This window comes from Arachis stenosperma, chromosome 4, assembly GCF_014773155.1.
Source record: "Arachis stenosperma cultivar V10309 chromosome 4, arast.V10309.gnm1.PFL2, whole genome shotgun sequence".
In the NCBI taxonomy this organism is placed as follows: domain Eukaryota; kingdom Viridiplantae; phylum Streptophyta; class Magnoliopsida; order Fabales; family Fabaceae; genus Arachis; species Arachis stenosperma.
The window spans coordinates 31756682-31828770 of NC_080380.1; the positions used below are offsets into that span (position 1 = coordinate 31756682).

Genomic DNA, 72089 nt, shown 5'->3' on the forward strand with positions numbered 1-72089 from the left:
AAGAAGCATTCGAAAAAAAAAAATGGCTAAAAAGAGTATATAGAAAAAGAAGGAGCAGTAGAAAAGCCAATAGCCCTTAAAACCAAAAGGCAAGGGTAAAAAGGATCCAAGGCTTTGAGCATCAAAGGATAGGAGGGCCCAAGGAAATTAAATCCAGGCCTAAGCGGCTAAATCAAGCTGTCCCTAACCATGTGCTTGTGTCATGAAGGTCCAAGTGAAAAGCTTGAGACTGAGTGGTTAAAGTCGTGATCCAAAGCAAAAGAGTGTGCTTAAGAGCTCTGGACACCACTAACTGGGGACTCTAGCAAAGCTGAGTCACAATCTGAAAAGGTTCACCCAGTTATGTGTCTGTGGCATTTATGTATCCGGTGGTAATACTGGAAAACAAAGTGCTTAGGGCCACGGCCAAGACTCATAAGTAGCTGTGTTCAAGAATCAACATGCTTAACTAGGAAAGTCAATAACACTATCCAAAATTCTAAAGTTCCTAGAGAAGCCAATCATTCAAAACTTCAAAGGAAAAAGTGAGATGCCAAAACTGTTCAGAAGCAAAAAGCTACAAGTCCCGCTCATTTAATTATAATTAATATTCATTGATATTTCTGAATTTATAGTATATTCTCTTCTTTTTATCCTAATTGATTTTCAGTTGCTTGGGGACAAGCAACAATTTAAGTTTGGTGTTGTGATGAGCGGATAATTTATACGCTTTTTGGCATTGTTTTTAGGTAGTTTTTAGTAAGTTTAAGCTACTTTTAGGGATGTTTTCATTAGTTTTTATGTTAAATTCACATTTCTGGACTTTACTATGAGTTTGTGTGTTTTTCTGTGATTTCAGGTAAATTCTGACTGAAATTGAGGGATTTGAGCAAAACTCTGAAAAAGGCTGACAAAAGGACTGCTGATGCTGTTGGAATCTGACCTCCCTGCACTCGAAATGGATTTTCTGGAGCTACAGAACTCCAATTGGCGCGCTCTCAACGGCGTTGGAAAGTAGACATCCAGGGCTTTCCAGCAATAGATAATAGTCCATACTTTATTCGGAAATTGACGACGTAACTTGGCGTTGAACGCCAAGTACATGCTGCTGTCTGGAGTTAAACGCCAGAAAAACGTCATGATCCAGAGTTGAACGCCCAAAACACGTCATAACTCGGAGTTCAACTCCAAGAGAAGCCTCAGCTCGTGGATTGATCAAGCTCAGCCCAAACATACACCAAGTGGGCCCCGGAAGTGGATTTATGCATCAATTACTTACTCATGTAAACCCTAGGAGCTAGTTTATTATAAATAGGATGATTTACTAATGTATTAGATATCTTTGGTCTCAGTTTTATTTTCTTCTTCATCCTAAGAGGCTATTGATCACGTTTTAGGGGGCTGGCCATTCGGCCATGCCTGAACCTTTTACTTATGTATTTTCAACGGTGGAGTTTCTGCACACCATAGATTAAGGGTGTGGAGCTCTGCTGTACCTCAAGTATTAATTCAATTCTATTTTCTTTTATTCAAATCTCTCTTATTCTTATTCCAAGATATTCATTCGCACCCAAGAACATGATGAATGTGATGATTAGATAACCCTCATTATCATTCTCACTTATGAACGCGCGTGATTGACAACCACTTCCGTTCTACATGCAACAGAGCTTGAATGTGTATCTCTTAGATTCCCCAACAGAATCTTCGTGGTATAAGCTAGATAGATGGCGGCATTTATGAGGATCCAGAAGGTCTCACCTTGTCTGTGGTATTCCGAGTAGGATCCTGGGAATCCGGAAAGTCTAACCTTGTCTGTGGTATTCCGAGTAGGATTCCGGTAATGAATGACTGTGACGTGCTTCAGACTTGCAAGTGCTGGGCGTGATGACAAACGCAAAAGAATCAAGGGATTCTATTCCAGTAGGCGCAGGAACCAACCAGTGATTAGCCGTGCTGTGACAGAGTGCGTGAGCATAGTTTTCACTGCGAGGATGGGATGTAGCCATCAACCATGGGTGATGCCTCCAGACGATTAGCCATGCGAGTGACAGCCGCAGAGGACCATTTTCCCGAGAGGATTGAAAGTAGCCACCGCTGATGGTGAACCCCTATACACAGCTTGCCATGGAAAGGAGTAAGAAAGATTGAGTTGAAGCAGTAGGAGAGCAGGCGTCCTTGGGCCATACAGCATCTTCATATACTTAACTGAAATTCCTACCAATGAATCTACATAAGTATTCTATCCCTTTTTATTATATCATCTATTTTCTTATTTTATTATTTATTTTAGAAAATCCATAATCAATTGGTTTAATCTGCCTAACTGAGATTTACAAGGTGACCATAGCTTGCTTCATACCAACAATCTCTGTGGGATCGACCCTTACTCACGTAAGGTTTATTACTTGGACGACCCAGTACACTTGCTGGTTAGTTGAACGGAGTTGTGAATTCAACCAGTGCCATAATAATGATTCCTCTCAAAATAGTTAGAACATTGATCACAAATGATACATTGTTCCCTCGTGCCAATTTCAAATTCCATAATTTTACAAGGAATGCAACTCAAAGAATAAGGATCACAATTTCGTCCACCATAGTGGCGGCGGCGTAAGGACGGTGGTTAATCCCGCTTACGTTGAGATGTGAGGTCTGAGGCAAGAATATCCCGCTCACATCCCTTCGGATCTATAGGGCGAGCAGGCGCCGGTACCTGGACAGTGATCCGGGCACTATATCTCGGGGGTTCCCATATGAGAAATCCGAAGGGCGACGTCTCCATGGAGATGTGTCGGGTTGGCAGTTGAACCGACAATGTGATATCATAGCCAGTAGGGCAGGCATTCATCATATGCATTTCCTATCTGCTTGTATGCTTTGTCTACTTGTAATGGTTTGCCTAATTGAATAACATGCTTACTTGCTATCTGAATTATTTGCCATATATGTTACTACTTGTGCTTTACTTGCTTTGAACATTATCTGTGTTTTCTGCTGGGATTGAGGAGGTTCGGAAGGCGGTGGCGATGGGATCGCATGGAGGATCGGTTGGTGAAGGCTGTGGGACAGTGGTGTTTGGTTAGAATAGAAATCCCTTAAGATAGATAACCTGGTTTATTTAAGTCGAGTTGGTATATTATGCTTAAATGTTTTAGAATGCTTTAAGTTGAATCTTGTGATGGATATGAAGCTTAGGATTGCCTTTGGCGTCCCGGGGTCTTATATCCTATATCACTGGGAACTGTTACCATACTGAGAACCTCCGGTTCTCATACCATATTGTTGTTGTATTTTTCAGATACAGGTCGCAACCCACCTCGGTGAGTTGTTTTGGTTGGTGACAGGAGCGGAGAATCTTGGATCATTTTGGAGTTCTTTTTGGTTTATTTTGTTTATACATCTCTCCTTTTGTATTTTGTTTTGCCTAGAGGCATGTATTTGAGAGAACAAAACTTGTATAAGCTATTTTCACTGTATGGTTGTGTATATCAGTATATGGCTAGCCGGCTTAAACTCCGCGAGTCGTGACTAGTTCCCTATGATATTATATACTTATCTTTTGTTATATCTTGTCTGTTTCTTATGCCTTAATCTAGTAGCTCCGTTAGTACGTTTAAGCTTCGAAATTCTGTTTTTGAGCTATATCTTTCATCGGGCTTCTAGATTATGCTATTCTTTCCATATATATATATATATATATATATATATATATATATATATATATATATATATATATATATATATATTATGTATGAGTTTAGAATTGTCGTAATCTCTGATTAACCTTGGCTTTACGACGCGAGGTAAGGCTTAGGCTAATTAGGGTGTTACAATTCACATCCTCCTCTTCCTCTCTAGGTTTGGCCATACCAAGTAAGGTTATGGCCTTGCACTCTCTTTTTGGATTCTCTTCTGTATTGCTTGGGAGAGTACTAGGAGGAGTTTCAGTGACTTTTTTACTCAGCTGGCCCACTTGTGCCTCCAAATTTCTAATGGAGGACCTTGTTTCATTCATGAAACTTAGAGTGGCCTTAGATAGATCAGAGACTATGTTTGCTAAGCTAGAGGGGCTATGCTCAGAATTCTCTGTCTATTGCTGAAAGGATAATGAAAAAGGCTTGCTATTGCTAAACCTGTTTCTTCCACTATTATTAAAGCCTTGTTGAGGCTTTTATTGATCCTTCCATGAGAAATTTGGATGATTTCTCCATGAGGAATTATAGGTGTTTCCATAGGTTTCACCCATGTAATTCACCTCTGCCATTGCAGGGTTCTCAGGATCATAAGCTTCTTCTTCAGAAGATGCTTCTTTAGTACTGTTGGATGCATTTTGCAAACCATTCAGACTTTGAGAAATCATATTGACTTGCTGAGTCAACATTTTGTTCTAAGCTAATATGACATTCAGATTATCAATTTCAAGAACTCCCTTCCTTTGAGGCGTCCTATTACTCACAGGATTCCTTTCAGAAGTGTACATAAACTGGTTATTTGCAACCATGTCAATGAGTTCTGAGCTTCTGCAGGCATTTTCTTCAGGTGAATAGATCCACCTGCAGAATGGTCCAATGACATCTTAGACAATTCAGACAGACCATCATAGAATATATCCAGGATGGTCCATTCTGAAAGCATGTCAGAAGGGCACTTTTTGGTCAGTTGCTTGTATCTTTTCCAAGCTTCATAGAGGGATTCACCTTCTTTCTGCCTGAAGGTTTGAACCTCCACTCTAAGCTTGCTCAACTTTTGAGGAGGAAATAACTTAGCTAAGAAAGTCGTGACCAGCTTATCCCAAGAGTTCAGGCTATCTCTAGGCTGAGAGTTCAACCATGTTCTAGCTCTGTCTCTTACAGCAAAAGGGAAAAGCATAAGCTTATAGACCTCGAAATAAACTCTATTGGTCTTAACAGTATCACAGATCTGCAAGAATTCAATTAAGAACTGAAAAGGATCTTCTGATAGAAGTCCATAAAACTTGCAATTCTGTTGCATCAGAGAAACTAATTGAGGCTTAAGCTCAAAATTGTTTGCTCCAATGGCAGGGATTGAGATGCTTCTTCCATGGAAATTGGAGTTTGGTGCAGCAAAGTCACCAAGCATCTTCCTTCCATTGTTGTTGGGTTCGGCCATGTTTCCTTCTTTTTTGAGATTCTCTGTAAGGTTTTCTCTGGATTGTTGTGCATTAGCTTCTCTTAGCTTCTTCTTCAGAGTCCTTTCAGGTTCAGGATCTGCTTCAACAAGAATGTCATTGTCCTTGCTCCTGCTCATATGAAAAAGAAGAGAACAGAAAAGAAGAGAAATCCTCAATGTCACAGTATAGAGATTCCTTTATGTGAGTAGAAGAAGAAAAGAATAGAAGAAGGAGAAGAGAAAAATTCGAACATAGAGAGGAAGAGAGGGTTCGAATTTTAAGATGAAGATAAGTGTTAGTAAATGAATAAAATAAATAGAAAGAGATGAGAGAGAGAAGAAAATTCAAATTTTGATTAAGAGGAAAGAAAAATATTTTTGTTTTTATTTTAATTATTAATTAAAATCGAAAATTAAGAGTAGAGGTAAAATAAAATTAAAATTTGAAACAATTAGTTAATTAAAAGAATTTTGAAAAAAGGGTGAGGAGTTTTTGAAAATTAGAGAGAGAAAATTAGTTAGGTAGTTTTGAAAAAGATAAGAATTTTAAAATCAAACAAGAAGTTAAGTCGTTAATTGAAAAAGAATTGAAAATCAATTTTGAAAAGATAAGAAGTTAGAAAAGATTTTGAAATTGATTTTGAAAAAGATATGATTTGGAAAAGATATGTTTGAAAAGATATGATTGAAAAGATATGATTGAAATTTATTTTGAAAAAGATTTAATTTTTAAAATCAAAATTAATGACTTGACTCACAAGAAATCAAAAGATATGATTTTAAAATTTAAAGTTTGAATCTTTCTTAACAAGAAAGTAACAAACTTGAAAATTTTGAATCAAAACATTAATTGTTAGTATTAATTTCAAAAATAAAAGATAAAATTAAGAAAAAGATTTTTGAAAATTAATTTAAAAAAATTTTCAAAAATAATAAAAAGAAAAAAGAAAAAATTTGATTTTGAAAAGATAAATTTTTGAAATTGAAATCTTGACTTGACTAACAAGAAACAACTTATTTTAAAAAAATTTTACTAAGTCAACCCAAAATTTCGAAATTTATGAGGAAAATAAGGGAAAGATATTTTTTTTATTTTTGAATTTTTAATGATGAGAGAGAAAAACACCAATTTGAAGCAAAACATAAAAATTATGAATCAAGACAACTAATGCATGCAAGAACACTTTGAATGTCAAGATGAACACCAAGAACACTTTGAAGATCATGATGAACATCAAGAACTTATTTTTGAAAAATTTTCACGAAAGGAAAAACATGCAAGACACCAAACTTAGAAATTTTCAATGTTTAGACTCTAATAATTCTAAAATGCATATGAAAAACAAGAAAAGGCACAAAACAATAAAATGTAAAGATCAAACAAGAAGACTTACCAAGAACAACTTGAAGATCATGAAGAACACCATGCATGAGTTTTCGAAATTTTTTTTTTAGAAAAATTAAAAATGCTATTGACACCAAACTCAAAACTTGACTTTAGACTCAAACAAGAAACATAAAATATTTTTTTGGTTTTTATGATTTTATTAATTTTTTTTGGATTTTTCGAAAATATCTTTTTGGAAAAACGAAAACAAAGAAAAAATTTTGAAAAATTTTTGAAAACTTTTTGAAAAGGAAATAAAGGTTGAAACAAAAAGAAAATTACCTAATCTGAGCAACAAAATGAACCGTCAGTTATCCAAACTCAAACAATCCCCAGCAACGGTGCCAAAAACTTGGTGCACAAAATTGTGATCTCAATGGCGTCAACAACTTGGTACGCACAATTGTAATCTCAACTCTTTTTCACAACTTCGCACAACTAACCAGCAAGTGCACTGGGTCGTCCAAGTAATAAACCTTATGTGAGTAAGGGTCGATGCCACGGAGATTGTCGGCTTGAAGCAAGCTATGGTCATCTTGTAAATCTCAGTCAAGCGGATTTAAATGGTTATGGAGTTTTGATAATTTAAAAGATAAAGAAACATAAAATAAAGATAGAGATACTTATGTAATTCATTGGTGAGAATTTCAGATAAGCGTATGGAGATGCGTTGTTCCTTCTGAATCTTTGCTTTCCTATTTCCTTCATCCAATCCTTTATACTCCTTTCTATGGCAAGTTGTATGTTGGGTGTCACCGTTGTCAATGGCTACTTCCCGTCCTCTCAGTGAAAATGGTCATCTACGGTTTCTGTACGGCTAGTCAACTGTCAGATTTCTCGTCTCGGATGAAAAATACCATGCACAGATATCGTATGGCTAATCAGCTGTTGGTTCTCGATCGTGTAGGAATAGTATTTACTATCCTTTTGTGTCTGTCACTACACCCTACAGTCGCGAGTTTGAAGCTCGTCACAGTCATCCCATCCCAAATCCTACTCGGAATACTACAGACAAGGTTTAGACTTTCCGGATCTCAAGAATGCTGCCAATGGATTCTAGCTTATACCATGAAGATTCTAATCTCGGATTCAGATGCCCCATTGTCAGAGGGGAGTCGATGTGAATCGTTGATTAGAAATCCAAGAGATATACATTCAAGCTTGTTTTCATGTAAAACGGAAGTGGTTGTCAATCACGCGTTCATAAGTGAGAATGGTGATGAGTGTCACATAATCATCACATTCATCATGTTCTTGTGTGCAAATGAATATCTTAGAATAAGAATAATCATGAATTGAATAGAAGAACAATAGTACTTTGCATTAATACTCGAGGAATAGTAGAGCTCCACACCTTAATTTATGGTGTGTAGAAACTCCACCGTTGAAAATACATAAGAACAAGGTCTAGGCATAGCCGAATTGCCAGCCTCCCCAAGTACAATAGTAAAAAGTTCTATTTATACTAAACTAGTTACTAGGGTTACAGAAATAAGTAAATGATGCAGAAATTCACTTCCGGGCCCACTTGGTGTGTGCTTGAGCTAAGCATTGAAGCTTTCACATGTAGAGGCCTTCTTTGGACCTAAACGCCAGATTTTAACTTGTTTCTGGCCTTTGACTCTAACTTGCAACTTGTTTTTGGCGTTTCACACCATAATAGGGCAGAAAGCTGCCGTTGAATGCCAGTTTGCATCATCTAAACTTGGACAAAGTATAGACTATTATATATTTCTGAAAAGCCCTGGATGTCGACTTTCTAATGCAATTGAGAGCGCGCCATTTGGGTTTCTGTAGCTCCAAATATTCATTTTCGAGTGCAGGGAGGTCTGAATCCAACAGCATCAGTAGTCCTTTTTCAGCCTCTGAATTGGATTTTTGCTCAGGTCCCTCAATTTCAGCCAGAAAATACCTGAAATCATAGAAAAACACACAAACTCATAGTAAAGTCCAGAAATGTGAATTTTGCTTAAAAACTAATAAAAATGTACTAAAAACTAACTAAATCATACTAAAAACTATGTAAAAACAATGCCAAAAAGCGTATAAATTATCCACTCATCAATGTTCATCTTGACATTCAAAGTGTTCTTTCCTGCATTGTTTATTTGATCTTAGTTTTTCATGATTAGTTTCATTTTGTTGTTTTTCTCTTTCATCATTATAAATTCAAAAAAAATTCAAAATTACGTCCTTTAAAGTCAATAATACAAAGAATTGAAGATTCAGAACATACAGCAGAGGAATCACAGAGAAAAAGCTGGGCGTTCAAAACACCTAGTAAAGAAGGATTTCTGGCGTTTAATACCTGGTTGGCGTTTAATGCCCAAGGAGGTAGCCAAGTGGGCGTTAAACGCCAGAATGGATACCATTCTGGGCATTTAACGCCAGGATAGCACCAAGGAGGTAGTTTTGTTTTCAATTCAATTTTTTTCAATTTTTCAAGTTTTAAAACTAATTTTTCAAAATGTTATCTTTTTCATATCCTCTCTTATCAATCATATCTTTTTCAAAATCAAATCTTTTTCCTTTTTCTTTTAATATTTTTCAAAAATCCTTCCTAACAATTAATGTTGTGATTCAAAAATTTCAAGTTTGTTACTTTCTTGTTAAGAAAGGTTCAATATTTGAATTTTAGAATCATATCTTTTAATTTCTTGTTAGTGAAGTCATCAATTTTAAAAATCAAATCTTTTTCAACCATATCTTTTCAATCATATCTTTTTAATAATCAAATTTGTTTTTCAATCATATATTTTCAAACATCCCTTTTTCAATCAAATCTTTTTCAAATCATATTTTTTTCAAATTTTGATTTCAAAAATCTTTTCTAACTTCTTAACTTTTGAAAAATTGATTTTCAAATCTTTTTCAACTAATCACTATTTCTTATCTTTTTCGAAAATCACTAACCACTTTTTCAAAAATCCTTTTTAATTTTTGAAAACTCTCTCTCTCATCTCTTTCTATTTAATCACTAACACTCCTCCTCTCTTAATAATTTGGATCCCCTCTCTCTCTCTCTCTATAAGTTCAAATTCCTCTCTCTAACCTCATCCTTCTATTCTTCTTTTCCTCTGACACATCAAGGAATCTCTATACTGTGACATAGAGGATTCCATACTTTTTTGTTCTCTTCTCTTTCATATGAGTAGGAACAAAGATAAAGGCATTCTTGTTGAAGCTGATCTTGAACCTGAAAGGACTCTGAAGAGGAAGCTAAGAGAAGCTAAAGCACAACTCTCTGGAGATGACCTAACAGAAATCTTCGAAAAAGAAGAAGACATGGCAGCCAAAAATAACAACAGTGCCAACAATGCAAGGAAGGTGCTTGGTGACTTTACTGCACCTACTTCCGACTTCTATGGGAGAAGCATCTCTATTCCTGCCATTGGAGTAAACAACTTTGAGTTTAAGCCTCAATTAGTTTCTCTGATGCAACAGAATTGCAAGTTTCATGGACTTCCATTGGAAGATCCTCATCAGTTCTTGGCTAAATTTTTATAAATCTGTGACACTGTTAAGACCAATGGAGTTGATTCCGAGGTCTACAGACTTATGATTTTCCCTTTTGCTGTAAGAGACAGAGCTAGTATATGGTTGAACTCTCAACCTAGAGACAGCCTGAACTCTTGGGAAAAGCTTGTCAATGCCTTCTTAGCTAAATTCTTTCCTCCTCAAAAGATGAGTAAGCTTAGAGTAAAAGTTCAAACCTTCAAACAGAAGGAAGGTGAATCCCTCTATGAAGCTTGGGAAAGATACAAGCAATTGATCAGAAGGTGTCCTTCTGACATGCTTTCAGAATGGAGCATCATAGGTATCTTCTATGATGGTCTGTCTGAGTTATCCAAGATGTCATTGGACCTTTCTGCAGGTGGATCTATTCATCTGAAGAAAATGCCTGCAGAAGCTCAGGAACTCATTAAAATGGTTGCAAATAACCAGTTCATGTACACTTCTGAAAGAAATCCTGTGAACAATGGGATAACACAAAAAGAAAAGAGTTCTTGAGATTGATACTCTGAATGCCATATTGGCTCATAACAAAATATTGACTTAGCAAGTCAATATGATTTCTCAGAATCTGACTGGATTGCAAGCTGCATCTGGCAGTGCTAAAGAAGCCTCCTCTGAAGGAGAAGCTTATGACCCTGAGAATCCTGCAATGGAAGAGGTGAATTACATGGAAGAACCCTATGGAAACAACTACAATTCTTAATGGAGAAATCACCCAAATTTATCATGAAAGGATCAACAGAAGCCTCAACAAAGCTTCAACAACAATAATGGTGGAAGAAATAGGGTTAGCAATAGCAAGCCTTTTCCATCATCTTCTCAGTAACAGACAAAGAACTCACTGGAGATGGTAGACAATTCAAGGAAACAGGCTTATGGACTTGTAGAGGATGTCTTAGTGAAGGTTGAAGGCCTTTACATCCCTGCTGACTTCATAATCCTGGACACTGGGAAGAATAAGGATGAATCCATCATCCTTGGTAGACCCTTTCTAGCCACAGAAAAAGCTGTGATCGATGTTGACAGAGGAGAATTGGTCTTTCAAGTGAATGAGGACTACCTTGTGTTTAAGGCTCAAGGATCTCCTTCTGTACACATGGAGAAGAAAAATGAAAAGCTTATCTCAATACAAAGGCAACCAAAGCCCCCACATTCAAACTCTAAGTTTGGTGTTAGGAGGCTCTAACCATTCTCAGATATCTGTGAGACTCCATGAGAGCTCACTATCAAGCTATTGACATTAAAGAAGCGCTTATTGGGAAGCAACCCAATTTTTATTTATTTATCTATGTTAAATTTCCATTGTTATTCTATGTTTTCTTTAGGTTGATGATCATGTAGAGTCACAAAAACAACTACAAAAATTAAAGCAAATTCAAAAATAGCATTAAATACAGCACACCCTGGAGGAGGAGCTAGCCGGCATTTAAACGCCAGTAAGGGTAGCAGAATGCGCTTTAAACGCCTACTCTGGCACCATTATGGGCGTTTAACGCTAGAAAATGGCACCAGACTGGCGTTTAACACCAGAAAAGGGCACTAAGTTGGCGTTCAACGCCATAAAGGGAAGAAAAGCAGGCGTTAAACGCCAGAAATGGGCAGTAACCTGGCGTTTAAAGCCAGGATTGACACTAGGAGAGCGTTTACATGCCAAAATGGTGCAGGGATGAGAAATCATTGACACCTCAAGATCTGTGGATCCCACGGGATCCCCACCTACCTCAACTCACTCTCTCTTCTTTACATCTCCCCATACCACCTTTCCCTAAATACCCCTCACCAATCACCTCCATCTCTCTTCCCCATCACCACTTCACCACTCACATCCACCCACTCTTCCCCAAAAACCCCACCTACCCCACCTTTCAAATTCAAAAAAACTTTCCCTCCCAAACCAACCCTCACATACGAACCCTACCCCTCTCTCTACTCCTATATAAATCCTTCATCCCTTCTTCATTTTCAGACATCATATACACTTCTTTCCTACCTTGGCCAAACCACTCACACCTCTCCATCTCTTCCATTTTTTCTTCTTCTTCGTCCCTTTTTTCTTCTTTTGCTCGAGGACGAGCAAACATTTTCAGTTTGGTGTGGAAAAAGTGTTGCTTTTTATTTTTCCATAACCATTTATGGCACCTAAGGCCGGAGAAACCTCTAGAAAGAGGAAAGGGAAGGCAAAAGCTTCTACCTCCGAGTCATGGGAGATGGAAAGATTCATCTCAAAGGTCCATCAAGACCACTTCTATGAAGTTGTGTCCAAGAAGAAGGTAATCCCTGAGGTCCCTTTCATGCTCAAAAGGAATAAGTATCCAGAGATCCGACATGAGATCCGAAGAAGAGGTTGGAAAGTTCTCACCAACCCCATTCAACAAGTTGGAATACTAATGGTTTAAGAGTTCTATGCTAACACATGGATCACCAAGAACCATGATCAAAGTGTGAACCCGAACCCAAAGAATTGGCTCACAATGGTTCGGGGGAAATACTTAGATTTCAGTCTGAAAAATGTAAGGTTGGCATTCAACTTGCCTATGATGCAAGGAGATGCAAGCCCCTACACTAGAAGGGTTAACTTTGATCAAAGGTTAGACCAAGTCCTCATGGACATATGTGTGGAAGGAGCTCAGTAGAAAAGAGACTCCAAAGGCAAGGCGGTTAAATTGAGAAGTCATGACCTTAAACCCATGGCTAGAGGATGGTTAGAGTTCATCCAACGCTCCATCATTCCTACTAGCAACCGATCCAAAGTGACTGCAGATCGGGCTATCATGATCCATAGCATCATGATTGGAGAGGAAGTGGAAGTTCATGAGATCATACCTCTAAAACTATACAAGGTTGCTGACAAACCTTCCACTTTGGCAAGGTTAGCCTTTCCTCATCTCATCTGTCACCTATGCAGTTTAGCTGAAATTGTCATAGATAAAGACATCCTCATTGAAGAGGACAAGCCCATCACTAAAAAGAGGATGGAGCAAATAAGAGAGCCCACTCATGTACCTCAACAAGAGCATGAGGAAGTCCCTCATCAAGAAATTCCTGAGATGCCTCAAGGGATTCATTTTCCTCCACACAACTATTGGGAGCAACTCAACACCTCTTTGGGAGATTTGAGTTCCAATATAGAGCAACTAAGGATGGAGCACCAAGAGCACTCCATTATTCTCCATGAAATTAGAAAGGATCAAATAGCTTTGAGGAAAGAGCAAAAAAGGCAAGGAAGAGACATAGAGGAGCTCAGGCATTCCATTGGATCTTCAAGAGGAAGAACTAGCTGCCATCACTAAGGTGGACCCGTTCTTTGATTTCCTTATTCTTATTTTTCTGATTTTTTATTTTTATGCTTTATGTGTTATCTATGTTTGTGTATTTATTACATGATCATTAGTGTCTAGTGTCTATGTCTTAAAGTTATGAATAATTCCATGAATCCTTCACCTCTCTTAAATGAAAAATGTGCCTAATTACAAAAGAACAATAAGTACTTGGATTTCAAATTTTATCTTGAAATTAGTTTAATTATTTTGATGTGGTGGCAATACTTTTTGTTTTCTGAATGAATGCTTGAACAGTGCATATTTTTGATAGTGAAGTTTATGAATATTATTGTTGGCTCTTGAAAGAATGATGAACAAAGAGAAATGTTATTGATAATCTGAAAAATCATGAAATTGATTCTTGAAGCAAGAAAAAGCAGTGAAAAAGAAAAAAAAAAGTAGCCAAAAAAAGAGGCGAAAAAGAAAAAGAAAGAAAAAGAAAAAGCAAGCAGAAAAAGCCAATAGCCCTTTAAACCAAAAGGCAAGGGTAAAAGGGGATCCAAGGTTTTGAGCATTAATGGATAGAAGGGCCCAAGCGGCTAAATCAAGCTGTCCCTAATCATGTGCTTGTATCATGAAGGTCCAAGTGAAAAGCTTGAGACTGAGTGGTTAAAGTCATGGCCCAAAGCAAAAGCGTGTGCTTAAGAACTCTGGACACCTATAACTGGGGACTTTAGCAAAGCTAAGTCACAATCTGAAAAGGTTCACCCAGTTATGTGTCTGTGGCATTTATGTATCCGGTGGTAATACTGGAAAATAAAGTGCTTAGGGTCACAGCCAAGACTCATAAAGTAGCTGTGTTCAAGAATCAACGTACTGAACTAGGAGAATCAATAATACTATCTAAAATTATGAGTTCCTATAGATACCAATCATTCTGAATTTCAAAGGATAAAGTGAGATGCCAAAACTGTTCAAAAGCAAAAAGCTACTAGCCCCGCTCATCTTGTTGGGACTAAGTTTCATTGATATTGTGGAATTCATTATATATTCTCTTCATTTTATTCTATTCTATTTTCAGTTGCTTGGGGACAAGCAACAATTTAAGTTTGGTGTTGTGATGAGCGGATAATTTATACGCTTTTTGGCATTATTTTTAGGTAATTTTTAGTATGATTTTGTTAGTTTTTAGTATATTTTTATTAGTTTTTATGCAAAATTCTCATTTCTGGACTTTACTATGAGTTTGTGTGTTTTTCTATGATTTCAGGTATTTTCTGGCTGAAATTGAGGGACCTAAGCAAAAATCTGATTCAGAGGCTGAAAAAGGACTGCAGATGCTGTTGGATTCTGACCTCCTTGCACTCGAAATGAATTTTCTGGAGCTACAGAAGCCCAATTAGCGTGCTCTCAATTGCGTTGAAAAATAAACATCCTGGGCTTTCTAGCAATGTATAATAGTCCACACGTTTTCCGAGATTTGATGGCCCAAACTGGCGTTCCATGTCAGCATAAAAATTATGGCGTATAACGCCCAAACTGGCATAAAAGCTAGAGTTAAACGCCCAAACTAGCACCAAAGCTGGCGTTTAACTCCAAGAGAAACCTATGTACGTGAAAGATTCAATGCTCAGCCCAAGCACATACCAAGTGGGCCCTGGAAGTGGATTGCTGCATCATTTACGTATTTCTGTAAACCCTAGGTTACTAGTTCTCTATAAATAGGACCGTTTACTATTGTATTTTGATCTTTTTGATCATCTGTGATCTTTTGATCATCTTTGATCTTGGGATCAAGTCTTTGAACCCTTTTTTTATTGTTTCATGTTATTTGGGAGGCATAGATTAAGGTGTGGAGCTCTGCTGTTCCTCATGAATCAATGCAATTACTACTATTTTATATTCAATTCAAGCTTATTCTTGTTCTAAGATATTCACTCATACTTCAACCTGGTGGATGTGATGATTCGTGACACTCATCATCATCCCTCCTTATGAATGCATGCCTAAAAACCACCTCCATTCTATCTGCGAGAGCTTGAGTGTGTATCTCTTGGCCTCCAGGTTTATGACGCATGGTTGCCTCTCCTGACAACAGAGCTTCCATTCTGTGCGATCAGAGTCTTCGTGGTATAAGCTAGAATCACATGGGCAGCATTCTTGAGATCCAGAAAGTCTAAACCTTGTCTGTGGTATTCCGAGTAGGATCTGGGATGGGATGACTATGACGAGCTTCAAACTCACGATTGTGGGGCGTAGTGACAGTGCGCAAAAGGATCAATGGATCTTATCCCGACATGATCGAGAACCGACAGATGATTAGTCATGCGGGAAACTGTAGAGGACCATTTTCACTGAGAGGATGGATGGTAGCCATTGACAACGGTGATCCACCTACATACAGCTTGCCATGGATAGTAGTATGAATGATTGGATGAAGGCAATAGAAAAGCAGATGCTCAGAGGGAACAAAGCATCTTCATACACTTATTTGAAATTTCCACCAATGAATTACATAAGTATTTCTATCCTATTTTATGTTCTATTTTGTTTTTTTTTTTTAGTTATCAAAACCCTATATCCATTTGAATCTGCCTGACTAAGATTTACAAGATAACCATAGCTTGCTTCAAGCCAACAATCTCCGTGGGATCGACCCTTACTCACGTAAGGTATTACATGGACGACCCAGTGCACTTGCTGGTCAACTGCACGGAGTTGTGTATAACGATTCCGTGTACCACCAGCATATGAAATCGGTGCTGCAAATTCATGTCTCTTTTGATACCTCTATTAAAAGCTTTGGCTCGCACATCATCAGAATCAAGCATTCTGGTAATGGTGGTATTTCTGCAGCCACGTTCTATGGTTGTTGCTCCTCTTCTACTGAAGCTTCTTCATCTATTAATGGTTTAGGCATTCTTGTCGCTTTTCGTTCTACTTCGTGGTTCTGTTGTGGAGTTGTTAGGGTTTTTGCAATAGAATAAAGTTCTGATCTTTTGTCATTTTCTTATTTTTCTTTCTCTTGAAGACTAGTTTCTTTCAGTTTGTTGAGATCTAGATGGGGTTCAAGGTTGAAACGCATTAAAAGTTTCTATCTTGATTATGATTTTCTTCTTCTTTTTTCATGTGCTGATTGTTACTTTCACGAACTTATTCACTAAATTTTGCATTTGTTTTGCTTTTAATTTTGCAACTTTTCTGCACTACTAGTTCTTTTTTTTCTGGGTTTCTCCATAAGTGATGATGCTTTATTGTGTTCTTCAATGTTCACAAAACAAGCTTTGGTTTCTCTTTCAAAAATATTAATCCTTTCTTCTTTAGTTTTCATTAGCACTTTCTCACATTCTTCCATTTCAACTTTTTGTTCTTGCTTATCCACATCATCATCATCAACAATAGGGGTTGAAGATTGCAAAAATTTGGGATAAGAGAAAGAAGAAATAGAGATGGAGTTGAAGTTAAAGTTAAAGGGTGGGAGTAATTTGGAAATTTTACTGAAAAGTCAACAAAAAATTAATATTTGTGTACTTTTGACGTAAAGAACTCATCTTTCATGGGTATAACGTTAGTTTTCTTGTTTGATGGATACTTTTTTCATGTTCCTAAAGTTAATGGGTACAAATAATTATTTTTTCTAGTCTAAAATATGTGTTATTTTGTATTTTTAATTATTGCTTAAATAATTAGATAATATTAGATATAATAAATGTAAAATTATAAATGTTACATGTATAAAATTATAAATACTAAATTAAATAAAAAAATTTTATGTTATTGTCTCTTCTAACATTATCGGTAAGATATTTGCAAATTGCAAGTAACAAAATTAATTTTCACTTAAATCAAAGACAATAACTCACAGTATATGAAAGTGATATAACCTTTTTCATTAACAATTGTCGAGTTAAGAATGTAAATTAATTTAATAATAATGACAAATATTAATTTATTGAGTTAAACACCCAATTGGGTTTGATTGTTTTCATTTAAGTGATGCAGGCCCATATGATAGAGTAGCAACCCAAACAAATGAAACAAATGTGCTCAAGTGTGATGTAGGTAATTTGATCTACTACGCAAGTCCAATCCTAACCAAACAATGGAGAAGCAAACCTAAAGCAAAGCTTCAGATACTCACTTCGGATAAACACAAGAGAAAGAGAGAAAGAAAGCTTCTTCTTCGAGCTCACTCACCAAAAAAAAAAAAAGAGAAAGTCAATCCAGAAAAGCAATGTCCAATCACACTAATCAAAGGCATGTTAAGCTAAGTCAGAAGTTAAATGTGATTTATTTCTATTTGCATGCAAGTTTATTTCTTCATTTCTTCTCCTACTCTATGCAACGCTATTTTTGGAAAAGTTGAAGAAAATGGTGGTTGATTTTCACTGTTATAAATCAAAGGCTAAAATTGTTACTTGGGGCCAAAGCGCACTCTCAAAGGTATGAATTTGTGATTATCATCGAGCAAACCAATCTCTGCTGCTCTGCACTCCTCAATCAAACAAAGAACCATATTTAAAATCCCTAATTTTGGGAGTTGATTGAAGAAAGAAAATGAAAGATTTCTGAAAGCCCAAGATTCAAGAAGTTGACTTTAGAGGAACCCTAATAGTGGCTCTTGTAACATCCAAACTTTTAGCACGTCATGATCGTACCAAAAAAAGGAGTTACTAACCTGTTTTCTTTTGTTATCTACTTAATATTGAGCCTTTACGTCGATATCGCATTTCAGTTTTTGAGAAAAATCCAAAAAATCTTGTTTTGTTAATAATCAAAATCATTCATCAAAGAACACCAAGTAATAATAATCACATAATTATTAATAGTAATAAATATTACACAAAAGAATTCAAATGAAACTCAGATACAATCCCTATCCCTCCAGATAAAATAGAAAATAAAGTAACAAGGGGAGTGAACTCTATAAAAGCGACAGGAATCATAAGTAAATCTATTAATGGTTCGCAGCTTCATGCTGAGTCTTCGAACTTACGTCAAGAAAGGGTGGAAGATTTTGGAGTGAGAACAAACCATGCGTTCTGATTAGAGAATGGGAATGCCGTAAAAGTAACGATTAAGATGCAAATAATTAACTTTACTTAATAAAACTATTTTTATCAAACCTTTGAAAATACTTTTTAATTCTACTTTAGATAATTAATTACTTTTCTTTAAATTTCTAAACTCAAAATAGATTTCAGTCACAAAACTTGTCATAACAACTATCTCTTAGCCACCTAATTAATTCTTAGTCACAACAACAGTTATTAATCACCTCAATACATCCACAAACCAATAGAATAAATTATTTGCAATTATTCACTAAACTTCAATTGCATTCATAAATTAAAATAGTTAATTTTAAAATAAATCTCCTACCTCAAATGTCGCCATTAAAAGAAGCTGAAGGCGGAATAACAGCGGGACAACTAGCTGAACTGCACCATCAACACCGCAGCCTCATCATTCTACCATGAACTAACATTGGTGGCAGCAACAACCTTTAGTAACGACAATGGCGGGGTAACTCACGGTAACAACTTTATTCAATACAAATAGTTTCAGTAACAAGCTTCACAGTAGAATGAATTGAGCCAACACAAAAGAATCAGAAACAGGGCAAAGCTTACCAAAATAGTAGTGGTTCTGACAGTGGTGGCGGCGTGCAGCTCGAAGGTGGACTACACCCACAGTAGCAATGGCCATGACAGTGGCTCCTCTAACTCGTGCGGTTCTGTCTCCCTTCCTTCACACCTCCGACAGCGATGGCCAAGGCTTTAGTGACGACCCTAGTAACGACAATAGCAACCCTCCAGCACGACGAAGGTGACGGCAGTAACAACAGTGTCTCCTCTCCCTTACAAACATTCTCTCTCTCTCTCTCTCTCTCTCTCTCTCTCTCTCTCTCTCTTTCTCTCTCACTCTCCCTCTCTCTTCTTGCTCGTTGGCAGTGACAGAAGTGGCAGCCATGAACCCCAGCAATGGCGGTGTCAGATCAGTCGCGACGGAGTCACGGCGGCATCCCCTTTCTCTTAGCCTTGGCTTGCGTCACGTCGCCCTCTTCTCTCTTCTGTGGCGGCGTTGAAGATGGAGTAATAGGCTCGGCGTGCAGCACCAGATGCGAGGGCAGCGAGAACGGGACGCAGTGTGGCGGTGACGACTAGACACGGTCTGGTCTCCCCCTCCTTTCTTTTCTTCCCTCGCAGCTCCCTCACTCTCAGATCTATTCTCTTTCTCTTTTGATATCTGCTGCTACTGTGTGTTAGTATTTTAGGAAAGAAAGGGAAGCGGTGTGGCGGTGGTGAGGCGGTTAGTGTTAGATAAATTAGGGTTAGGGTTATGTTTTGGGAATTTAGGATTTTAATTTGGGAATTAGGGGTTAGGTAGAGTATTAATTAAACCAAATTTAATCTAATAATAATATCTATAAAAATATTATTTAATTTCCAATTTAATTTATTTTCAAATAAATACTCTAATTCAATAATTAGAGATAATCAAATTAATTTTATGTAAAATTATAAAATAGGGTTCAAAATCTATTTATTCACATTAAACCATTTATCTAAAATCCTCATTAGTTTTCAATTACTCAAGCTTTCTAATCAATAATAAGAAAATATCTAATTAATATAAAATTTTCTAAAATTAATATCTTGAATAAATAAAATAAATCATAATTAATTTATTATTTAATTTCTCAAAATCTGGGGTTTTACATCCTACCCCACTAGTAGCACGATTCCCCACACCTTTGTACTATTGTACCAGCAAGTACACTGAGTTGTCCAAGTAATACCTGAGCGAGTCAAGGTCGATCCCACGAGGATTGTAGTTTGAAGCAAGCTATGGTTATCTTGCAGGTCTTAGTCAGGCGGAATCAAAAGATTGTTGGTTTTTATTCATCAAGACAAACTATTTAATGCAGAATAAAGAAAAAGAGGTAGAAAATACTGATAGGAATAGGGTTAAGGATTGGAGTTGATTTGTCTTTCTAAATGAACTATGGTACTACTGTCTTCTGTGCTTGTGAATGATCTTCTTCTATGGTAGACTTTATGTGATCAACACCATGGGCCGTGGTCATTGATCTCCTCTGCTACAGATTGAACGTCATTGGCAATGGTCATCCAATCTGACGAAAGGTGAAGCGCTAGCAAGTCATTCTTCTGGCGATCCTACTCAAAGCGCCATAGACAAGGTCGAATCTTCCGGATCAGAGAACGCTGCTTCTTTGGATTTTAGCCTTTACCACGGAAACCCTAATCTCCCTGGAAATTGGTTGAAACTGGTGTCTCGAGAAGTCTCCAATGCAGTCATGGATTAACCGTCTCAGAGATGTATAAACATAGCTGTTAGCTCGTGCTTTCCAGTCACGTATTCACTCGAACTCAAGTAGACGCAGGTGTTTGTCAGGCACGTTCATCTTAATGTGATGAACAGAGCTAATTTGTCAAATCATTCTATTCACCATGATGAAGATCAGATATACATCTTAGAGACATATCAAACATGGATCGGAGAAGAAATAGTAATACTTTTATTAATTTGTAGGACTCAGCAGGGCTCCTCCCCTCAACCTAGGAGGTTTAAAAACTCATGTTGAAGTAAAACTCAATGTAAAACGTGTATATGGCTGAATGATGATCCCAAAGCTCTAAATTACATAAAATAAATCCCTTAAATACTAAACAGATGACTAGTAAGGGTGAAACAACCTTTTTAGTGCTAAAATCCACTTCTGGGGCCCACTTGGTAAGTGTTTAGGTTGAGCTTTGATGAGATCCACGTGCTATGAGGTCTCTTGAGCATGGAACGTCAACTAGGGGGTTCGCTTTGGGTGTTTGTACATTGATTTCTGCTCTTTGGGCGCTAGACGCCTGGAAAGAGGCTGGTAGCTGGCGTTGGATGCCAGTTTTGAGCCTTTTAATCCGAAGTAAAGTATAAACTATTATATACTGCTGGAAAGCTCTGGAAGTAAGATTTCCATAGCCATTGAGAGCACTCTATTTGGACTTCTATAGCTCTAATAAAGCTCTTTCGAATACAGGCAGGTTAGATTCGGACAGCATCTCCAGTGCTTTCTCTGTCTCTGAATTAGACTTTTGCTCCAGCTTCTCAATTTCAGCTAGAAAATACCAGAAATCGTACAAAAACACAAAAACTCATAGTAGAATCCAAAAATGTGAATTTAACACTAAAACCTATAAAAACTTAATAAAAGCTATATGAAAATGATGTCAAAAAGCGTATAAAATACCCACTCATCACCCACTTATAAAAATTTTCGTCCTCAAAAATTGATACAAAATGAAAGATATTCCATACTACTTTGCTTTTAAAACACATTTAGAGAAGAAGCAATATATATATATATATATATATATATATATATATATATATATATAATTTTCAAATACTCTGATGGTTATACGGCATAAAGATACAAGGGTAGAATTGTGGTTGTAAAGCAAAAGTAGCAAGGCAAGTTCGACGCAAAAGATAACATGGTTCAATCATGTAATGGTAAGGCAAGATAACGAAAGGTTATAAAACAGGTTGGGGTTAAGACGATGTGATTAACATTCGCATAGTAATCTCGTATCAGCTTCAGAGTTGCAACTTTCCAACTTCGACTTCTAATGTTTCCCAACCCCACGACATGAGTTCCCTATTAGTTCTATTTCATCTATGATAACCTATTAACTTTTCCATATACATAAACCTTTAACATTAAGTTGGCCAGACTTAACATCAGCAGATATGCAACGGTAAGCTAACAGCATTAATCAACAGACACTCATGTGCATAAAGCTCTATTTCTCGTTACTAGGACAAGACCTATAACATGACAGACACTCAAAGTGTGCAATGAAGCACAGTTAGTCTATTTTCAAGGCTCTATTCAGGATGAACTGCTCTGATTACTCTTTTCTCAAAAGAATTGTTGAAGTTATCATCAAGCCTTAAAGAAAAACTTTATGTTTTGAGGAAAAGGAACCATAATGTAACTCCTACTTTTGATACGATCATGACGTGCTAAAAGTTAGGGTGTTACAGCTCTAACTAAGGTAAAAAAGAAAAGTTGAATCTCATTAAAGCTTAAGAAGAGAGAACCCAAATTAAGAGAATAGCAAAAATCTCACAACAAAGTTTGAAGTCTTGGAAGTATTGCACCTACACTAAAAGAAGCACTCCGCCAAGATGTAGAATAAAGTTATGAGTTCAGATGCTAGGTTCAGTGGATAGAGTTAAAGCTGTGATTCATCAATCTCCTTCATTTTTTAGTGTTTTGTATTTCAGTTTCAATGTATATCTTTGTTAGTTTTCTTTGAGAGGTAAAAGGCAAGAAAGAGAGACATTAAGAAAAAGCCATAGAGTGAAAAAGGCTGAGAGATACACTTGAGAGAAAAGTCAAGAGTGATTTTAGATTTATTTTGGTTATATTTTCTATCTTGTGTCACGTACCTGAGAAGTATACCTTGCTATGTTGGGTAAGCACTTAGTACAGTGAGTCTAGGTATTAGCATAACCAAGTCAAGTTTATATTGAAGCTTGTGTGCCCAAATAGGATTAAGTTGAGTTCAAGAAAATTGGTGTATGTAATACTTGAATTATAGTGAAAATTCCACCAATGTTGTGGTGGAGACTGGATGTAGGTTGTATCGCATAAGGCAACTAAACCAAGATATATGGTTGTGTCAACTTCTTCCTCTCTGTATTAATTCTGTTTTCTAATTTTATGAGACAAAATAAATTGTCTCCTGATTTATCCACTGCATAGATCAATCGAAATCAAAATTAAAGAAGGTCATAGATTCAACCCCCTTTTTTTTCTAAGACTTTTGAAACCTTCAACAATCAATAACAATATTAAACTTTAATTTGTCTAATAAGTTTAAAAGTGATCAAACTCATACATTAATTTTAGTTCATGTAAGATTTTGATCAACACACCACCATTAGAAACACTTGAAGTTGCAAATGCAGACAGCAGCATTTGGAACCCTATAGGCAGAGCATTTTCTTTCAGCTCACCGGCCAAAAGTGCTCAAGAGCACAAGAATTGGTATCCATATACCATTGTTTATCACAACCCTCTTCCTGCCATATGCAACTTATCTTTGCATCTCTTCTGTTGCAATGATGAGCAATTATCATCCCCAACACCACCACCATCCTTGTTGCACTTCACTATTTGCCACCATAATCATAAGAGAACCTATATATGTATTTATGTAATGAGGCCTACTACACATACAAGCTTTTTTGGCTTACAAACTATACAAGTTGGTCCAAGTCCAAGAAAAAAATACGCGCACCACTCCTTTAAAATCGAGCGTCCAACGCACACATTCATTATACCGCACTCTTCCTCTTCTTCCTCAATCAAAATGCAAACCATCAAGATTCGCACTCTTCCTCTTCTTCCATAATCAAAACGCAAACCGTTAAAATTCAAGAAAGATACAAATCTCCCTAAAAAATTACCAGAAAAAATGAAGAAACATTATTCAAGGTACTGTTTTACTATTCTTCTAGGTTTTTTTTCTAGATTGTCTCTGCCATGTGCCTCATCCTTAACCAGCAAAACATTAAAAGATTTCAAGAAGAAATATACTGTCTCTCCCATGTTTTGGGTGTATTTCTTAAATCCTTTGGGTGTATTTTTGTAACGGTTTGGGTGTATTTCTGTAACGGTTTGGGTGTATTTCTGTAACTGTTTGGGTGTATTTTTGTAATTCTTTCTATAACCGTTTGGGTGTAATTCTGTAATCGTTTGGGAGTATTTCTGTAATCATTTGATTGTATTTCTATAATCGTTTGGGTGTATTTCTGAAGTTTCATTATCTTCAAAACAATTTCAAAGCTTGATTTTAAAAACCAAAAAAATCGAGAAAAAAACGAAGCAAGAAGGAGATCTAACAAATTTGGCAAGAAATTCAAAAAAGAAACGAAATCTTTTGAAAAATGGAAGTTATATATTTGTGCGTTAATTGATTTGAATTGATTTAAAAATTTGTTAAAAAGGCACGTAACATAAACAGCGCATTTAGTGGGTTTCGTTTTTTTTAGACTTATAAAGCTTGTAAGCACAAAACACTTGTATGTAGAGATTAATCCTTATGTAATACCTACATACATGGCACAACAATATTCATATGCTTTTAAAATGTCGAATTTTAGTATTAGATGGTTTTTCATATTCATTGGTATAGCTACCTAGCTAAAAATTGTGGTTATACACCACCAGTTAATGAACATATACATCACAACAAATATATACGAGAGAAAGCTAAGTTAATGGGATGAACTTTTTATATCTTTGTAGGGACAAACATTATGTTTTTGTGAAGTTTTTATTATTTCCATTAATTCTTAAGTTCTTGATGTAATACCCTTGTTGTTATTCAATCTTAAATTGAATAATTAAATTATTATTTAATAATTTTTAAAAGTATTTTTATTGTCTTGGATATCAGGTCATATTAAATTTAGATTCGAATATTTAACACTTTTAAATAAATAAATAAATAAGTTATTTTAATTATGAACAATAAGATCGGTTTTCACAATAAATCCAATAAATTTTTAAAGAAAAAATATTTTTAATTATATAAAAAATTAAGAAGTAAATTAATTTTTTTAGTAATTAGAAAGAACAAATAATAACCCAAAATTAGTTAAAAGAAGTTTTAAGTCAAATTCAAGTTTAGTATAGTACCATCTATAAAATTTCTTAGGTTCAAATAGATTTGTCTTCTATGAAGGAGTACACATGATTGAAGGAGAATGGAAGGAATAAGGATCAGAGTTAACTTATTTGATTTTGTGAGGAGAAGAAGAACAACAACATATTGCGAGAAGTGGTTGGCCATGCTTCCTGAGGAATTTACGATCACTCTTTCTGAAAATGTGGATTATTCTTGTGTTATATGCAAGCATACCTTATTTTATCAGCGGGCACAGTAACTATGAAAATGACTTTTTCTTTAGTTAGATTATATGAACAAATGTCTCAACTAAAATATGATATTGCTATGGAACCTGTATAATTATAAGGGGTATGTTGAGTTAATACTCAAATTGGCCCCTGAAATTTGACTCCCAATTCAATTTAGTCCTTTAGATTTCAATTTACTCTAATTGTACCCTGAAATTTTGACTCGAGCCTCAAATTGGCCCTTCCGGCGTTTTCCATCACCGGAAAGCTGAGCTGCCAATTTTCGTTGACACCTGGCACCCTTGCAGTTAGATGACATGGCAAAATTTTTGAAGGAATCAATTTAACCCCCAAAAATTTTAAATAAAATCTAGAAGTCCCAATTTCCCCAAATCACAAGAGTGTCTTGAAGAGTTGAGAAGAATGTTGGAAAATAGCAGCCAAGGTTTAGGTAGAAAAACAACAATGGTTAAAAACAACACGAACTTCAATAAATTGAAAATAGTAAAAAAAGACTACTGACAATTCAGTTGGGGCTTAGTTCTAATATATTAAACAACTTAGTCAATTAAAAGTGTTTCACCTACCATTAAAAAACATGAATATTTTGTTAAAGGTATTTGATTTAATTTCAATTTGTCTCATGCAATCTTTAATCATGAAACATGAAACAATAAAGCAAGTAAAGTCAACAATATTTAAATACAATTACAACTTTGCTAATCAATGTAAACTCAACTCTGGATCAAATATCAAACTAGTATGCCATACAACACTATGCAACATTGCCAATACTTCATAGAATCTAATGAAACAAGTACAATCCCTTTTACTTTATCAATGGCCAGAATGAATAGGGACTAGTTCACCAGGATCTTTAACCATAATAATAATAATAATAATAATAATAATAATAATAATAATAATAATAATAATAATAAACAGGAAAATATTTAACAAAACATACCAGCTTCATCTGCGTTTTAATTATTGTTAAAACTAATGAACATTATTGTCAATCTTCAAGTGAAAAAGTAAATAACAAAAACTCATTGTCCTATCTAAAAAAAAAGAAAATAGAATAACAGCTTGTATGCTGTACCACTCACTGCAAAAAATCTGCACAATAATTATGTATGGAACAACAATATAATGTTCACATCTTAACAAGAACAAGTAATTTGTAATGAATCTCGTAAAAACTTATTAACAAAGTACGAAAAAGTAAACTATCACATACATTATCAAAAACATTAAGCATTTAAAAAGATGTCTTTTTGCAGTTTAACAAGTGCCGTGTAAAAATACTCATGCAGCAAATTTAAGGGAATGGTTCTTGAGAAATAAAATAGACTCCACTTTAATCACTAAGTCATTCTTTCCCTTAAAGATTCCAACTAGTAATCACACCCTTAAAGTTCATGTAGTAGAATTTTTTTTTATCAAAATTATATTATTGTTATGATCATTACATAATGCAGTACTCCCTTTCTACTATATCGGTACTCTTGTAAATAATAGTACAAGCAAGAACAAAAAAACACATGAAAGTAAAAAAATCACTTAATTTTAGATGTATAATAAAACACTCATAGTGGTCATTGACACAGACAATGCACAAAAAATTCTTTATTTTTACAAAAAATTACCCAATCAACAATTAAATTAAAATAGGATATGAAGGAGTAAAATTATTATTTTAAAAGTGGAATATGAAGAACTGAATAACTCAGTTGATCACAGTCACACACATGCAAAAAATTAAACCCTAACAAATAAAAACTCTATCATCATCAACAACCATAATCAGCCATATTCTCCCAAAATTTTACTGATGAAGTAGACTGAAAAAAATGAAAAACAACTCACAACCAACATTTTGAGAAAACAGAGCATGGTACTTGAGAGCAGCGTTTTTGTTACTAACCTGTTTTCCAAAAGAGGACTCCTAGTTAATTAATCTTCACAATGGGGAGCGAAAAACAACTAAGAAAAACTTCAACCTTCCTTTACTGCGACACCCATTAAAGCTTCTCTGATGGGAACGTATACGATCGGAAGAGAAGTAAGAGAAAGGGTCAATTGTGTTTCACTTTTGAAGTGGTTAGTGTTTGGATTTCATTTAACCCCTTTTCTCATGTAAACGACGTCGTTTTTAAGGATTTCGGCGCCAACAATAAAACGGCGTCGTTTTAAGACTGCCAGGTGTCATTTAAAATTGCTAGGTCAGCTCTCTGGTGACGGAAAATGACATAAGGGCCAATTTGAGTCGCGGGTCAAAATTTCAGGGTACAATTAGAGTCAATTGAAACCTTGAGGGCTAAATTGAGCCGGGGCTCAAATTTCAGGGCCAATTTGAGTATTAACTCGGGATATGTTCAGTACCGATTCTTATAATACTGTTCGAGAAGTTGATAAGCTGATTCTCGTGAATGTCTATTTGTCAGGCTGTCCACCTAAACTAGAGACCATTATAGATGCTATAACAAAACTCAAGAAATCGATGAAAATCATATTAGGTTTTTTATATATATATGATAAAAATTTTTATCTTTTTTAAGTTTTATTTTATTTTAATTTTGTTTAAGATATTTTTTATTTGTATTAAATATATTCTTGACAATTAATTTTTCTAAAAATTTAGAACTAATTTAATAACAATTTTATAAAAATAACTTTTAACACAAGTAAAATAAGACATAATTATCATGCATTATTGTTGGATTAGTCCTAAATTTTTTAAAAATTTAACTATTAAAAATGTATTTAATACAAATAAAAAAATTTTAAAATAAAATTAAAATAATAAAATTTAGAAATATTTTTAATTTTTTTACTAAATTTAAGAATAAAAAATATATTTTATCTAATATATATTCTATGATGAGGATAAGTTTTTTATTTGAGTTCACGAGAATGTATTTATATTTATTGAATTGATTTAATTGATTAGAATTAAACCGTTTTTTAAATTCAAATCACATCATGATTAATTGGTAATGAATTAGAAGTTATGGGTGATTAGCACAACAAATTACTTAAAAACTGGTCACATAATTGGAATTTAAAAAGTAGTATAATTTAATCTAAGTAATTTAAATTAATTCAATAGTTATAAATGCATCTTAATGTTTTTTAAAAAAATATTATTCTAATTAATTCTATATTGACCTTTTCACATTTGTATATGAAAGAGAAAGATAATTTATAGCACTAATTGCATGTTGAATGAATTATTAAGAGTTTTTAATGTTAGTTATATTTTTAATTTTCTTTTGAGTTCTATAAAAATATTTGTGAGATTATATGTTATAAATAATAATTTAAAATCAAAAGTACAATTTATTCTTTTAATATTTAGTTTTAGTTTATTTAAAATTTTATATTATTTTTAATTATTTTAATAATAAAATTATAAAATTATTCTTCACGTCTAAATAATTTTAGCATCTAAATTTATTCAAATAATTTAGATTTACGTACTTCTTTTTTTTTTCTGTGATGCTGTATCTTCTTCTTTTCCTCCTTTTTTTATCGTGATGCTGTGCCTTCTTCTTTTCCTTCTTTTTTATTATTTTTCATTTTCGTTACCGTCGTCACCACCACCACCACCTCCTCCTCCTCCTCTTCTCTCATTTTTTGTTCATGATTCAATTTTTGTTTGTCTGCTTGTTTTCGAATTGAGTTTGTGTGTCGAAATCATTAAATAATTTCGATTCATCCAGGATTTAAAGAAGGTATTAAGGTCCACTTGGTCTATGCTGATTTTGAAAGGAGTTTACATTCTGAATTTAATTTTTGTAAAACCCGGTTAATTAACGGCTAATTAACCCATAAATGAGAATTTATTCTAGAAAGCCTAAAATGTGATTTTTATGGCTAAATGTGATAGAGGAGACTGAGACGAGAATTTTGGTACCAATTTTATAGAATTCGGACCAAGATTGGACCGAACGGGCCAAACCGGGCCAACCGGACCCAAAGTGGGCCCTTGGCCCAACATAACTTAACCAAAACCCTAGTTTTCAGCACTCTCTCTCCTCATTGGTTATACATTCATGCTGAAATGGTGGAGAGGAAGGGAAGAACATTCTCTCAACTTCTCTCTCTCACTTGATCTTCAAACCACCATAACTTTTGATCTAGAGCTCCGATTGCCGCTCCGTTTGCGGCCACGCGTTCACCGCGGAGAGCTCTACAAAACTCATACAATTAATCTTGAGGTAAGCCACAAGTTTCTGTTCGAAATTCCAGCCCTTAATTTCGAGTTTCATGGGTAAAATGTTGAGATTTTGGGTTCTTTGATGTTATAGGACCCAACTCTCTTGAAGGAGAAGGTTAATCTTGTCTCCTTGGACCTTGGGTGTGGTAAGATTCTCAACCCTAGTGTAATTTTGTTGTTCTATGATGTTTGGGTTTTGAGATGTTGTGTATGGGTATGATGATTGTGGCTTAGGTTGTGTATGTGTGGATATTGGAGCTTGATTGGTGATATTGAAAAGCTTGGAAAGGGTTTGGTGGTGAAAAATCTGTTCTTGGAGGTGTTGAGGCCTTGAGAGCTTGTGGATAAGTGATTTGGAAGTGCTCCGGTGGAGCTTGGGAAATTCGGCTAAGGTATGGTTTCGGTTTCCCGTATCTAATATGTAATGTGGTAGGAAATACTTAGGCTAGAGGCCCTAAGATAGGCATTGAATTGTGGATATTGTTGAATGATTGAGATATATGATGTGGTCATATATGTGATGATGATTATTGATGCCTTGGTGGTATGATGTATGAGAAATATGCATGTTGTGATATATGCTTGATGATTAGTTATGGTTGAATTGTGGGTTGAACCATGTTGATGGTGAGTATGATATTGTTTATGTACAATGATAGTTTATTGGAATTGATGTTGTTGAGAATTGGCATGAGGAATAGTATATGATATGTCAATATGTTTGAGTTTGAGCCACTTGGGTGAAGTGGGCTAAAATGATGAGATAGTGATTTTGTATATTGTGGTAATGTGTCAATGTGTGAGTTGAGGAGGCTTGATGTTGAATTTGATATATTTTGATTGATTTCAAAGAAAAGGGATGAAATTGGCATGTTTTGATTGATTTTGAAAAGAAATGGAAATGGCTTGTTTTGAAAATGGCACTTTGTGGTTTTTATGAAAAACATGGTTTTGGGCATACTTTGGTGGGACATAACTTGGACTACGGATCTCTGTTTTGTACCAAATCTGTTTAGAAATGAAATTTGATCCGGGATGTCCATGCCGTTCGAAGAACGGGTGAAAAACGATTTAAAATGAGGAAGTTATGTCCGTTGGAAGATTGGGGTTTAAATTTGTGAATTCTGCAGCTTTTAACTTAGAAAATTTTTAGCAGAATGACCCCTTGCGCGTGGGCGCACCTGGCGCGTATGCGCCGATCTTCCAGAAAGCGCCATCCACGCGTGCGCGTGATGTGCGCGGGCGCGCCGATTGTGCTGCACCCAATGCCCAGCCATTTTACAGAGAGTTATGCCAGAACTGTGCCAGTGTTGTGCCTGGGGCACGAGAACACCCGCGCGTACGCGTGGTTGGCGCGTGCGCGTCGATTGGCAAATTTTTAATCCACGCGTTAGCGTGCGTGACGCTTGCGCGTCGATGAGTTTTTGAGGCCATCCACGCGTGCGCGTGGAGTGCGCGTACGCGTGGCCCTGTTTTCATCCCAAAGTTGATTTTTGAGTTTTAAAAGCCAAATCTCATACTTCTAAGCCTCCGATCTCACCATTTATGTCTTAAATCATTATGACATGCCTAGCTATTAGAAAGGGGCTAGTGAATGAGGTAACTTGCGAGTGAAGCAAGGGAAAAATGAATGATCAATGAGGATCAAGATGATTATGTGAGATGCGGAGGATGGTGGTGGAAGTGCTTGTTATGCCATGGGCCGAAAGGCTGTAATTGTTAATGAAATGGCTGGTTACGGATTTAACCGTGAGCTGGAATAGCTGTGTATGCTATGAATATTGGCTGGTTATGGATTTAACTGTGAGCCGGAATAGCTGTGTATGCTATGAATATTGGCTGGTTATGGATTTAACCGTGAGCCGGAATAGCTGTGTATGCTATGGATATTGGCTGGTTTTGGACTGAACCGTGAGCCGGATGGCTGATATGGATGTTGATCCATGGATGAGGATTCATGCATGTTTATGCTGAATTATTGATAATTGTGATTTGCACTTCCACTATCTGAGATACGAGTTTCCCTGGGTAGTAGCAGTGGCTAGCCACCACGTGCTCCAGGTTGAGACTTGATACTCTGGTGACCCTATGTCGTAAGTGTGGCCGGGCACTGTGAAAGACCCGGATGAGCTCGCCCCCGAAATATTCACCAGTGAGGGTGATGGATATGGATCATGTTTATGATCAAGTTTATAACGAGTATAACTCGAGTTGGGGATGCGCGACAGAGGGACAGTCCAATGGTTAGCGACCAAGACTTGTCGGGTTGGCTCTATAACCGACAAGATGATATCATCGGCCACTAGGGACAGGCATTCATCATATGCATACTATGTGAATTGTTTGAGATTGCCTATTTGACTGCATATTACTTGCTAATTGTCTAAATGTCTTAACTGCTCCTATTTCTATATTCTTTGTCTGATATAACTGTGTTTGCTATAATATACTCCTGCTGGTGGTTGGGAGGTTTGAAGGAATTGGAAAGGGAAGTATTAGTTAGACTGAAGAATCTTTAGTCAGATGCCCTTATATGGTTTAGCTTGTTTATAAGCTTTGATATTATCTGGAGGAAGTTCTAGGATTGCCTTTGGCTTTCCTCTATTATTATGTATTATATATGTGGAAGCTGTTACCATGCTGGGGACCTCTGGTTCTCACCCATGCGGATTTTGTGGTTTTCAGATGCAGGACGTGAGGTTTCCCGCTGAGGCATGCTGGAGACTTCTAGATTTGCGAAGATTCCTTGTTCTTGGGGACTCTGTTTAGTTTATATGTTTTGCTTAGATACTTTTATCTCCATTAAATAATACAAACTGTGATGACTCCTCTTATGGGAGATTTTGGAGAATAGGTTTTATGTATTTGTGTCCCTTTGGGTTTCCTTTGGGGTTTTCCTTATTTTATCATATGTATATATTGTTATGCTCGGACCGGTTATCTTCGTAGCCGGATTCTGAGTCTTGATATTCCTGTTTTTGACACTCCTTTGTATATATATAATCTTGCGTTGGTTTATCCTTGTTCGTTACATTATCGATCGGAGTGATGCGCTTTTGAGTTGCGGTTTTTGTTTACCCCTTTTTCTACAAAGGCTCCTAGATATAATCAATCATTCATAATACTATACGTACTAAATTTTTATTTTAGAGGTCGTAATACCTTGCCATCTCTGATTTATGACTTAAGCATAAGACTCTGTATGGTAGGGTGTTACAATTTTTGGTTCATTTTAAATATAATTTCGGTTTATTTCTAAATATAATTTTGGTTCATTTCTGAGTAAATTATTTTGTTATAATTCTTCTTGTTTCACTATATATCTTGAGACGAATAAAACCAAAAAAAAAAAGAGAAGAAAAATCAAACAAATTAAAAAAGAAGAAACAAAAAGAAAAAATTCTTCAAAACTTCTCATCATGTTTTTTTTTTCTTGTTTTGTTCATTTAATCAAACAAAAAAAAAAAACACATAATGCCGCAAAATCATTTGATAGATTTTGAAGTGTTTTTGTTCATGATTCAATTTTGTTTGTGTGTTTGTTTTCGAATTAAGTTTGTGTGTCGCAATCATTAAGTAATTTCGGTTCATTCTAAATTTAAATAAGGTGTATTTAGTCTGTGCTTATACTCTAAAAGAACATTTTAAGAATATAATAATATATATAAAATTTATATATATCAAATTTCAATTATTAACAAGATTCAATATTTTGCTTAATCAAATTAATTCCCCAATTTTCTTTGTCAATATATAGCAAATTATATTGATCGCACTGAATTTAGTAAACTTCTTAAAGTATATATTGAAACTGATCAAACCTTTCATTATTACCAATCAAATTCATACATTAGTTTGTAGTTCATGTAAATTTTGATCAACACACCACCGACGTTAACAGTTGAAGGTGCAATTGCAGAAAACATACATATAGTGGCTAAAGCATTTTCCGTAAGGTTGATGGCCAGGGTGCTTAAGAGCACAATTATCGTGACACCATAGTTTATCACACCCTCCTACCATTGGCATAAATAACTTTTCATGACATCGTTTCGGCTGCAATGATGAGCAATTATTCCCATCAGCACCACCGTTCTTGTTGCATACTTCATTACTTGCCCCCGTAATCATAAGAACACCTATATACGTATATATGTAACACATGTCACAACATTATTTTAAAATTTCGCTCTTGTAACTTTTAAAATTCAGCATACAAAATTCAATTTCAAAATTCATAAAATGATGGACACCAACCAAATATAAATTAAATTAAAAAAAGTCATATAATGTCAAATAATTTATAAAAAACAAGTCAATCTTTAGTAGCTAAATAAATTTAACTCCATAGTCAAGAAGTTGCAACATTATAATAAATCATAAATAAGATATATAGATGCAAAAACTAGTTGTGCTTCCATTCCTAGGAAGGATAAGAATTAACTTACATGTTGTGAAAAGAAGAAGAACGAGAATAGCGTATTGCGAGAAGTGGTTGGCCATGCTTCCTGAGGAATTCACTATCACCCTTTACGAAAATGTGAATTCATGTATATGTTCCTTTTACCCCACACGCACATATATATATAAAAGTAATAAGGTTAGGAAGAAAAAAAAAGGCCTAAATTATTTAGTAGTATTAATATCTGGTGTAATTTTTAAAATCAAATTGTAGCTTTCTAAGAAGTTATTTAAGTGTTTATGGAAAAGTTGAAAAAAATTATTTCTTTCATAATAATTTTTTTATGATATTTCTTTTAAAATAAATATTTTCAGAACTAAAGAACTAAATACAAAATAACTTATTTATAAATTATAAGCTATTTTTAATATAAGCATTTATTATTTAAACTATTTTTTCAAAAAATATTTAATTAAGCTGTTTATTTAAATTGGGCATTTTTTTACTTCTTTAAAAGCTCTTAAACAATTTTTTAAAAAGTTAAAAATATATTTTAAAAATTATGTCAAACAATAATAATGTAACTTTTTATAAGTCAAAAATTCAAAAAATTAATTTGTAAAACTTTTCAAACGGACTCTAATTCTAACAACAATGAATGAATGCTAAATAAAATAAATTTTTATTGTTTTTAAATAATTATTTTTTGTTATCAAATATATATATATATATATATTTGACTTTCTTTACATTTATATACGAAAGAGAAAGAGAATTTATAGCATTAATTAATGATATATTAATGAATTATTATACATAAATAGCTAGTAATCACAATTCAACGGTAATCAAATTTCAAATTTGTTAAAATATTGGATTGCTGAAATTCTAATTCAACTAGGGTTACAGATACAGATTAAATTAGTTGAGTCGGTTATAAATAAATAATTATATAAATATTTTTATTTTCATAATTAGTGTTTTTAGAATTTTAGTTTTTATTTTGTATTAAATTAATTATTATTTTAGTTTTCAATAATTTACTAATTAGTTTATATTTATTATACCATTTAAATATTGAGTTAAATTTTATTTAATCACATCTTTTTTTAATTATTAACTATATAATTAATATAAAAGATAATTATGTTTTTTTTATATTATACAATTAAATGTGCATGTAAAATCATTTTATACTAATAATGTTTCAAAATTAATTTTTTAAATATTTATAAAAATGAGAATAAAAATCATAATTATAAAAATAAAAAATATATTATAATTAATCATTTTTATTTTAAATTTGTAAATATAATTTAATTTTTTATGTAATATATTTAATAAAAACATCATTTATAGCCAATAACAATTTAATCTAATTTGACCGGATTTAACCAGATTGATCTGTTCAATTTTCACATGGTTGAACAAAATAATTAGTATATCTTTCTTAGTTTTATTTTTATATTAAATTAATTATTATTTTTAAATTTTAATAATTTATTAATTGGATTATACTTTTTAATTATTTATCTAAAAAAATTTGTAGTAGAGATTATAACTTTAGACAAAGAAAATATATTGAAATTAATAAAGAGTACATTTTTTTTTCTTTTTCAAATCGTTATTTATTGATTAAAATTTAGTATTTAAGTTAAGAAATACACACAACTGAAAGTAATAATGAATTTGGGAAGGAAAGAATGATAATTACCGAAAGCTTTTCTAAAAAATTCAGAAACAAATGTTAATCACTTTTGACAATATAATTGAAATAGGAAAACTATCGGTACGGTACAAATTTTAATCAATTTAGACTCTCCTCGATTATTTCTGTTGCTCCTTATTCTGTCCTTATTTTATGTTGCTATTAATTACTAATCTTTATATAAATTTATAAAAAATTCATGAAAAGTTTGAAGTAAATTTGTCAAGTACGCTAATGTAATTTGTTATTAATCTAAAATTAGTTTAAACAAGAGAATATTTAAAGTTCAAAAGTTGTGACTAATAATTAGCTAACTAATTTTTAATAACTAATAACTTACAATACTCTAGTAAGAAGTCAATAATTCTTTCCTTTAAAAAAGATTTTTCCCAATTAGATAAAAAATTTTGTCATTATTTTAATGAAAAGTTTGTTGTAAATTTGAATTGAAGTTTTAAATTAATATAATTTAAAGATAAGTTTAAAAATTTAATATTTTTAGGAAATGAGAGCATAATGTTGATAATTTTCAATCACAAAATACACTAAAAAGATATATACTAGATAAGATAATTAATTGTTATATATGAGGATTTATTTGCATATGATCGTACAAGTTTTATTAGAATAATTGTGAAATTTATACAAACCCATTTTTTATTGGCAAAATAGCATATCTCATAATATTTCTTAACTCGACAAATCAAGAATTAATCCATTACGGATTGAAGTTCTATTTAATAGTTTGTTACTAGCCAATAAATTATTGCATATATAAGATGAGATGAGATTCAAATGCTCAATACCTGTTTATTATTTGTTTATATGATATATATTGTAACGACCCAATTCCCAGTACGTCATGATCATACTGAAAACCAAATATTATCAACTTGTTCATATAATAGCTAACTAAATATTTATTATTAAGCCTATAATCGTATTAGCACGCGAATCGAATTTTTGGAGAAAAAATTTTATTTTATAAAAGGATTTGCAACGACAGCTAATTAAACACACAGAAGCTATATATGGAATCAAATAAAACATACACAAGGCCAACATCATATATAAACATAACATATAGCATAGATCATACATACATATAAAGGTACTATATATATATATAGCATACAACCCTTCGCATCTTGCTACTATGTACAAATCATCACTCTGGATCCTGGTTCATACAAAAAATTCTTAAGCTGGCGCTCGAATTAACCTAGTCAACTATGTACACCCTACTTTTTCAGTGAGTCTAATCAAAAGTGAGAGACTAATACCAAAGCTAGGCTATCACAAAACTCCCAAAAAGTCACATACTTAGCTTTCCAGCATCCATTGTCATTAGAGGAGGAAATCTCGATCACATCTGATGGGAAAGGAAGGAAGGGGGTAAGAATTGGGGGTTCTTTGTAGGGCGGGGGTAGTTAGTTTAGTCAGGATTACCACAGTTCAAATAATTCACAACGAAATATACAAGTGTCAAAGAGAAGTATCTAATTACCACAATTTAGAGTAGCAATAGGGAATACATAAACATAGGAAGACAATCACAAATAATTTCACCGCATCAAGTAAAATGCAAATGCACAATAAGGATGATGCATGTCTAGTCCTATCACAAGTAATGAGCTCATTTGTCGGTTTCGACTCGCACCCGACGCAATCTGACTCGCAAGTCAGATAAGGCATTCCAGCGGCATAACCTCTGCAAGGTTTCAACCTCTTGCAGGCGCTGATTCTCCAGCTGAAGTATGTGCCACTTTCTCCTGGAAGCCATTCCATACACATTGGCATCTCCGCACAATCATTCACACACAAGGGTCACGGCCTCCAGTGAGCGTTACATATCACCGGCCTCACTGAGCCGTCTTTATTGTGTCAAGTGAGCGTTACGTATCACCGTACTCACTAGACACTTGGCACTAAGTCCCAACAACACTCAATATCTTTTCAGTTTTTGCTCTCTGCTCTTCTGTGGCAGAGGTCTCCTTTACTTAATAAATGAATTCAAGACATAACTTGAAACAAAATCTATTCTCAAAAACTAAATATAAAACCTTATACTTTCTCAATAAATCAAGCTAAAAATAAGACTTTCTGTATTAAATCGAAATCAAATAGTTTTCATTAATTAAAACGTTTTCTTTGAAACTCAGCCACTTTTTATTTTAATAAAATTCAGGCTTTTCAAATCTTGTGTTATTAAGTTAGACCAACAATTATTAACATATCAAATCAATAATTTCTCTAAAATAAGCTTATAAATCAATCAGATTTTTAAAATGAAATCACTTCTCATATATTTTCACAAAAATTGGACAGCATTTCTCTTTAAAGTTGGACTTTGCCACCCTTTTCGGGTCCCAACCGAACCATTTTCAACCTCTTTTCAATTATTTCAAATCTCAATTTAATACCAACAAATCAAACCAGACAAATTCCAACATTTTCAAATTATTCCAACGTAATCCAGAAATCAAATTCATCATAATAACTTAGTTCCTTGCTGCACTTAAACCCTTCTAACCTCAAACTTATCACAAATATCAACATAAATTCAATCGACAAGTAATCAGACATCAATTCACTTATCAAATACCAATTGAACCGGTGAAAATTTTCTAAAATTCTACCTTCATATGAAATCAAAATATGCAAAGTCCCAGAGGAGCCTTCTGATTGAGCTGCCGAAGAAAAAAATATCCGGAATTGTCTGTACCTCCTAGAACTCCAGTTAGCCGAACTCAAGAAATAGAGAGACTATGTCACTGTCAACTTCCACCGATCAAAAGTAACGCTAACATATAGAAGAGAAGGATATGAACATTTTTATCGGATTAGATTTTTTATTGGAGTTACGGAATAAGTGAAATCAAAAAAGAAAAATGGTGGATGGTTACGGTTCTTCAATGGGAGCTTTTGGTCTCTCTCTTTTCTTTCCTATATGCATGCATTCGGTTATGAAAGATGAGAGATAGGAGGTGTCTTTCTTTTAGTGGGATATGATTTGGCATTAAAAGGGTTAAGTGTCATTGGCTAATGTCATTTGGTTTCATGATACAAATCTCTCTCTTTTCTTTCTTTATGCTCGGTGATGATATTATCAAATGGCTAAGGAAGATTCTAAATAAAGGAAAGGTGATTTAGCAAGGGTAAAAGGGCATGTGTCAAGTTTCCGTGTAACCAAATCGGCGATTCAAGTTATAAATATCTTAAACGAATAATTATAAAAACTGAATATATTATTATACAAGTATTAATAATATATATAATAATAATTATATACGAGTTACTAATATAAATGATATTAGTAATTTAGAAATTAAAAGATATTTGATGAAACTTTAGCAACTCTAAACTCATAAAAAATACCAATAATTACTTATATCGGCAAAAGTCGAATTTGATAATAATAACATTATTATCTAGGATCCATTATAATTACGGCAAGTAAAATAAATAAATAACATAATAATTAAATTATATTACCATTTATTTTATTTCGGAGTTTGAAGTCGATTCGTCAAAATAAAATTAATCGCTTTAAAATATTATTTTAAGAAAAATTCGTGTTAGTGCAAAAATTAGAGTTGTTACATCCTACCCTCCTAAAAAAAAATTTTGCCCTCAAAATTTCCTTACTTGTAAATAGGTGCGAGTAATCAGTCCTCATTTTATCTTCTAGTCCTCAGGTGTGTTGTGTTTCCTTATCTCGTTTCAACTTACGTATAGCAATAAAGAAATTAAAGAATGCAACGCACTAGAATCGTAAAGCGCAGTTAAGAAGTGAGTCTTAACATAATACTAACCTTGAGTTAGGGAGTCTGAGTACGAGCATTTTCAGCAGTCATTGTAAATACTCTTCTTGGCTGTTGCGATTTAGCTACTCCTTGTACTGACTTCTCTGGACAATTGCTTGTTATATGCCCCGATTCACCACAGTTGTAGCAGACCCTCATTCCAAAATAACAAGGTCTACCAGTGTGATCCCTTCCATATTGCCTACACATCGGACCCTCCTGACTCTGCTTAGATTGCTTATCGGTGTCCTGTCTTGACCTATTTTTATTCCCAGCAATAGAGCGCGTACGAAAGTTTCTAATTAGTTAGTTCCCTGGTATGGGTACTCCTGGTACCTTAAAATCTACCTTTCACTGTACCGCATGCCTATGAAAATTATTAAAGTTCTTTAGCGTTAAGTTCGGATGACCTATCCTTGACGCTGCCATCTTATGTTCACAATCTTCTATTAGTTGACTCTTATTGACAAGCTCTGCGAAATTTCGTATCTCTAGTGGAACTAATGAATGTATCAACTCATTGCGAAGTCCTCCTTCGTACTTCAAACACTTCCATTCTTTAAAATCATCTGGGTTTTCCTGACAGATCTTAGAGAATCGATACAAATCCTCAAATTTCCGAGTATACTCTGTCACTGACATATTCCCCTATTTCAATTGCATCAATTCCATTTCTTTAGCATCACAAACAGATCTAGGAAAATACTTTTTGTAAAATTCATCCTTAAAAATATCCCAGTCAATCTCTTCCACCTGCTATCTCAACAAGCGTTGCACTCCATGTCACCAGTGTTCATCTTCTCCCTCCAGCATATAGGTTACAAATTCCACATGTTGTCCTTCTGGTACATGATGCGTGAGCATCTTTCTTATCTTTTCCTAGTGAATTTGCATCTAAATTGTTGAGTTTAATCAAGAATTAATTATCTTTTAGCCACTATGGATGCTACTTTGAGTCTCGTGCAATTTTGTTTATTTTAGGTAGCATTCGGTTGGATTTGATGGAGTTTCTCCAGCACAAAAATTAAAGGAGAGGACAGCGAAGAGCGACGCGACGTGTACCCGACGCGTGCATGTGATTTGGAGCTTTCCATGGCGACGCGTGGCGTACCTGACGCATGCGCATGATTTGAAGATTTGTGCATCGACACGTGTGCGTACGTGACGCGTACGCATGACACACGAAGAAGACCATCGACGCATACGCGTGACTGACCCGTACACGTGACATGCACACGTGCAGAAAATGCAAAAAATACCAGGGGTGATTTTTGGGTCCCATTTTGGCACTCAAGTAAGGGCGCAGCTCTCTACCAAGTTAGGCGCGGATTATTTAATTGATTCTAATTCAAATTTGAATTTGAAGATAGGAAAAGATATTATCTTAATTTTAGATATTAGATTTTAAATTAATTAGGATTAGATATAAAAGATAATGGAATTCGATAATGTTTCGAGGGTTACCTGAAACTGTAGGTCGATCTCGGACGAGATCTTCTGTACTGGCCGAAGCTGTTGTGTCCGACTTGTTTGACTAGCTATGCTGCTGATCCTTTGTCACCGGAGGGTGGTGGTACCTGCAAGGGACTCCGATGCTTAAGTTAGCAAGGGTATTAAGTAGGTTTTTAGTAGAATCAGAGTATGAGTTATACCTGGGTGCTCCAGTGTATTTATAATGGTGTGGAGTGACCTTTCTGGAGATAAGATAGTTATCTTATCTTATCTTATCTTATCTTCGAGTGAGGTCATCTTATCTTCAAGGGAACCGCCCTTATCTCTATAGACTTGGACTGCCTTAGGATTTGGGTTGTGTTCTTCTGTTGGGCCCTTTTTGGGCTCTTCTTGGTGATTGGGCCGAGCTCTCTGAGAAGAGGTCGGATTGTCCTGACCTAAAGAGGTCGGTCGATTTATCAGTATAACATCCCGGGTCGGACAGCTCGACCCAGGGTATGAACAGTGCCCTTGCTCGAGCTCGGTCTTCTGTTTTGAGGTCGAGTCTTCGGTTTTAGGATTTCAATCCTTTTTATGGTGAAATCGAACTCGAGCATTTTGTAGAGTTCTTCCTTGAATGCGGAACGTTTCCTTTTGAATTTTATTCTTTTGAAAAACGTGCGTTCCTTTGCTTTGGGAATGTGCGAAGGTTTAGTAACCTTATTAATTCTTTTTAATGCTCTGTTTCTTTGTTCTTTTTTTGAACTCTTCACAAAACGGTTTCTCTTCTCTGTTTCGTAATTTCCCCTTTTCTTTCTCACTTTCCGTTTTCTCCTGAATATTTGCATTTTCGCATTTTTCTCTCTGCGATGTTTGTTTGGTGATCGTTGGTGTTTTCTTTGCTTCTGAAAGGCGATTCTGGTTTCCTTCTTTACGTCTTCAGCTTCTTCGAGGCTTCTTCTTTTTTCCAGGTTGGTTTCTTCTTTCTGCTTCTCTACTTCTTTCGCCGCTTTTTCCTTTTGATTCTTGGTGAAGCTTTTGATTTTGCTTGCATGCTTGAAAGTTTGATCCTTTACGCTTTGGTTGCTATGATGCATTTTTCTGGTATTTCTCTCGATGATTAGGGTCTCTTAGGGCTTTACATGTTTTATTTCCCTTGCTGTTGCTTTTGTATAATGATTTTGGCTTCGTTTGGTTCTTCTGGAGAAAAAGGTTGTGTCTTTGGTATCCTTCGTTTGGGATTTTTGTTGTTTTGTTTGAACTGCTACTTTTGTTGCTCCTTTGATGACTTTTGAAGAGGGTTGTTTTCTTTGTTGGGAGATGGTGTAAGTCTTCACTCTGTTATTGCCTCCAAAGAATGCCCCTGGTCCTTGGGTTGTTTGCTGTCCAAGTTATTTGTCTGATCTTGAGTAGTTTTAGTAATCCGTCTTCTCTTTTTTTGTTTGTAGGACTAGTTGGCCATGTCTTCTCGCAAAAATATTGTAGAGACGTCTTCTAAGGTTCCTGAGGGAATGTCCAATTGGTTGGACTCCCTTGTTTTAATGTGTGTTTCTGTAGTGAACGCTGATTTTTATGCCGAGCTGAGAAAGCATCATAGGATTTGTGGTACTGATGCCAATGAGAGGGATTATGAGCTTGTAGCGCCTGATTCTGATGAAAGAGTTTGTTTCCTAACCTTGGTAGAGGGGGAGCGTCCCTTCTTCTATGCCTATGATTATTTCTTCAGCCAGTTGAACATTACTTTTCCCTTTACTGCCTTTGAGACTGACTTGTTGTGGTCGTGTAACGTTGCCCCATCCCAGCTCCATCTAAATTCTTGGGGCTTTATCAAGATCTTTCAGTTGCTTTGTCAAGAGTTAGGCATCAAACCTTCTCAGACTCTCTTCTTTATCTCTTCGTTTCGGCCAAGCATGGGGTTTCTTCCAAAAAGAAAGCCTCTTGAGTTTCTTTTAGATCCGCCCAGGGACATAAAGTTTTTGCTATGTATAATGAGTCCTTTAAGGATTTTAAGAACTATTTCTTTAAGGTTCGAGCTGTCGAGGGAGCTCGTCCCTTTTTTCTTGATGAGAACGATGAGCCTGCTTTTCCTTTGGAGTGGCAGAAGGATGTGACAGTGTCTCGTTATACGTGGGAGATGCCCGACGAGATTGAGCGGGCTTTTGTAACTATTCTTGAAGATATATGGGAGGAACCTCCCCATCTTGACACCAAAAATTTTCTGGGGGACCCGTCCCTGGTCAGAACTATGCTGGGTACTGGCTGACTTGTTTTTGACTTTGTTTTTACCTTTGCTTCCTCTTATTTTGTATTTGTAATCCATTTCTGTGGTTGATTCTATTTTTCAGAGATGTCTAAGAATAATGAATCCATGAGGGCTTTTAAAAGGGCGAGGAAGGCTACCACTGCTCAAAACATATCGGTCAAGGTGGCTGGAGAGGGGTCCTCTCAGGTTCAAACGAAGCCGTCCGTGCAGAGTTCCCCTGGGCCAAGGAGGATGATCCCGACTCCCCGGGTTCGTCTGGCTGACCCTCCACAAACTTCGATTGCTGCTTCTGGTGCTCCTCCTCCGAAAAAACAAAAGACCGTTAAGTCTTTTAACCTGGATGCCCCTGATTTTGATGCTGTGGAGTTTGTCGACTAGCAGATTGCCCCTTATGGTGGCCTTTCGATGGATGATGTGTCCATTCTTCGTTACCTAAAGTTCATCACTAGGAATAGTGTGAAGATGGCTCACATGGGTGCAACTCTTTTTCGAACTACTCAGGGTATCCCGGTTCATGCTATAAAATCTTTCATGGAGGAAGCTAAGTCGGAGTTTGATCAGATCAAGGGTGTGAAGGAGGAGCTGGAGGTGAAGTTGGCGAAGGTGGAGAAAGAACTAGAGGGTGAAAAGGCTAGTTCTATGGCCTTGGCAGCTTCTGTAAAGTTGGCTGAAGACACAGCGTTGAAGCACAAGGAGAGCTATGTTTCGGCCTACAGAGAAGTGGTGCGTCTCAGGGGTGATTTGGAGACTGCCCGGGATGATTATACCGAGCTCCAGGGTCACCTTGTGGGCAGCGTGAATGCTGCTTATGAGAACTTGAAGGAGCAGGTTCGGGTTCTTGCACCCGAGCTCGACCTTACTCTCTTTAGTCTTGACAATATTGTGAGGGACGACAAGATTGTCCCTGACGACCCTAATGACGATGATGTTGAACCTCCTCCTGCGCCTGCCGCCAAAGCTTCTGTTGTGCCGACTTTTTCAGCTCCTTTAGCCGGAGCTGAGTCAGAACCTGATTGTCAAATTTTGAATGGGGAAAATGGGACAGTGGATGCTGTGCCCCTCCAGACTCGTCCTCCTTCGCCCCGTGTTGATGCAGCTATTGGGAAATCTCTAGATCCTCTTTAATTATTCTTGATGTATTTGTGTATGGCCCGGCCTGTGGGCTTGTTGAACTTTTTTAATTTTGTAAATGGTGCTTCTGACTTTGCTACCTCTTTAGTTGCTTGTTTAGCAACTTTATCTTGAAAAACAAAGCAGTTTCCGAGCTCTTGGGGCTGATCTTGGTAGCCTCTTCAGTTTGTTTACATCTTGTGTTTTTTCATAATATGTTTGTCTGCATCCGCCTGGCACCTTTTCAGGATTTTTGGAAATGTTAGAGCCTTGTTGACCTCTTTGGATTGCCTTTGTATTTCATACTTGTGGCTTGATTCTTTGAGGTTGTGTATGCTTGGATCCAACTTGTGTGTCGGCCTTCTCACTTTGGCTTGAAGTTATTTCGATTAATCTGTTTTGTTTGGACCTTTGTGGGGTCTCTGTTAAAGATTACTTTTATAAGTTATTTTGTTAATCCTCTTTCTTGGACCTTGTTCAGGTCTCTTTCAGGGATTACTTTTATAACTTTTATGTTTTGGGCCGACTTCATCATGTCGGGCCCTTCTAAGTTATTTTTGTAATCCTCTTTCTTGGACCTTGTTCAGGTCTCTTTCAGGGATTACTTTTATAACTTTTATGTTTTGGGCCGACTTCATCATGTCGGGCCCTTCTAAGTTATTTTTGTAATCCTCTTTCTTGGACCTTGTTCAGGTCTCTTTCAGGGATTACTTTTATAACTTTTATGTTTTGGGCCGACTTCATCATGTCGGGCCCTTCTAAGTTATTTTTGTAATCCTCTTTCTTGGACCTTGTTCAGGTCTCTTTCAGGGATTACTTTTATAACTTTTATGTTTTGGGCCGACTTCATCATGTCGGGCCCTTCTAAGTTATAGTAATCCTCTTTTATAGGGCTGGCCAGACCTCTTTCTAGGGATTTACTTATAACTTTAGTTTTTGCGACTGGTCTGAATTCTTTACGTCGGCCAGTCTTTAAATTATTTTTTAGCAATCCATTTTTTTAAGACCTCGTCAGGTCCTTTCTATGGATCACTTTTGATAACTTCTTGTATTATTCTGTTTTCATCTTTGCCGATTTTGTAGAAATTGGATTTAATCCTTGTTTGGTCGACCTTTTAATGAATTTGGTTTTCATCTCTAATGGTCTTTATTGTGATCATGTAGTGAATTTGATTTTCACTTTCTGCCGATCTGTAGCACTATAATCGGACGATGAATGTTTCAGATTAATGCGGCTTGAGAATTTGTAGAAGATCTAAATAGATTTTATTCAAAAGAAAATGCAAATATATACATGCGGGAGTTTTATCCCTCTGAGTCGGGTGATTTGTAGGTCTTGGCTTGGCGTCTCATTAAAAAACCTTTTCAGGAAAAAGAGTGCGCCTTAGCCTAAGATCCTTTATCATCCCTAACTATAGTACCTTCTTAAGTTGTAGGCGTGCCATGACCTAGGAAGCTCTCGCCCATTGAGTTCGGACAGTCTGTAGTAGCCCTTTCCAAGTACTTCTATGACTCGGTAGGGTCCTTTCCAATTTGCTGCCAGCTTTCCTTCTCCAAGTCGAGTTGTTCTAATATCATTTCGGATTAGGATGAGGTCGTTCTTAGCAAAAACTCGCTGTACTACCTTTTGATTGTATCTTGAAGCCATTCGACGTTTTAATGCTTCTTCCCTGATCCGAGCTCTTTCTTGAACTTCCGGAAGTAGGTCGAGTTCTTCCCTTTGAAGTTGGGAGTTGGCTTCTTCACTATAGTGGATCACTCTAGGCGACCCTTCTTCAATCTCTACTGGGATCATTGCCTCCATTCCGTACGCTAATCGGAAGGGTGATTCCTTTGTGGTGGAATGTGGCGTTGTTCGATATGCCCATAGGACTTGTGGGAGCTCCTCAGCCCAGGCTCCCTTTGCGTCATGTAATCTCTATTTTAGCCCAGCCAATATGACTTTGTTGGTAGCTTCGACTTGTCCATTGGCTTGGGGATGCTTGGTGCACGAAATTGTGATCATCAATAATGGCGCCAAAAACTTGGTAGCGCTCTCAAATGTGAATCACACTTTGTCACAACTCCGTACAACTAACCAGCAAGTGCACTGGGTCATCCAAGTAATACCTTACGTGAGTAAGGGTCGATCCCACGGAGATTCTTGATATGAAGCAAGCTATGGTCATCTTGTAAATCTCAGTTAGGCGGATTCAAATGGTTATAAAGGTTTTCGAAAATAATAATAAATAAAACATAAAATAAAGATAGAGATACTTATGTAAATCATTGGTGAGAATTTCAGATAAGTGTATGCAGATGCTTTGTCCCTGTTGAATCTCTGCTTTCCTACTACCTTCCTTCAATCCTTCATACTTCTTTCCATGGCAAGCTGTATGTAGGGCATCACCATTATCAATGGCTACATCCCATTCTCTCAGTGAAAATGGTCCAAATGCTCTGTCACATCACGGCTAATCATCTGTCGGTTCTCGATCATAACGGAATAGAATCCATTTATTCTTTTGCGTCTGTCACCACGCCCAACAATCGCGAGTTTGAAGCTCGTCACAGTCATTCAATCCCTGAATCCTACTCGGAATACCACAGACAAGGTTTAGACTTTCCGGATTCTCAAGAATGGCCGCCAATAATTATAGCTTATACCACGAAGATTCTAATTAAAGAATCCAAGAGATATTCGTTCGTTCTGAGGTAGAACGGAAGTGGGTGTCAATCACGTGTTCATAGGTGAGAATGACGATGAGTGTCACGGATCATCACATTCGTCATGTTGAAGTGCAACAAAAATCTTAGAATAAAAATAAGCTGAATTGAATAAAAGATAGTAGTACTTTGCATTGAAACTCGAGGTACAGTAGAGCTCCACACCTTAATCTATGGTGTGTAGAAACTCCACCGTTGAAAATACATAAGTGATGGTCCAGGCATGGCCGAATGGCCAGCCCCCAAAACGTGATCAATAGTCTCCTAAGATGAACAATAGATTAAAACTGAGACCAAAGATGTGGTCAAAAGACACTAGCACAATAGTAGAAAGTTCTATTTATACTAAAACTAGCTACTAGGGTTACAGAGATAAGTGATTGATGCAGAAATCTACTTCCGGGGCCCACTTGGTGTGTGCTTGGGCTGAGCTTGAGCTTTACACGTGCAGAGGCTTCTCTTGGAGTTAAACGCCAAGTTGTAACGTGTTTTTAGCGTTTAACTCTGGTTTGTGACGTGTTTCTGGCGTTTTACTCCAGAATGCAGCATGAAACTGGCATTTTGCGTCGTCTAAGCTCAAACAAAGTATGAACCATTATATATTGCTGGAAAGCTCTGGATGTCTACTTTCCAACGCCGTTAAGAGAGCGTCATTTAGAGTTCTGTAGCTCCAGAAAATTCATTTCGAGTGCAGGGAGGTCAGAATCCAATAGCATCAGCAGTCCTTTGTCAGCCTCCTATCAGATTTTTGCTCAGGTCCCTCAATTTCAGCCAGAAAATAACTGAAATCACAGAAAAACACACAAACTCATAGTAAAGTCTAGAAATGTGAATTTTGCATAAAAACTAATGAAAACATCCCTAAAAGTAGCTAGATCCTACTAAAAACTACCTAAAATCAATGCCAAAAAGCGTATAAATTATTCGCTAATCACAACACCAAACTTAAATTGTTGCTTGTCTCCAAGCAACTTAAAATCGAATAGGATAAAAAAGAAGAGAATATACTATAAATCCCAAAACATCAATAAATATTAGTTCTAATTAGATGAGCGGGACTTGTAGCTTTTTGCTTCTGAACAGTTTTGGCATCTCACTTTATCCTTTGAAGTTTAGAATGATTGGCATCTATAGAAATTCAGAGTTCAGATAGTGTTATTAATTTTCCTAGTTAAGTATGTTGATTCTTGAACACAGCTACTTTTATGAGTCTTGGCTGTGGCCCTAAGCACTTTGTTTTCCAGTATTACCACCGGATACATAAATGCCACAGACACATGACTGGGTGAACCTTTTCAGATTGTGACTAAGCTTTGCTAAAGTCCCTAGTTAGAGGTGTCCAGAGCTCTTAAGCACACTCTTTTTGCTTTGGATCACGACTTTAACCACTCAGTCTCAAGCTTTTCACTTGGACCTGCATGCCACAAGCACATGATTAGGGACAACTTGATTTAGCCACTTAGGCCTGGATTTTGTTCCCTGGGGCCCTCCTATCCATTGATGCTCAAAGCCTTGGATCCTTTTTATCCTTGCCTTTTGGTTTTAAGGGCTATTGGCTTTTTCTGCTTGCTTTTTCTTTTTCTTTCTCTTTTTTCGCCATTTTTTTTCGCAAGCTTCTTCTTTTTCACTACTTTTTCTTGCTTCAAGAATCAATTTTATGATTTTTCAGATTATCAATAACATTTCTCTTGTTCATCATTCTTTCAAGAGCCAACAATTTTAACATTCATAAACAACAAGATAAAAAATATGCACTGTTTAAGCATTCATTCAGAAAACAAAAAGTATTGTCACCACATCAGTATAATTAAACTAAATTCAAGGATGAATTTGAAACTCATGTACTTCTTGTTCTTTTATATTAAAAACATTTTTCGTTTAAGAGAGGTGAAGGATTCATGGAATTATTCATAGCCTTAAGACATAGTTACTAAACACTAATGATCATGTAATAAAGACTCAAAACATAAACAAACATGAAGCTTAAAACCGAAAAATAGAGAAATAGGAACAAGGAAGTTAAGGAATGAGTCCACCTTAGTGATGGTGGCGTCTTCTTCTTGAAGGACCAATGATGTCCTTGAGCTCCTCTATGTTTCTTCCTTGCCTTTGTTGCTCCTCCCTCACAGCTCTTTGATCTTCTAATCTCATGGAGAATGATGGAGTGCTCTTGGTGCTCCACCCTTAATTGGTCCATGTTATAACTCAAGTCTTCTAGAGAAGTGTTGAGTTGTTCCCAATAGTTGTTTGGAGGAAAATACATCCCTTGAGGCATCTCAGGGATTCCTTGATGATGAGCTTCCTCGTGTGTCTCTTGAGATCCATGAATGGGCTCTCTTGTTTGCTCCATCCTCTTCTTAGTGATGGGCTTGTCCTCTTCAATGAGGATGTCTCCTTCTATGATAACTCCAGCTGAGTAGCATAGATGGCAAATGAGATGAGGAAAAGCTAGCCTTGCCAAGGTGGAGGGCTTTTCGGCTACTTTGTAGAGTTCTAGAGAGATGACTTCATGAACTTCTACTTCCTCTCCAATCATGATGCTATGGATCATGATGGCCCGATCCATAGTAACTTCGAATCGGTTGCTATTGGGGATGATGGAGCGTTGGATGAACTCCAACCATCCTCTAGCCACAGGCTTAAGGTCCAGTTTTCTCAATTGAACTGGCTTGCCTTTAGAGTCTCTTTTCCATTGAGCTCCTTCAACACTATGTCCATAAGGACTTGGTCCAACCTTTGATCAAAGTTGACCCTTATAGTGTAGGGGCGTGCATCTTCTTGCATCATAGGCAAGTTGAATGCCAACCTTACATTTTGTGGACTGAAATCTAAGCATTTCCCCTGAACCATTGTAAGATAATTCTTTGGATTCGGGTTCATACTTTGATCATGGTTCCTAGTGATCCATGCATTAGCATAGAACTCTTGAACCATTAAGATTTTGACTTGTTGAATGGGGTTGGTTAGAACTTCCCAACCTCTTCTTTGAATCTCATATCGGATCTCCGGATACTCATTTTTCTTGAGCATGAAAGGGACCTCAGGGATCACCTTCTTTTTGGCCACAACTTCATAGAAGTGGTCTTGATGGACCTTTGAGATGAATCTCTCCATCTCCCATGACTCGAAGGTGGAAGCTTTTGTCTTCCCTTTCCTCTTTCTAGAGGTTTCTCCAGCCTTAGGTGCCATAAGTGGTTATAGAAAAACAAAAAAGCTATACTTTTACCACACCAAACTTAGAATGTTGCTCACCCTCGAGCAAAAGAAGAAAGAATAGAAGAAGAAGAAGAAGATATGAAGGATAGGGAGAAAGATGTGTATTTGGCCAAGGGGAGAAGAGAGGGTGGTGTTGTGTGAGAATGAAGAAGGATAGAGGGGTTTATATAGTGGAAGGAGATGGGTTTGGATTGGCCCTTTAGGGTGGGTTTGGGTGGGAAAGAGATTTTGAATTTGAAGGTAGGTGGGGTTTATGGGGAAGAGTGGATGGATGTGAGTGGTGAAGAGGTGATGGGGAAGAGAGATTGAGGTGATTGGTGAAGGGTTTTTTTGGGGAAGAGTGTTATTGGATTGTGTGAAGAAGAGAGATGGTGAGTTGAGGTAGGTGGGGATTCTGTGGGGTCCACAGTCCTGAGGAGTCAAGGATTTATCATTTCTGCACCAATTAGGCGTGTAAAATGCCTTCTGCATGCAATCTTTGCGTTTAACGCCAGGTTGATGCTTGTTTCTGGCATTAAACGCCAGCTCAATGCTTGTTTTGGGCGTTCAACAACAATCTGCAGCATGTTTCTGGCGTTGAACGCCAGTTCCATGCTTGTTTCTAGCATTTAACGCCAGCTCTCCTCAGGGTGTAATCCTGGCATTTAAATACCAGACTGCTGCCTATTTTTGGCATTCAACGCCAGATTCATGCTCTGTTCTGGCGTTGAACGCCAGCCAGATGCTTCTTACTGGCATTTAAACGCCAGCAAGCTCTTCCTCTAGGGTGTGCTGTTTCCTTTACTATTTTTGATTCTATTTTTAATTTTAGTATTTGTTTTGTGACTCCACATGATCATGAACCTAATAAAACATAAAAGAACAATAAAAATATAGATAAATAAAAATTGGGTTGCCTCCTAATAAGCGCTTCTTTAATGTCAATAGCTTGACAGTGAGCTCTCATGGAGCTTCACAGATTTTCAGAGCATTGTTGGGACCTCTCAACACCAAACTTAGAGTTTGAATGTGGGGGTTCAACACCAAACTTAGAGTTTGCTTGTGGCCTCCTAATACCAAACTTAGAGTTTGATTGTGGGGGCTTTGTTTGACTCTGTATTGAGAGAAGCTTATCGTGCCTCTTTTCTATGTTTACAGAAGGATAGCCTTGGGCCTTAAAAACAAGGTAGTCCCCATTCAATTGAAGGACTAATTCTCCTCTGTTAACATCAATCACAGCTCCTGCTGTGGCTAGGAAGGGTCTTCCAAGGATGATACATTCATCCTTCTCCCTCCTAGTGTCTAAGATTATGAAATCAGCAGGGATGTAAAGGCTTTTAACCTTCACTAACACGTCCTCTACCATTCCATAAGCTTGTCTTATTGACTTGTCTGCCAATTCTAATGAGAATGTGGCAGCATGTACCTCAAAGATCCCTAGTTTCTCCATTACAGAGAGTGGCATAAGATTTATACCTAACCCCAGGTCACATAGAGCCTTCTCAAAATTCATGGTGTCCATGGTACAGGGTATTAAGAATTTACCAGGATCTTGTTTCTTTTGAGGTAAAGTTTGCTGAACCCATGTATCTGGTTCACTAATGAGCAAGGGAGGTGCATCTTCCCAAGTCTCATTACCAAACAACTTGGCATTCAGCTTTATGATAGCTTCTAGATATTGAGCAACTTGCTCTCCAGTTACATCTTCATCCTCTTTAGAGGAAGAATAGTTTTCAGAGTTCATGAATGGCAGAAGGAGGTTTAATGGAATCTCTATGGTCTCTATGTGAGCCTCAGATTCCTCTAGGTCCTCAATAGGGAACTCCTTGTCTGGGAGACGTCCCATGAGGTCTTCCTCATTGGGATTCACGTCTTCCCCTTCCTCTCTAGGTTTGGCCATTTTGATTATGTCAATGGCCTTCCACTCTCTTTTCGGATTCTCTTCAGTATTGCTTGGGAGAGTACTAAGAGGAGTTTCAGTGATTATCTTACTCAGCTGGCCCACTTGTGCCTCCAAATTTCTAATGGAGGACCTTATTTCACTCATGAAACTTAAAGTGGCCTTAGACAAATCAGAGACTATATTTGCTAAGCTAGAGGAGCTCTGCTCAGAATTCTCTGTCTGTTGCTGAGAAGATGATGGAAAAGGCTTGCTATTGCTAAGCCTGTTTCTTCCACCATTATTAAAGCCTTGTTGGAGCTTTTGTTGATCCTTCCATGAGAAGTTTGGATGATTTCTCCATGAAGAATTATAGGTGTTCCTGTAGAGTTCACCCATGTAATTCACCTCTGCCATTGCAGGGTTCTCAAGATCATAAGCTTCTTCTTCAAAAGATGCCTCATTAGTACTGTTGGATGCATTTTGCCATTCATTCAGACTTTGAGAAATCATGTTGACTTGCTGAGTCAACATTTTGTTTAAAGCTAATATGGCATTCAGAGCATCAATTTCAAGAACTCCCTTCCTATGAGGTGTTTCATTACTCACAGAATTCCTCTCAGAAGTGTACATGAATTGGTTATTTGCAACTATGTCAATAAGTTCTTGAGCTTCTGCAGGCATTTTCTTCAGGTGAATGGATCCACCTACAGAATGGTTCAGTGACATCTTAGAGAACTCAGATAGACCATAATAGAATATATCCAAAATGGTCCACTCTGAAAGCATGTCAGAAGGACACCTTTTGGTCATCTGCTCGTATCTTTCCCAATCTTCATAGAGGGATCCACCATTTTTCTGTTTGAAGGTCTGAACATCCACTCTAAGCTTGCTCAGCTTTTGAGGAGGAAAGAACTTAGCCAAGAAGGTCGTGACTAGCTTATCCCAAGAGTCCAGGCTATCTTTAGGTTGTGAGTTCAATCATGTTCTAGCTCTGTCTCTTACAGCAAAAGGGAAAAGTATAAGCCTGTAGACTTCAGGATCTACTCTATTAGTCTTAACAGTCTCGCAGATCTGCAAGAACTCAGTTAAAAACTGATAGGGATCTTCTGATGAAAGTCCATGAAACTTGCAGTTCTGTTGCATTAGAGCAACTAGTTGAGGTTTTAGCTCAAAATTGTTTGCTCCAATGGCAGGGATTGAGATGCTTCTTCCATCAAATTTGGAAGTAGGTGTAGTATAATCACCAAGCATCCTCCTTGCGCCTCCACCATTGTTATTGGGTTTGGCCATGTCTCTTTCTTTTTTGAGATTCTCTGTAAGGTTTTCTCTGGATTGTTGTGCTTTAGCTTCTCTTAGCTTCTTCTTCAGAGTCCTTTCAGGTTTCGGATCTGCTTCAACAAGAAAGTTCTTGTCCCTGCTCCTGCTCATATGAAAAAGAAAATAACAGAAAAGAAGAGGAATCCTCTATGTCACAATTTGGAGATTCCTTTATGTGAGTAGAAAAAGAAAAGAATAGAAGAAGGAGGAGAAAAATTCAAACACAGAAGAGAAGAGAGGGTTCGAATTTTAAGATGAAGAGAAGTGTTAGTAAATGAATAAATAAATAGAAAGAGATGAGAGGAAAAAAATTTTAAAAATTGTTTTGAAAAAGAGGTTAGTGATTTTCGAAAATTAAGAGAAGAATTAAAATTTGAACCAGTTAGTTAATTAAAAGAATTTTGAAAAAGAGTGTGGAGTTTTCGAAAATTAGATAGAGAAAAGTAGTTAGGTAGTTTTGAAAAAGATAAGAAACAGTAAAACAAAAAGTCAATTAGTTAGTTGAAAAAGATTTGAAAATCAATTTTGAAAAGATAAGGAGTTAGAAAAGATTTTGAAAAAGATATGATTTGAAAAAGATATTTTGAAAAGATATAATTGAAAAAGATATTTTGAAAAAAAAATTAATTTTTAAAATTAAAATTGATTAATTGACTAACAAGAAACTAAAAGATATGATTCTAGAACTTAAAGATTGAACCTTTCTTAACAAGAAAGTAACAAACTTCAAATTTTTGAATCAATCACATTAATTGTTAGTAAAGTTTTCGAAAATTATGAAATAAAGATAAGAAAAAGATATTGAAAAATATTTTAAAATTTTCGAAAGTCATAAAATAAAAATGAAAAAGATTTGATTTTTGAAAAAGTTTTGAAAAGATAGGATTTTTAAAATTGAAAATTTGACTTGACTTATAAGAAATAGCTAAGTTTTAAACTCAAATTTTCAAAATTTATGAGAAAATAAAAAGATATTTTTTTATTTTTGAATTTTTAATGAGGAGAGAGAAAAATAACAAAAATGACTCACAACATGAAAATTATGAATCAAAACACATGATGCATGCAAGAACACTATGAATGTCAAGATGAACACCAAGAACACTTTGAAGATCAAGATAAACATCAAGACTTATTTTTGAAAAATTTTCAAGAAAAGAAAAATATGCAAGACACCAAACTTAGAAATTTTTCATGTTTAGACACTATGAATGCAAGAATGCATATGAAAAACAACAAAGGACACAAAACAAGAAAATTTAAAGATCAAACAAGAAGACTTATCAAGATCAACTTGAAGATCATGAAGAACACATGCATGAATTTTTGAAAAAAGAATGCATAAATTTTAAAAACATGCAATTGACACCAAACTTAAAATTTGACTCTAGACTCAAATAAGAACATAAAATATTTTTTTGATTTTATGATTTTTTTTATTTTTTGAAAATTATATTTTTGAAAAACGAAAATAAAGAAAAATTGTTTTTTTTAAAGATTTTTGAAAAATTTTTGAAAAGAAAATTACCTAATCTGAGCAACAAGATGAACCGTCAGTTGTCCAAACTCGAACAATCCCCGGCAACGGCCCAAAAACTTGGTGCACAAAATTGTGATCATCAACAATGGTGCCAAAAACTTGGTAGCGCTCTCAAACGTGAATCACACTTTGTAACAACTCCGCACAACTAACCAGCAAGTGCACTGGGTCGTCCAAGTAATACCTTACGTGAGTAAAGGTCGATCCCACGGAGATTGTTGGTATGAAGCAAGCTATGGTCATCTTGTAAATCTCAGTTAGGCGGATTCAAATGGTTATAAAGGTTTTTGAAAATAATAATAAATAAAACATAAAATAAAGATAGAGATACTTATGTAAATCATTGGTGGAAATTTCAGATAAGTGTATGGAGATGCTTTGTCCCTGTTGAATCTCTGCTTTCCTACTACCTTCCTTCAATCCTTCATACTCCTTTCCATGGCAAGCTGTATGTAGGGCATTATCATTGTCAATGGCTACATCCCATCCTCTCAGTGAAAATGGTCCAAATGCTCTGCCACAGCACGGCTAATCATCTGTCGGTTCTCGATCATGTCGGAATAGAATCTATTGATTCTTTTGCGTCTGTCACCGCGCCCAACAATCGTGAGTTTGAAGCTCGTCACAGTCATTCAATCCCTGAATCCTACTCGGAATACCACAGACAAGGTTTAGACTTTCCGGATTCTCAAGAATGGCCGCCAATTATTCTAGCTTATACCACAAAGATTCTGATTAAGGAATCCAAGAGATAATCGTTCGTTCTGAGGTAGAACGGAAGTGGGTGTCAATCACGTGTTCATAGGTGAGAATGATGATGAGTGTCACGGATCATCACATTCGTCATGTTGAAGTGCAACGAATATCTTAGAATAAAAACAAGCTGAATTTAATAAAAGATAGTAGTACTTTGTATTAAAACTCGAGGTATAGCAGAGCTCCACACCTTAATCTATGGTGTGTAGAAACTCCACCGTTGAAAATACATAAGTGATGGTCCAGGTATGGCCGAATGGCCAGCCCCCAAAACGTGATCAATAGTCTCCTAAGATGAACAATAGATTAAAACTGAGACCAAAGATGTGGTCAAAAGACACTAGTACAATAGTAAAAAGTTCAATTTATACTAAAACTAGCTACTAGGGTTACAGAGATAAGTGATTGATGCAAAAATCCACTTCCGGGGCTCACTTGGTGTATGCTTGGTATGAGCTTGAGCTTTACACGTGCAGAGGCTTCTCTTGGAGTTAAACGCCAAGTTGTAACGTGTTTCTGGCGTTTAACTCTGGTTTGTGACTTGTTTCTGGCGTTTTACTCCAGAATACAGCATGGAACTAGCGTTGAACGCCAGTTTGCGTCGTCTAAGCTCAAACAAAGTATGGACCATTATATATTGCTGGAAAGCTCTGGATGTCTACTTTCCAATGCCGTTAAGAGCATGCCGTTTGGAGTTCTGTAGCTCCAGAAAAATCCATTTCGAGTGCAGGGAGGTCAGAATCCAACAGCATCAGCAGTCCTTTGTCAGCCTCCTATCAGATTTTTGCTCAGGTCCCTCAATTTCAGCCAGAAAATACCTGAAATCACAGAAAAACACACAAACTCATAGTAAAGTCCAGAAATGTAAATTTTGCATAAAACTAATGAAAACATCCATAAAAGTAGCCTGATCCTACTAAAAACTACCTAAAATCAATGCCAAAAAGCGTATAAATTATCCGCTCATCAATGCTCTACGGAAGTGAATTGTTGTTTTATGTTCAAGTCGGCCACTAACTTTTTGAAGCCTGCATCTGTGAATTGGGTACCATTGTCGGTGGTGATGGAGTATGGAATCCCGAACCTTGTGACAATGTTCCTATATAGGAATTTTCGACTTCCTTGAGCCGTGGTATTAGCTAGGGGTTCTGCCTCGATCCACTTTGTGAAATAGTCTACCCCTACTATGAGAAATTTAACTTATCCCGATCCCTGATGAAAGGGTCCCAGAAGGTCGAGTCCCCATTTTGCGAATGGCCAAGGTGAGGTCATGCTGATGAGTTCTTCTGGCGGGGCGATGTGAAAGTTGGCATGTTTCTGACATGGTGGGCATGTCTTCACGAACTCTGTGGCTTTTTTTTGTAAAGTTGGCCAATAAAATCCTGCCCGGAGTACTTTTTTGGTAAGTGCTTGCGCTCCGAGATGATTGCCACAAATGCCATTGTGTACGTCTTCTAGAACTTCCTTTGTGTTGGAAGTTAGCACACATTTTAATAATGGTATTGAAAACCCTCTTTTGTATAGAGTATTGTTTATGATAGTGTAGTATTGTGCCTCCCGTTTTAACCTTTTTGCCTCCTTCTCCTCTGTGGAGAGTGTTTCTATTTTGAGGTAATTAATTATGGGAGTCATCCATCCTTGATCCTAACCTCTTATGGCTAGGACTTTTTCTTTTTCTGAGATTGATGGGTTCTGCAGAATTTCTTGGATGAGGCTTCTATTGTTGCTCCCTAATTTGGTGCTGGCTAGTTTTGAGAGTGCGTCAGCTCAGGCATTCTGTTCTCGGGGTATGTGACGGACCTCATATTCTTCGAGTTGTCCGAGCTGTTCCCTGGTTATGTCCAAGTATTTTTTCATGGTGGGATCTTTGGCTTGGTAGCTCCCTGCTATTTGTGAAGTGACTACTTGTGAGTTGCTGAATATGATAAGATTTTGAGCTCCAACCTTCCTAGCCAACTTCAAGCCAGCTAGTAGTGCCTTATATTCTGCTTGGTTGTTTGAAGTGGGGAACCTGAATTTGAGGGAGAGTTCGATTTGGGTTCCTTGGTCGCTTTCAATTATCACACCCGTGCCGCTTCCAGTTTTATTTGAGGAACTGTCCACGTAGAGATTCCATTCTGTGGGGATTTCCGGCATGTCTGTAAATTCTGTAATAAAGTCGGCCAGGTATTGTAATTTGATGGCTGTCAGAGCTTCGTATTGAAGTTCAAATTCGGACAACTCGACTGCCCATTGCAAGATTCTGCCTGCTAGGTCCGTTTTCTGCAAAATCCCTTTTATGGGTTGGTTGGTCCAAACCATAATGGTGTGAGCTTGGAAGTATGGACGAAGTCGACGAGATGTTAGTATGAAAGCGTAGGCAAATTTTTCTATTTTCTGGTAGTTCAGCTCGGATCCTTGTAGTGCTTTACTGATGAAGTATACGGGTTGTTGCCCACTGCCGTCTTCTCGAACTAGTGCTGAGGCTACCGCCTGACTTTTTATCGCGGGGTACAATATGAGAGGTTCTCCTTCCTGTGGCTGAGTTAGGATAGGTGGCTGTCCTAGGAATCTTTTGAAATCTTGGAAGGCTTGCTCGCACTCCGTTGTCCATTCAAACTTCTTTCCCTTTCTTAGAGTGGCGTAGAAGGGAAGAGATCTTATTGCTGATCCGGCTAGAAATCTGGACAAGGCTGCCAACCTCTCGTTGAGTTGTTGTACCTCTTTGACACAAGTCGGACTCTTCATGTCGAGTATGGCACGATATTTATCTGGATTTGCCTCGATTCCTCTTTATGTGAGCATAAAACCCAAGAATTTGCCAGCTTCTACTGCGAAGGTGCATTTTGTAGGATTGAGTCGCAAGCCATGCCGTCTTATAGTGTTGAATACTTGGGTCAGGTTGGACAATAGCGTCTCTTCATTTTGTGTCTTTATTAACATGTCGTCCACATAGACTTCCATGATTTTTCTGATGTGATCCGTAAAGACCTTATTCATTAATCTCTGATAAGTAGCTCCCACATTTTTAAGACCAAAAGGCATGACGATGTAGCAGTAGTTTTCTTTTGGGGTTAAGAAGGAAGTTTTTTCTTGGTCGGGTGGATACATTGGGATTTGATTGTATCCCGAGTATGCATCTATAAACGAGAGGTATTTATATCCGGAGGAGGCATCTACCAGAGCGTCGATACTTGGGAGTGGATAAGGATCTTTCGGGCAGGCTTTGTGGAGGTCAGTGTAGTTGGTGCACATTCGCCACTTCCCATTTGATTTTTTTAACCAAGACGACGTTAGCCAGCCATAGTGGGTATTTGACTTCTCTTATGAATCCTGCCTCCAGTAGAGCTTGTACCTGCTCTTCCACAGCTTGGGATCGTTCTGGTCTGAGCTTTCTATGCCTCTGTTGTACTGGCCGAAATTCTGGATAGACTGCTAGCTTGTGGCACATTAACTTGGGGTCTATGCCTGGCATGTCTGCGGCCTTCCATGCAAAGAGGTCGACGTTATCTCGCAAGAACTGTATGAGTGATTCTTTTATGTCTCCTTTTAGGATTGTACCGATATTGGTTATTTGGTCCGGGGTGTCCTCGATCTGGACTTTCTCTACTTCACCTTTGGGTTGTGGGCGGAGTTCTTCCCACCTCTGCACTCTACCGAGTTCGATTGTGTGGAATTCTTCTCCTTTGCATATGAGGTTTAGACTTTCATGGTAACAGTGGTGCACCGTCTTCTGGTCTGCTTTTATTGTAGCTATCCCTTTTGCACTTGGGAATTTCATGCATAGATGTGGAGTCGAGACTATTGCGCCGAGCTGATTCAATGTTGTCCGACCTATTAAGGCGTTGTAGGCTGAACTTACGTCGACCACGATGTAATCTATCTTGAGTGTTCTTGACTGATTTCCTTTTCCGAAGGTTGTGTGTAGTGAGATGTATCCAAACAGTTGAACCGGGGTGTCTCCCAGTCCGAACAGGCTGTTCGGATATGCTCAAAGTTCTTTTTCTTCCAGGCCGAGCTTGTCGAAGGCGGTTTTGAACAAGATGTCGGCAGATCTCCCTTGGTCTATCAGTGTGCGGTGAAGATTTGCATTTGCCAATATAACAGTGATGACCATGGGATCATCGTGTCTTGAGATGACATCGGATGCGTCTTCTTTGGTGAAAGTAATTGCGGGGATGTCGGGTGCTTTCTCCTTTCCCTCAACATGATATACTTCTTTAATATATCTTTTGCGAGATTATTTGGAGATTCCTCCTCCCGCAAATCCGCCGTGTATCATGTGGATGTGTCTTTCTGGTGTACGAGGTGATCGCTCGGTTCGTCCGACATCTTCTTCCCTTCTTCTTTTTCTTTGCTCATCGTCCCGTGTGGCCAGGTACCGATCTAATTTCCCTTCTCTTACTAGTTTTTCTATGACATTCTTTAAGTCAAAACATTCATTGGTGGAATGCCCACAGATCCAATGGTATTCAGAATATTCGGTTCGATTTCCTCCTCCTTTTTTGCCTTTGAGTGGTCGAGCTGGAGGTATTTTTTCAGTGTGACAAACCTCTCTGTAGACATCCACAAGGGACACCCGAAGAGGGGTGTAATTGTGGTATTTTTTATTTTTTTTCCCATGTCGATCTTCCTTCTTTTTGGACTCTTTGTCCTTATCCCTGGAGGGATAAATGAATTCGGATTTTGAGGTCTTTCCTAGTCGAGAGTTTTCCTCCATGTTGATGTACTTCTCTGCTCGTTCTTGCACTTCGTTCAAAGATGTAGGGCGTTTTTTCGATATAGATTGGCTAAAAGGTCCCTCTCGCAAGCCATTGATGAGGCCCATGGTGGACGAAATTGTGATTTCTATCTTTTGAGCTTTAGTATGTACACAACTCCGTTCAACTAACCAGCAAGTGCACTGGGTCGTCCAAGTAATAACCTTACGTGAGTAAGGGTCGATCCCACGGAGATTGTTGGTATGAAGCAAGCTATGGTCACCTTGTAAATCTCAGTTAGGGAGATTAAAGAGTAATTGTGATTATCATTAAATAAAAAGGAATAATAAAAGGGATAGAAATACTTATGTAGATTCATTGGTAGGAATTTCAGATAAGCGGAATGAAGATGCTGTAGAGCTCTCGGACGCCTGCTCTCCTATTGCTTCAATTCAATCCTGAGTTTACTCCTTTCCATGGCAAGCTTTGTATAGGGGTTCACTATCAGCTGTGGCTACTTTCATTCCTCTCGGGGAAATAACCTGTACGGCTGTCACTCGCACAGCTAACCAGTCTGGAGGCATCACCCATGGTTGATAGCTACATCCCATCCTCGCAGTGAAAGCTAATGCACGCACTCTGTCACAGTGCGGCCAATCACCGGTTGGTTCCCGCTCCTACTGGAATAGAATCCCTCTTTTGCGTTTGTCACTAACGCCCAGCAGGTTAAAGTTTGAAGCACGTCACAGTCATTCATGAACGGAATCCTACTCGGAATACCACAGACAAGGTGAGACTTTCCGGATTCCCAGGATCCTACTCGGAACACCACAGACAAGGTTGGACTTTCCGGATCCAGATGAATGCCGCCATCTATCTAGCTTATACCACGAAGATTCTGTTGGAGAATCTAAGAGATACACATTCAAGCTTTGTTGCATGTAGAACGGAAGTGGTTGTCAATCACGCGCGTTCATCAGTGAGAATAATAATGAGGGTTATCTAACTCATCATCATTCATCATGTTCTTGAGTACGAATGAATATCTTGGAATAAGAATAAGATAGAGCATTGAATAAAAGAAAATAGAACTTCATTAATCTTTGAGGTACAGCAGAGCTCCACACCCTTAATCTATGGTGTGCAGAAACTCCACCGTTGAAAATACATAAGCAAAAGAAGGTTCAGGCATGGCCGAATGGCCAGCCCTCTCCATGATCAAGTGACCGAATGAATAAAGAGTTTAAAGTGGTCAAAAGATGTCTAATACAATAGATAAATGTCCTATATATACTAGACTAGCTACTAGGGTTTACATGAGTAAGTAATTGATGCATAAATCCACTTCCGGGGCCCACTTGGTGTGTGCTTGGGCTAAGCTTGATCTATCCACGAGCTGAGGCTTCTCTTGGAGTTGAATTTCGAGTTATGATGTGCTTTGGGCGTTCAACTCCGGATTATGACGTTTTTCTGGCGTTTAACTCCAGAAAATCCATTTCGAGTGCAGGGAGGTCAGAATCCAGCAGCATCAGCAGTCCTTTTGTCAGCCTTTTTCAGAGTTTTGCTCAAATCCCTCAATTTCAGTCAGAATTTACCTGAAATCACAGAAAAACACACAAACTCATAGTAAAGTCCAGAAATGTGAATTTAACATAAAAACTAATGAAAACATCCCTAAAAGTAGCTCAAACTTACTAAAAACTATATAAAAACAATGCCAAAAAGCGTATAAATTATCCGCTCATCAGCCCATAATGGCAGCCTCTGTTGGTAGGCTTTATATGTCCAGACATGTTTTGTTGAATCTTTCCATGTAGTTGTGAAGACTTTCCCGTTCTCCTTGCTTGATTCCTAATAGACTTCGAGCGTGCTTAGCCTTATCTTTTTGGATGGAGAATCTGGCCAAAAAATTCTTGGCTAAGTCGTCGAAACTCGAGATGGACCTAGGAGGTAGATTGTCGAACCATTTAATTGCTGTCTTTGTTAAAGTAGTGTGAAAGGCTTTGCAGCGAACTGCATCTAAGGCGTCAGTGAGGTACATTCTACTTCTGAAATTGCTGAGATGATGGCCAGGATCTGTAGTGCCATCGTACAAAGTCATATCCGGGAGTTTAAAGTCTTTTGAGATTTTGGTCTTCATGATCTCCTTGGTGAATGGATCTTGGTCCTTGCGGGAGCTATCCTCATGAGGGGATCGGTTAGCTTTGGTCTTGAGATCGGCTTCGAGTTTTAGGAGTTTGTCCTCCAACTCCCGGCGTCGCCTTATTTCCCTTTGTAAGTCTTTCTCAGCATCTCGTTGACATAGGGCTTCTTCTTCAAGTTGTTTTAAATGGTCTTGAAGCGCCTCCATGGCTCCCGCATTTGGAGAATTCTTTTTGTTGTTAAGTTGAGGAGTATCCTTTGGTGTAGTGTCCGTGTTTTTGTGCGGCATTCTATCCTCTAAATCTGAATTGTGGTCGTTGTCATGGTCGTCCGCCATGGTGATGGGATGATTTCTAGGTTCCCCGGCAACGGCGCTAATGTTTCGAGGGTTACCTGAAACTGTAGGTCGATCTCGGACGAGATCTTCTGTACTGGCCGGAGATGTTGTGTCTGACTTGTTTGACTAGCTATGTTGCTAATCCTTTGTCACCGGAGGGTGGTGGTACCTGCAAGGGACTCCGATGCTTAAGTTAGCAAGGGTATTAAGCAGGTTTTCAGTAGAATCAGAGTATGAGTTATACCTGGGTGCTCCAGTGTATTTATAATGGAGTGGAGTGACCTTTCTGGAGATCAGATAGTTATCTTATCTTATCTTATCTTATCTTATCTTATCTTATCTTATCTTCGAGTGAGGTCATCTTATTTTCAAGGGAACCGCACTTATCTCTATAGGCTTGGACTGCCTTAGGATTTGGGTCATGTTCCTCTGTTGGGCCCTTTTTGGGCTCTTCCTGGTGATTAGGTCGAGCTCTCTGAGAAGAGGTCGGATTGTCCTGACCTAAAGAGGTCGGTCGATTTATCAGTAGAACATCCCGGGTCGAACAGCTCGACCCAGGGTATGAACAGATACCAATTTACATTCCGTACTTTACAGTTTACCTGAATCCTTATTTTCTCTAATGAGCAACTAAACCTCTGCTGTTAAGGTTAGGAGCTCTGTCTATTGTATGGATTGATACTATTATTTTTCTATTTTAATTCATGTTTTGATTTATATTTCAAGAATTGTTGTCGTTCTTTATCTTATGAATTTGGGTGGAAAGGAAGTATGACCCTCTTTCTAATTGAGTTCTTGTATAACTTGGAAAAGCTCTTTACTTGAACAACAGCTTGAAAATAATTTCTCCTAAATTCTAATTATCTGGACTTAACGGGATACGTGACATATAATCCTCTTATTTTTGGATAATTAGGATTTTTGTGGCATATAAACTAGAATTTGATCTTCACCCTCTAATTGGAATCAATTGACTAAGGAATTGGCAATCGATGAAAGTTAGAGGAGACTAAAAAGGTCTAAGGAATAAGGGTCTAGTCACATATGGTTTTCCATGAATTAAATCTTGCATGATTAAAATAAAATAATAAGAAAAGTCAATCCGAAAAATAGATAACTCTGAAGCCTTAACTGCCTTCTTCATATTGTTTTTCACATCAATTTATTGCTTGCTTTCTGATTCCCTGAATTAATGTTTAATGCTTTTGAACACTCAAACACTATTTTCTGTTTGTCTGACTAAGCTAATCGCTCAATTATTGTTGCTTGATTCATCAATCCTTGTGGGATCGACCCTCACTCACCTGAGGTATTACTTGGTACCATAGTTATTAGACCCGGCCGGTTCGACCGAAAACCCGGTCACCCGATCACCTGGCCGGGCCGAGCCATACGTTAAACCGGCCTTGCATTAGACCCGGTGGAACCCGCTTCAACCCGGCGGGTTTTGATTAAAACCGGTGACCCCGCCGGGTGGTGTGACCCAGTCCGGGTGGTGCAATTTTTTTTATTCCTAAACAAAACGGCGTCGTTCTAATGATTTCCCCCTCCCCAAACTGAAATGAAACCCTAATGGCTATCCCTCGATTCCCCCTTCTCCCATTGCCTCACATCTCCTGATCTCCCTAATGGCATCTGAGACAGATCTCTTGAGAGTTGAGTTCTCTGAGACTTTGAGAGTCTGAGTTCATTAATCGACCTCACCAGTCACCGCCGATACACCCCCAGCCAACCTCGTCGTCGTCACTCTCAGTCTCGCGTGCTCCTCGTCGGCGCTGTTCATCAAGTCTCGGCCTCAACTCTCATCATCACTCTCAGTCTCAGGTGGTCCTCATCAGTGTTGTTCATCAAAAAGCTCAGAATGCTTCTGCGGCCTCACCTTTCCATCACTCACAGTCTCTGTTCCCTCAGTCTCTGCCTCAGTTCCTCTGCTCCCTCAGGTCAGTGTCTCTGCTATTGACCTATTATTATGGAATCTATTGATAAATTTGGTTTTTTAGAGTTGTTCTTGAATTGTATTGTTGCTGGTTGCTGGTTGGTAATTTGGTCTCTGTTAAATTGAATTATATTGTTGCTAGTTGTTAGTTGGTAATTTTAGTCTCTGTTGAATTATTCTTGAATTGTATTTTCCCTGTTTGTTGCTGGTTGCTGCTGTTGCTGGTTGTTGCTGTTAGTTGAATCAGGAAACTTTGGTGTTGTTGTTTACTATTGGTTTCTTAAATTGTATTCTAATGCTGAAGATGATTTTGGAAGACAATCTGCACTGCGTGAATGAAGCACATTGATGCTAGGTAAATATTTTACTTAGTTTTATCTTTCTTTATTCGTTAATTTATTTAGAAAAGCTAATTGTAATGCATTACCTCTTTTGATTTTAAGATCAATGGTGGGAATCTTATGGAACTGGAGCACCAAATTTACAAAAGTTAGCCATTCATGTTTTAAGTCAAACTTGTAGTTCTTTTAGTTGTGAGCGAAATTGGAGTATTTTTGAACACATCCACACAAAGAAGAGGAATCGGTTAGAACATCAAAAGCTTAATGATCTTGTTTTCGTTCATTATAACTTGAGGCTACAACAAAGGTATCTTCTATAATTATTTATCTAATTTTAAAAAGTATTGTTCATTAAAATTTAATCTTTAGTTTAGTAATTACATAACTTGATAACATAGGAATTTAATGAGAAAGCAAAGCTATGATCCAATTTGTCTTGATACATTTGATGATCATTCGGATTGGATATTGGAAGATTCACCGCCGTTTTTAACTCCTGAAGAGGTTGATGCTCTACGAAATGATTTGGCAAATATGTCCATTCAACTAACTTTGGATGATCTTGGTAAATTCTTCAATTGCTTGAATATTTTAATTGTCAGTTGCTATTACGAATTATTCTTGATATTGATTTGTCAAAAATACACAAATGTAGATCAATTAAATTTGAAAGATGACCAAGATAATGATGGACCAAGTAACAATGTTATGGAAGATATGGATACAAATCAAAATGAGGGAAATGTTGATCAAGCTCCTAATTTGCCCTGTGAAGATGTTGATGCCGACTTTGAGCTCACCTCTTGGACTTAATTTAATGATTGTGTTGTCTTTAACTTGCTCTTGTTGATTTAAATTGAGAACATATTTTGTACTAAAAACTAGTTTATTAACTCTTCTTTTAGATTATTAGTTATGTTTAAGACTTGATATTTGATTATTAAGGTTTGTAAGACTCGCATTTTAAGTTTTAAGACATTATTTCAATTTTATTAATATAATTTTATATTTTTTTAGTTATGACCAGGTTAACCGGGTGAATTAGTGACCCACCGGTTGAACCAGTAACCCAGTGACCCGGTCATATGACCGGGTTGATTACCGGTTCAGTTCTGATAACTATGCTTGGTACGACCCAGTGCACTTACCGGTTAGTTTGTGGTTGTAAATTCCGCACCAAGTTTTTGGTGCCGTTGCTGGGGATTGATAGTGATTAACAACTATTAGTTGTTTGATTGTTTAGATTAGGCATTTTAGTTAAAATTTTTTAAAATTTTGTTAAAGTATTTTTGAAAAAATAAATAAATAAATATTTTAATAGCACTAATATTTTTATTAATCTCTGAAATTAAGTTTGGTGTTTCCTAGTTCAGGTTACCTCACTGGGAATTCTCTGCACTCTGACATAGAGAGTTCCATCTTTTCTTATCTTCTGTTTGTTTATGTGTAGGAACAGAGACAAAGAACATCTCTTAGACTTTGATCCTGAACCTGAAAGAATTTTTAGGCGGCGTTTGCAACAAGCAAGATGTTACAAGGTTGCAGAATCCACTATGGACCCTAACAATGCTGATAATGCCATTGTGGCAAATCCAAATGGGAATGAGTAACAAAGGAGAGTACTCGGCTCTTACTCTGCTCCTACTGCAGATCTTTATGGAAAAAGCATTGTGATGCCTTATATAGCTGCAAACAACTTTGAGTTGAAGCCACAATTGATCACCCTGGTGCAACAAAACTGCCAGTATCATGGTCTTCCCCACGAAGACCCAAATTAATTTATTTCTAGTTTTCTACAGATTTGTGATACTGTAAAGACAAATGGAGTGAACCCAGAGGTGTACAAACTCATGCTCTTCCCATTTGCTTTGAGGGATAAAGCAAAGCTATGGCTAGATTCCCAACACAAGGAGAGTCTGGATACTTGGGACAAGGTTGTTACTGAGTTTCTTACTAAATTTTTCCCACCAAAGAAGTTGACTAAGCTTAGGGTGGAGGTTCAGACTTTCAGGCAGATGGATGGTGAAACTCTTTATGAAGCTTGGGAGAGATACAAGCTACTGACTAGGCAATACCCTTCGGACATGTTCTCCAAATGGACCCAACTAGATATCTTTTATGAAGGTTTGGGTGAAATGTCCAAGATGTGCTTAGATAATTCTGCTGGTGGTTCACTGCACAAGAAGAAGACACCGGAGGAGACTATTGAGCTTATTGAATTGGTTGCTAGCAACCAATATTTATACTCATCTAATAGGAATCCAGTGAACTCTGAGACTTCTCAGAAGAAGGGTGTTATGGAAGTAGAAACTCTTAATGCTATTCTTGCTCAGAACAAGCTTATGTCTCAGCAAATAAGTCTACTCACTCAATAGATGGGTGGCATGCAAGTCTCAGCTATCAACACCCAAAATCCACCACAAGAGTTCCCTTATGACATGACAGGTCATTTTGTGCAAAATGATAATTATGATTATGCTCAATCCTCTTCTGAACAGGTCAATTACATGGGGAGTGGTCCTAGAAATCCCAATAATGATCCGTACTCTAAGACATGCAATCAGGGATGGAGGAATCACCCAAATTTTGGGTGGAGAGAGAACCTCAGAGGCCACAAAATTTTAATCATAATTCTCAAGGTAGTTTTCAACAAAATAATTTTAATAACCACCAGTTTCAGTCATCTCAGCAAGCAACTTCTCAGCCCCAGTAGAACAATGATTTGGAAGCAATATTGGCAAGTTTTAGACAGGAAACCAGAGCATCAATCAAGAACTTGGAGATTCAGATGGGTCAATTAGCCATAAAAGTTAATGAAATTAATCAGAAGACCACTAATAGCCTTCTTGGTAACACAATTTCAAATCCAAGTGGCAAGTATGGAAGCATAAGTTGATGAGGAGCCAGTTGAAAAAGATTGCAAGGTTATTCAACTGAGAAGTGGTAAAGTAGCTGGCTCTGAGACCAAGGCCAATGAATAGTTACATGAAAAAGAAGCTCCAGAGGAGAAGAAGGAAGAAGTAAAGCACGCCTGGTACACGAAATCGTGATACACAACTCCGTGCAGCTGACCAGCAAGTGCACTGGGTCGTCCAAGTAATACCTTACGTGAGTAACGGTCGATCCCACGGAGATTGCTGGCTTGAAGCAAGCTATGGTTATCTTGTAACTCTTAGTCAGGAGATCAATAATAAAGATGAGTTTTGTTTATGAAGAATGAATAACATGAAATAAAAAGTACTTGTGATTCAGTAATGAGGAACAGGTTGAGGTTTTAGAGATGCTCTGTCTTCTGAATCTCTGCTTTTCTTCTGTTGTCTTCTTCACGCACGCAAGGTTCCTTCCATGACAAGCTGTATGTTGGTGGATGGTGCACGAAATTGTGATCTCTACTTTTCACAACTCAAACAATCCCCGGTAATGGCTCCAAAAACTTGGTGCTCAATACCATGGTCTAAACATAATTTCACAACTTCACACAACTAACCAGCAAGTGCACTGGGTCGTCCAAGTAATAAACCTTACGCGAGTAAGGGTCGATCACACGTAGATTGTTAGTATGAAGCAAGCTATGGTCATCTTGTAAATCTTAGTCAGGTAGATTCAAATGGTTATGGGTGATTTATGAATAAAGCATAAAATAAAGATAGAGATACTTATGTAATTCATTGGTGAGAATTTCAGATTAACGTATGGAGATGCTTTGTCCCTTCCGTCTCTCTGCTTTCCTACTGTCTTCATCCAATCCTTCTTACTCCTTTCCATGGCAAGCTGTATGTTGGCCATCACCGTTGTCAGTGGCTACAGTCCCGTCCTCTCAGTGAAAATGTTCAACGCACCCTGTCACGGCACGGCTAATCATCTGTCGGTTCTCAATCAGGTTGGAATAGAATCCATTGATTCTTTTGCGTCTGTCACTAACGCCCAGCCTTCAGGAGTTTGAAGCTCATCACAGTCATTCAATCATTGAATCCTACTCAGAATACCACAGACAAGGTTTAGACCTTCCGGATCCTCTTGAATGCCGTCATCAATTCTAGCTTATACCACGAAGATTCCGATTAAGGGATCCAAGAGATATCCACTCAATCTAAGGTAGAACGGAGGTGGTTGTCAGGCACACGTTCATAGGTGAGAATGATGATGAGTGTCACGGATCATCACATTCATCAAGTTGAGGAACAAGTGATATCTTAGAACAAGAATAAGCCGAATTGAATAGAAGAACAATAGTAATTGTATTGATACTCGAGGTACAGCAGAGCTCCACACCTTAATCTATGGTGTGTAGAAACTCCACCGTTAAAAATACATAAGAACAAAAGTGATCATTGGCTTCGGCCCCAGAGAGGGAACCAGAAGAACCAAGATATCAAATACAATAGCAAAAGGTCCTATTTGTAGAGAACTAGTAGCCTAGGATTTACAGAGATGAGTAAATGACATAAAAATCTACTTCCGGGCCCACTTGGTGTGTGCTTGGGCTGAACATTGAAGCTTTCATGTGTAGAGACTTTTCTTGGAGTTAAACGCCAGCTTCTATGCCAGTTTGGGCGTTTAACTCCCATTCTTGTGCCAGTTCCGGCGTTTAACGCCGGACATTCTTGAGCTGATTTGGAACGCCGGTTTGAGCCATCAAATCTTGGGCAAAGTATGAACTATTATATATTGCTGGAAAGCCCAGGATGTCTACTGTCCAACTCCGTTAAGAGCGCGCCAATTGGGCTTCTGTAGCTCTAGAAAATCCACTTCGAGTGCAGGGAGGTCAGAATCCAACAGCATCTGCAGTCCTTTTCAGCCTCTGAATCAGATTTTTGCTCAGGTCCCTCAATTTCAGCCAGAAAATACCTGAAATCATAGAAAAACACACAAACTCATAGTAAAGTCCAGAAAATGAATTTTAACTAAAAACTAATAAAAATACAATAAAAAATAACTAAAACATACTAAAAACATACTAAAAACAATGCCAAAAAGCGTATAAATTATCTGCTCGTCAGTGGATCACCGTTGTCAATGGCTAGCATCCATTGTCTTAGTGAAAATGGTCCTCTACGGTTTCCCGCATGGCTAATTATCTGTCGATTCTCACTCGTGCTGGAATAGGATCCATTGATCCTTTTGCACACTGTCACTGCGCCCAACATTTGTGAGTTTGAAGCTCGTCACTGTCACCCCTTCCCAGATCCTACTCGGAATACCACAGACAAGGTTTAGACTTTTCGGATCTCAAGAGTGCTGCCAATTGATTCTAGCTTATACCACAAAGACTCTGGTTTTACAGAATTGAACACTCTGTTGTCAGGAGAGGGAATCAAGCTCGTGAACCAGGAACCCAAGAGATACACATTCAATCTAAGGTAGAACAGAAATGGTTTTCAGGCATGCGTTCATAAGTTGAGAATGGTGATGAGTCTCACGGATCATCACATTCATCATGTTGAAGTGTGAATGAATATCTTAGAATAGAAACAAGCGTAATTGAATAGAAAACAGAAATAATTGCATTAATCCATCGAGACACAGCAGAGCTCCTCACCCCCAACCATGGGGTTTAGAGACTCATACCGTAGAAGATACAAAGTTAGGTGTAAAATGTCATGAGGTACAAAATGAATCTCCGAAAGTAGTTTTTATACTAAACTAGTAACCTAGGTTTACAAAAAATGGGTAAATTAAGAAAGGTGATGGATTCATAGGACATTCATAAATTTAAGGCATAGACACTAAGACACTAATGATCATAAGACACAAACATAGATAAACATAAGCATGAAATTCGAAAAACAATAAAATAAAGAACAAGGAGATTAAAGAACGGGTCCACCTTAGTGATGGTGGCTCGTTCTTCCTCTTGAAGATCTTATGGAGTGCTTGAGCTCCTCAATGTCTCTTCCTTGCCTTTGTTGCTCCTCTCTCATGATTCTTTGATCTTCTCTAATTTCATGGAGGAGGATGGAATGTTCTTGGTGCTCCACCCTTAGTTGTCCCATGTTGGAACTCAATTCTCCTAGGGAGGTGTTGATTTGCTCCCAATAGTTTTGTGGAGGAAAGTGCATCCCTTGAGGCATCTCAGGGATTTCATGATGAGTGGGATCTCTTGTTTGCTCCATCCTTTTCTTAGTGATGGGCTTGTCCTCATCAATGAGGATGTCTCCCTCTATGTCAACTCCAACTGAATAACAGAGGTGACAAATGAGATGAGGAAAGGCTAACCTTGCCAAGGTAGAGGACTTGTCCGCCACCTTATAAAGTTCTTGGGATATGACATCATGAACTTCTACTTCCACTCCAATCATGATGCTATGAATCATGATGGCCCGGTCTATAGTAACTTCGGACCGGTTGCTAGTGGGAATGATTGAGCGTTGGATAAACTCCAACCATCCCCTAGCCACGGGCTTGAGGTCATGCCTTCTCAGTTGAACCGGCTTCCCTCTTGAATCTTTCTTCCATTGAGCGCCCTCTTCACAAATGTCTATGAGGACTTGGTCCAACCTTTGATCAAAGTTGACCCTTCTAGTGTAAGGGTGTTCATCTCCTTGCATCATGGGCAAGTTGAATGCCAACCTTACATTTTTCGGACTAAAATCTAAGCATCTCCCCCGAACCATTGTAAGCCAATTCTTTGGGTTCGGGTTCACACTTGATCATGGTTCTTGGTGATCCATGCATTGGCATAGAACTCTTGAGCCATTAAGATTCCGACTTGTTGAATGGGTTTGGTAAGAACTTCCCAACCTCTTCTTCGGATCTCATGTCGGATCTCCGGATATTCACTCTTTTTGAGTTTGAAAGGGACCTCGGGGATCACCTTCTTCAAGGCCACAACTTAATAGAAGTGGTCTTGATGCACCCTTGAGATGAATCTCTCTATCTCCTATGACTCAGAGGTGAAAGCTTTTGCCTTCCCTTTCCTCTTTCTAGAGGTTTCTCCGGCCTTGGATGCCATAAATGGTTATGGAAAAACAAAAAGCAATGCTTTTACCACACCAAACTTAAAAGGTTTTGCTCGTCCTCGAGCAAAAAAAGAAAGAAGAGAGTAGAAGAAGAAGAAATAGAGGAGATGGAGATGGCTTTGTGGTTCGGCCCAA

The 72089-nt window shown here is 37.1% G+C and overlaps 2 non-coding genes across 2 annotated transcripts; one reads left to right on the top strand and one right to left on the bottom strand.

Annotated features, from left to right (window-relative positions):
• The first annotated feature begins 4611 nt into the window (after window positions 1-4611).
• LOC130978464 (small nucleolar RNA R71) lies at window positions 4612-4719 on the top strand. Its single transcript, XR_009086106.1, has one exon. It is a non-coding gene; the product is annotated as a small nucleolar RNA R71 (small nucleolar RNA).
• A 5470-nt stretch (window positions 4720-10189) lies between these two features.
• On the bottom strand, window positions 10190-10297 carry LOC130977218 (small nucleolar RNA R71). Its single transcript, XR_009084920.1, has one exon. It is a non-coding gene; the product is annotated as a small nucleolar RNA R71 (small nucleolar RNA).
• Between the last annotated feature and the right edge of the window lie 61792 nt (window positions 10298-72089).